This window comes from Eurypyga helias, unplaced genomic scaffold, assembly GCF_000690775.1.
Source record: "Eurypyga helias isolate BGI_N326 unplaced genomic scaffold, ASM69077v1 scaffold3996, whole genome shotgun sequence".
NCBI lineage: Eukaryota > Metazoa > Chordata > Aves > Eurypygiformes > Eurypygidae > Eurypyga > Eurypyga helias.
Window position 1 is genome coordinate 98,198 of NW_010257114.1, and position 64,865 is coordinate 163,062.

Here is a 64,865-nt window from a genome sequence, read left to right on the forward strand (position 1 = left end):
TTGTGTACATCAGTCTTCCCCCACTGGCAAATACTTTTCCACCAATGAGAAAACAATGCTATATTCTTTTTTATTTTGCCTTCCAGTGAATGTAAAAAATATGAAAATGTATTTACAGGTATTTGTATATACAGCCTCAGTTTTGTATTGGTTTGCTCAGGATACTTTAGCCAGTCTCAGAGATAATCTATAAGAAGAGTACGCGTAACCAGGAGCATGAAGCAGTTGTTTGCTGACTAGCCCAGAGGAAAGGAAGGTGGGATTTCATGAGCTGTGAGGTTGAGCACAAGTGCTCGCCCAGCAAGGTGCCCACAGTGGCTTTGCGGGCCAGGCAGGCATCGGGCAGGAGGGGAAGGGTCAGTCCCTGCAGCTTCCCGGAGCAGACCCTCAGCGTTGCTGCATTTCCATCTTCTGCCAGGCCCCCAACAAGCTTGCCCCAACAATCTGACCTGATGCTTCCTGACTAGCCTGGCTCTTCTTCTGTCAGATTTTATACCTTTCCACATTGCTGCTTTCCATCTCGAATCCTTGAGCTACCGGAAATCCTGCCTCAGCAGCTCTACCTACCTCTGTCTGTAGTTTTGCCTTTCTGGTGTCTCCACAGACTCAGCTTTTTTCAGCAGTCTGGGGCAAGGTCACGCAGCCGGGCCGGGTCGGGGCAGGGCCGTGGTTCACGGCCTGCTCTGGCCTGGGAGAGGGAGGGGGGCATAGCAGGGGCTGCAGCGAGGGGGTGACCCACTGTCACAGTTGTCCCTGTGTCAAGAAAACATCATTTAAGTGCAGCTGGAGGGGTGGGTATTCAAAGAGCTCGGAGTGTTGCTGTCTTTGCTGGAACAGCATGCAAGCTTGGCGTCTAACAGCCTCAAGAGGGGCCCGTGTAGTAAAGTGTTCCAGGAGCTGCCAGCCGGGGGTATGCTAAGTTCAGGGCCTCTTGCAGCCCTGCTCGCTCGCTTTCCATAGTTCAACAAGTTCCAGCTGCCGGTTGGCAGGGGGTTCCTACATGAGTGGGAAGGAGGCAGCTCATCAGCGAGTCACAGGCACAAAAAGGCCGTTGCCACTTGTGTAGTCGCTGTGCCGCAAGCTCCGGAGCTACAGAAGTTACTGAACAGCGACAGCGGTAGGGAGGTAAATTGGGGAAGACAAATCTCCAACACCAAGTACAAGTTTCAGCCTTGGCTGTTAAGTTGTTTCTTAGTAAATTATGTTTGTATTTGAGAGAATGGTCTAGTTCCACCTTCACTGTGGTGTCTCTAGAACAGCAAAGCTTGGCCCTCTGTTCTAGGGCATGTTTTTGGTCCTGAAGTGTTGAAAATACAGATTTCAGTTATTAAAAAAAAAAAAGGAACTAAGCAGTTTCAGGAATTCCTCCTGAAATATTTTGCAGCTGAAACTAGCCAGTCATCTCTGGGAGAACAGTTCAGGACGAACTATGGCACTGCGTGTATCACGGTGAGTGTATGCACAGCTCATCTGTTCCAGATGGTGATCGTCTGATCAGCCCTGCGATGCACAGTTCTGCCTGGTTCAAGGCTGCCGTTAATTCCCTAAGCAATGGTGTGCTGCTCACGGGCAGACCCAGCCGTCGGGAGCCGGCCTTTTTTGGCCGGGCTCGCAGAGGGGAGTGAGCGGTGCGGAGCCCTGGGCTCGGAGGGGCACCCTGTGGTGGCCTGGGCTCTGGCTGTCCCCCCTGCTGCTGCCTCTGGGCTGCCAGTGCAGTCGGGGGGATGGAGTGGGGAGACCCTGGCCCCCCGCTGTCCCATTGCTGCTGTTCCTGTCCAAGAGCTTCAATAACTCCCTAATCCTGCAGCCACCAGAGGGCATCTGCGTTGTAAGCTGAAACAATCAAACCCATGGACTCCCATTCCTTGAGCGAAATTATGGATTTGAAATGATGGGTTACGGATAAATTATGCATTTATAGGTACTTGCTGTTAAAAGCAAAACCTCATTCTGCCTTTGCACTGTGCAATGCAAGTGCTCGCATTTCTAATAACATGGGTTTGCTCATCATTAAGACGGCAATAGGAGTATCTATCAGAGGGGGAAAAAAAAAGCTGTAATTTTCTTTCTGTTAATGAAATGCTCAAGGGTGTCTGTCACTGCACAGCAGGCAAGGAAAAAAAGAGGAAAAAAATGAATCTAATCAACCCCCAACATCACCAAAGACACAAGTGCTCCAGGCAGGGTCAGGGAGAATCGACAAGTAGCTTGTATGTGACAGACGAACGCGAGAGAGCCAAGCAACAAGGGAATTCTGGAGAAGTCAGGCAGACTGCAAAGATTCAACCCAGACCAGACCAACAAACCTTTTTCTCATTAACTCAAATCCAGTCTATTTGCATGTACTCTTTGGGACCCTCTTTTTATTATTACTATATCTTCATAGGAGCCAAGACAATTAAAAACACAATGTGAAAGAAAAAAATACCTTTTCAGGAAGGAGTTAAAACTCTGAAAATAAATAGATATCCTGGGGGCTAAATGGAAAGTCTATACTACAAAATAAAACGATACGGGCTGATACAGAAAAAGCTGCTCACTTTCGCAGAGTTCACTCAAGAAGACCTTTCAGTCATCATTAAGGGTGACTTCTTAGGTATCTATCCAGATTACTAACATAGAAGGGGAAGGTGGGAGGAGGGACAACAGAAATTATTTTTGCTGCCTTGTCTCTGTCTGTTTAATGAATAAATTAACCATAACCCACAGAGAATGTTCGTGCTTCAAGTCTCAAGCTTTTTGTAGCATCCCTTTTGGTCAAGGGGAATCAGCTTGGCAACGCTTTTCAGCCAGTTGTGTTCACCTCTGGTTCTGCTGGACACAGCCTTTTACTGCATCATCAATGCTCCAGGCAAGGCCAGCGACTCGGACCAACACAATCTTCCTCTCAGATGTGGACTACAAGAAGCACTTGTTAATCTCTGCTGGGGATTTTGTCATTCTTCAAAGTGATTGGATGAATCACTCCTGGACCAGGCCAAGTTACTCTATCAGGCACGATAAAAGACCCAAAGAGCAACCAGAACAAATAGGGCAGTTCATAGACGTTCATGAATAAAAGTACTGTAAGTCTGGAAATAGACAGTATTTCTCTCTTTTGCATCCACCCAGGCTTAGGCTAAGCAGGGCACAGACGCAAACCTGAATTTCTGGAAAAGGATCTGATCCAGGCGTGTGTCTGCAATTTTTGAGGATTGGGGAGAAAAAGACACAAATCCGAAACTTTTTTTTTTTTTTTTGCAACTTTGAGACCTGAAAGCTTTCCTTCTCTGTGGTTTTTGGGTTTTTGTTGGTTTTGGGTTTTTTTCTTTCCCTGTGCAGTCTCAAGTACTTGCGATGATCTTCTTTTGGCATCCACCTCAGTGTCAGCATGACTGTGTTTGTCACAGGTTTCATATGCTACTGCAAGCAGGACTCAAATTAGGATTGGTGTGACCAAAGGACAATAGCTCTGCCAACAAGACAGACTTCTTTTGATCTAACTGGCAGATGCTCTGCTAGCGTCTCTCACTTTTTTTGCTTCTCTCTTGCCTACAGGACTGAAACCAGCCTGTCAGCGTGATCGTGCTCACGGGAGCTACAATTCTGTACGAGATCTGAATCTAGCCTAATACCTACTTTAATAACTGCTTCCAACAGCTACTTGTGAAGGCTCCGATGGTAAATTCCATTTGATACATCAGAGCTTTAAAAAGCAGAGATTTTTTCCAGAAATGGCTTTTCTTTTTATAGAGGCTCTTTTGCACCCTAGTGGATTATTTTAGACAGTAACAAATTGTTCCTGCATATCCCTGGTCATCAATCACTTGCAGGAATAATACTGCACGGGGAGGAGGCTAGATGGAGACCCTGCTGCAGTTCAAACCTTGAGTTCCTTTTTTTCCCCTCGCTTGTTACTTGACAGTAGTTTTGGAAGAACGAGCTACCAGACATATTAAAGACCTGGCATAAAATATTGGACCAGCTTTTCAGGTGTCACTGGGGGGCAGAGGGTCTAGAAATGTCTCCCCAGTCCAGACTTCAGAAGATCTTAACTAGCTTGAGCATTTCAAACAAGCCTGAAGGCTACTGGCTGCCAGTCATCCTGACAAGGTGATGACTAACGGGGACAATTAGCTCTTTCCCCTAACACACTGTCTGTCATGGCGATTTGAAAGGGAACAAGAACACTTTTCCCTAAGGAAACAGGTTGGCAAATGGGTTTGGGTCTGTTAAAGCTTTAGCATGGTTTAATATTAACAAAATGTCAAGAAGTTGTTCCAGTGAAGAGCAGGTTCAGGCCCATATTGTCTGCTCTGTAAATTCCTATTTAATTCATGTTCACATATTGAAAAATTCACCCTACAGCCAACCCGTAATTCCACAGGAGTAAGTTGCAGAATTTCCATTACCTGCAAAGGGAGAAAGATACAGTTTTATGTTGTCCACTTCATAAAGTTACAGCTTTTTAGATTTTAAGTAATAACTAGTTAAGCTCTGTAGGGTAAGTTAAAAAGTAGCAGCCATCAATAATTTAACTTGTTTAGATCTCTTTCAGAGTGGTATTTTCTGTTTATAGACAAAGTTGAGACACATCTGACTGGTTATTATTCATTGTTGTCATTATCCAGCTGCTAATCGTTAAAGCTAATGCTCACAGAAGTGTCCTTCATCTCTGACAGATGGACTGTAGCACCCATCTCTCACAGAACTTTATTTTCAGATCTGCTGAGTGCCCCAGAGCACAGTGGTCAGTTTGCAATGCATGTTCACTGATTTTTAAGAACCAAAGTGCCTTCAGTCGGGCAAGTTAAATTTTTTTGCTAGTTAACCTTTCTTAATAACTATTTTTATCATAGCTGACTGCATGGATGTCAGCAGAACTCACTGAAAAGGAGAAAGACAAAGGAGTTACCACCACCGGGGTAGGCTACTCCTTACAGTGACCAAGAAGCAATCAGACTTCAATCTAAGAGCCACTGTGGAAAGCTACATGAGTAATCTGTATTTTCATTGTCTAACTGGTAGGAGGAAGGAGGATGTAGCACAATAGTCCATTTATTGGAAGAACAATGTAGTCGTTCAGCATTTAAATGACAGTAGAGCAGACCAGTCTTGACTTAAGAAAACAGGAGTCATTCAAATTCCATATCTAATAATGAAATCGTTCCACTGACTTATTTGTTGACATAAATTACATATAGCGAATGTGTTCCTGTTGCAGACCCTGAGGACTCTTTGTTTATGCTAAACGTGAATGTATTCTAGCACATGAATTACTATCCTCCTGCTAGCTTCTTGGGCGCCTCCAGAATAAGTAATACGTTGGCATAACTTTGCCATTTGTCAGCCAGCAGTCTGGTAGCACATTTGCTCGTCAATCTAATTTTAACCTTTTCTCATATGAGCACTTGGTATTTCATGTAAATCAACCAGACAGTCTGTCATTCAATAGGGTACTATCTTCATAGTCTTCTAAACTATGTGCTCTGTCATATCTGTTCGTTTTTAAGTAGCAGGGGAAAAGTAAAACTAATGTATTACTTCTGGTTTCTTAATGCCAGAATGCCAGGAATCTCTTTATTACCACAATAGAGACAAATGATATGTCTAGCAGAGGTTTTGGACAATGGGCCTGGTGGTGCATTCAGCTCTTTCTGAATTGAAAGTTCTGTCCTGAATGGTAAGTAGTGCAGTGCGTGGTTAAAGGCTTCATAGCACATATTCTAGGTCTGTTCCTATTATCGCTGTAATTTGCAGCTAAGAATACAAAAAAAATACGTGCAACTGATGAATTAAAAATGTATTTATAAATAATTACTCTCTGGTTCCAACAAGTTTCTTCATAAAATACTGATGCTGACTGCAAAAGGGAACATAATTCATTCTGAAATATAAATATACTTGTGAATGCTCATTTCTTTTGATAATTTGTGTAAATAACATGAAAGGTTTACTGGCATATCCTTTACTTTGTTAGCATTTTCAGAAATTCATTTGTCTATTAAAATAGTCTGCTTGAAGTTTAGCTGTTTTGTCAGGGTTGCTGTAACAATGCATCACTTTATTATCTATTATTTTTTAACACAAATTAAGGTCATGGTCCATTTATGCAGCCTAACACCCAGTCTGGCATTTTCAGACATTTTCCTGCGTTAAGAACGTTTAAAAACCAGCGATTGTAAGGTTGTGCTGACATGATCTGTGAATGCCTGCTAAGAATTCAGTCCCACACGACACCTGTAATCATTCACTGAATGGTACAATAACAAACTGTTTTAATAATGATGAAAATTATAGTTTGGCTGATCTCAATTTTCCTTATTAATATTTTGAGAATCTTAACACTGCACTGCTTTTCACTCCGCTCAGGCTTAGGACTGCTAAAATAAAGCTACATTTTTAATACTCGCTTCTGTTCTGATCAGTAATTTATGACACCGTACGTGGCCTGGGGCAGACCCCAAAGGGTGCCTGCCTTTCTCCCCAGCGCCGTGCCCAGCAGTCCCTTTACCGAAGGGCAGAAGCGAAGCTCATTCTCTCCTGCAGCACCATGAAGCCCCTCCTCAGTCTGTACTCTCTTGTGCCGCTGTTCACTTACAGATTCCGTCACGCTTTGAGGCCATCCCCACTGCCATGCCCCTTTCTAGCAACATAGGTGCATGGTGTCCAGCCCAAAATTTACCTCTGTTGCTGTGGAATTAATTCACCTGTGTTGAGTTATATCTAATATTTGTGCAATTTCTACCACAAAGTTCTGTTTCTGACTGAGGCAGTACTGTAATAGAAGTAATAACGTATAAACTGCTTCCACCACCACCTCCAGCACCTACGAATCAAGTACAGGCAGTATTTGCTTATCAAGACCTAAAGTGATACAGGAATTTAGCACCATTTGGAGCCAAAGTCTTAGACAGAGATTAAGTAAATATCTTTGGAAATATAGACATAAGATTTCTGGCTCTAAGTTTTATCTTGGATAAATATACATCAGAAGAATTTGTCCCATAAAATATTCAGGTACTACTGTGAGTTAATTTTGCAGAGCAGAGTTATACGTGGGACTTTGGTGGGCTTTTGCACCCACCTGCAAGTTCTGCTCTCAGGTACGTATCTAGGCAAATTGATATGGTCAGTGAGGTGGACTGTCATAAGCGGTGATAATGTTTGATTTTATCCCAAATAATTTTACGTATAATTTGTTCATTGCATATTAGATCCTCTGGTTTACCACCACTGTTGTTGCAGCTGTGGGCTGTACGAGTTCAGGGAAGTGTCTATTGCCATAACTGCTCTGAAGACAAGCAGTGAGTTTCGGGGGATGAGGGGAGGCTGCATTTTATTGCAGGAAAAATATTTTCTGGTCTTACTTTTTGTTTGTGCATTAGGGCACATGTAGTGTTTAACAAAAATCCTCTTTCCCTTCAAATTTTCCATGACACTTGATCGTTATGGATTACTGAGGAAACAAAATTTATCAACGGAGTCAGAAGTTACAGAATTATATATGGGATGAATCTAGCCTCAGATCTTTATTTACGAAGGCAATTAATAATTTAATTCTATGCCTGTATGAAGAAAAAATAAAGACGATGGTAATATGTTGCTGAAACTGCAGACAACTTGGGTAATCTTTTTCCCTAAGAAAGGGAAAGGACCAACTCAGTTCTACTTATTAGCAATATATTCCTCCAGGAAACAAAGGCAAAATCCAACCATCTCTATCGGAAGGGCTTGGTCTTTCTCTTTTCATGTGATTTTTTTCTAATTCAAAAAACCCTTAAATGCATTTTCAGGTACTTCTAGTGAGCTTTAACATTTATTATCCCCAGAACCATTAATCGTACTAATTCTTTTAATGTCCATTGCTGTCTCATCTTGACTCAGTCCCACCTATTTGATGGCAAGTCTCGGTACCAAAGTCTAAATTCAGCTCAATTCATTGTTCATGTAACGTTTTCTCCAAAAAGGGAAGGAGGATGCCACCTGAGGGACAAGCACAGCAAACACGGTTGTTGTTTGCAGCAACCTTGTTATGAAATGGGAGCACAGAAGGTAAGGGCTGTGACAACAGGCTGTCAGCCTGAGTTGCGTGTGTGTGGGCCCCTATGAAAACTAATGAGAAATGGGGATATTCTGTCCTCTCCAGCATGTGCCTGGCATCCTGGCCCATCAGAGATTGCATGCCTGTCTTAATTGAATCGTCAGGTTAAAAAATAAAGTGAAAGAATGATGTGCTAAAAAAGTAGCTAGAAACACTATGGAAAGGGGGAGCGCACTTAGGAAGAGACTACACTTACTTAAGTAAATAAAAATACTAAAAATAAGGAAAAAAAACTTTCCGAGCTAATAAATTCCCTAGTATTGACAGGTTTTGGTGCAATATCTTTTCATGAATTAACTGCACTTTTATGATAAAACTGTCCAAATGGTATGCTGTGCTTTCCCATTGTACTGACCATGCCCCAGAAGTTCAGGATAGAAGTTTCATGGCCGATTACTGTTAGAAAGTGATTCTGTAGGCATTTCCAAGGGCACCTAATAGAATTCCCCAGTGTGTCACAGTCCTAGGCCACACTGATGGTAAAAGCCCAAGAAAATAGCCTTTATGGTTTATTTTGTATAAATACATCTGAATGCATATCAGCAGCTGTTACCTGGAGCTAGGCTGCTGGGTTTGTGAGAGGGCAGGGGAGATCTCCAGTGCTGCTGACAGGCTGGATCTCAGCCTCCACCCCACCTCACGCTCCCGGATTTCGGCACATCCCGGGCACATTGCTTAGTGACCCCATACACCGGACACAGCTCGCTGAGGTATTTGTGACTCGCTGCATCTGACTACCTGCAGCTGGCAGCCAGAAATGGGGAGAGCTGGGAAGTGCTGCCCACCTCACGCGGCTCCTGGCTGGAGGAGTGGTGTCGGCATTTTTCCTGCATCCTTCGACATCTATGTTCTCCAGGCGATTTTAGCCTCCTAATCAACTGCCAGTTTACAATTTTAGGCCCTAATTAGCTTACAGGAATGTGGCAATGAAACGCCACGGTGTGGGTTCATAGGGGGCAACAAGTGTTACCGTTCCTTCAGAGCAAAATTTGTTCTCTGCTAGTTTTTCCATCCAATTCTAGGGGACTCTTACAGTATAACCTACTACTCCTGCTCTGACCCTATTGCCTCTCCTATCATTTCCAGTTTGGATCCATGCATGGCTCCCTGAAGCGTGTCTGCTTGTTGTTTGTTCCCCTTCTCCCTCCCCTCTGAAACACCGACACAGCTTGGATGCTCTCAGAGGAAATTGCCCCCCACCACTGTCCTTTGACACCCCAGCACAGGTGGGACTGAACGCAGAGCCATCTCTGGCCCAAGGCAGCTTTCCATCAGAAAGCAGACACCCAGGTGTGGGGGACCCTGCTGTTAAAGACGTAAGCCCCAGCAGTCACCCCAGTGTACCTCCATGGGTCTGCTCTCCGGGTATGGTCCTGCCTGAGCATGGCAGTGCAGCACATCTGAGGACAGGCACACACCAAGCAGAGCAGGAGTGGGGCAGAGCTTTGTGGGAGTGCCCTGCAGTGCCCCACATCACCCATCCTCCGAGGGACCCCGCAGCTGCTGCAGGGGACGTGCCACCAGCTCGCTGGTGCATCACTTGCAGGCACCAAGTGAGGGAGTTCATTTCTTTGGAGGCAGGGAGCGGAGAGGCTGCTGCGGCGTGTTTGTTCTGCAGCAGCACGCCCCATGCAATTGCAGCACAGGAAGAAGCAGTCCCAGGCAGGGTCAGGTTGACATGGTGAGGGAGGGTGCAGCATGAGCTGGTAGTTATCCTACTTGGAGCTTGCAAGGATGGGGCAGGTGCTTTATTTATTACTGTAGGTAGGGGGAAAGTGGCAGTGCTGATGGTAAGGGATCCTTAGCTGAGACTGAGGTCCATTGGGTCTGCACTGGGCTCTTTTGCCCTTGTAGCAGGGCAGTCTGGCCATGGGGAGGGGGGCTAGCAGCTGCCAACCCCACTGTGGCACCACAAAGTGCTCCAGTCACTCTAGTTCCCAGCCATAGCTCCAAGAGGCCCTGTCCCTGCCTCTCCTCAGGTTTTTCCAATCCTCCACTAAGTGTTTCCCTAACCTTACATTAGGTCCTAATCTCACCCCTGCCTGCTCTCTGTGTGCTTTGCCTTTCCAGCAGAACTCCCTCAGCTTTTCACCTCCTGCCCAGGGAAGTGATGTATACACTAGGATGCTTCTGCTCTTCATGCTCACCTTCCCTCTGAGTACCTTGGAGGAGAGTGTTACAGCTGTTTGCTGCTCTGACTTAAAACCTGCCTGGTACTGATGCTTCCTTGCTCGTACCCAAAGGTAATTCTGTCTCCTTGCCATTTCTGGTCTGGGTTGGGGCTTGTCTGGGATGTATCTGTTTTTATCCCAAACTAATTATATTCTGATATTTGGCTCAAAAGACCTAATTTTATGTCTGTTAAGATGAACCTGCAAGGCAGTTCATAGGGAAGAAGCACCTTCAGAAAATGTGCGTGACCTCAGGCAGGAAGCAAGTGTGCGAGAGCTGGATGCACTGTGTTGCAGAGAGTGCAATAGGATTATAACGAATATAAAACCTTTAAAAATCCAAATAACTTCAACATCAGCCTTTAAAATAATGGATTAATTATTCCAGTGACATTGTGCTATGTGTCGCTGTGCTAAGAGAGCTCTTACTTCTTCCCTCTGGGGTGAGGAAGGGAAGTGGTTGCTTAAATCACTATTGATGTCCAGCATATGAACCCCGGCTTTGATTTTATGAGCAGCCTCTATCACGGTGTCTTGTGTGCACTGCCTCATGCTCATTGTACTGTGGAGTTAGACGTGCTGTCACCATGCCTATAAATAGCCTGCTTGGTTGTGAAGGACTATTAGTGTTTCCTCTGGGGAAAAATAGGACTTTGGACTAGTGGCATTTTAGGCCAGTTTTCTTCAAACTTTCTAGAGGAGACAGTGTTTTGGAGAGTAGAAAACCTGCTAAAGAAAGCCAACAATCAAGGTGCTAATATTTGAAACACAGACACCCAGCGAGCCTGGAGAATTTGCGGAGAAAACCAAAGCCGGACGGTGGCGTGGGTTTTAAAAGGGAGGCTTGGCTGCAGGGCTGGCAAGGAGCAAGGCAGCTGCCATGCGGAGAAAGAGAAGCTGTGATCCAGCGGAAAGCTGAGCTATGGCGCAGGGACGGCTGCAATGTTGGAGGTAAGATAGCGTGTGTTTCTGTGTATTTTTGGAGCAACGCAGGTAGTAATTGTGTGTAGAAAATCTTGTGTTTCAGCTATCAACTCTTTAGCTGTTAGTATGATCTGTTAAGTGTGGAGAGCACCTGCTGGCACCTCAAAGCTGGTTTGGAAGGGGTGGATGTTTTTAAGCTTGTGGAGGGAGTGGGGATCCCTGGTTATAAGGATACAGGTCATTTGGTCTGTGTGATCCCGTTTCTGTGGGTAAATGGGCTGGAGGCACCGAGGAGAGCACGTCCTGCGGGCCACGTGGCGAGGGAAGCTGCATCGCATGCAGTGTGAGCAGTCGAGTGCCACGTGGCACTGGACAACAGGTAACGAGGTTTGGTAGGGGACTATTAACAGCAAGAAATGCCAAGATATTTGGGGGTTCCCCTTACAATTAGCAACCAATCTGGAATTCGGCCCCCATTTTCCACAGCCTGGGAATTTTCCAAGGGCGAGTTGAATCAACAGCACCATCCTTTGTCCAAACAGTGAGTCTGGACACCAGATTGCCCTACCAAAAGGAAAGGAGCAGAGCATGGAGCTTAGGGATGTGACTAACTTCTTCTGAACAGCGAGGAAAGCACCACACTTGCCAGTTATCTCTTCTGTGCGTTTCCTCAGTTGTGGCTGGGGCCATCTGATGAGTGTTTCCCTTTCACTCCCAGCGCAGCGCAGTCTGTCTGCTGTCAGCAGTTAATGAAGTCACTCGCAAGACGCCATCCCCTGGGGAAAAGCACTGCTATGAATAGACCTGTTACTTGCGTCTCTGGCTGTGATGCTCTCAGCGCTTCTTTTCCCGTGCCACCATCTCCGATGACTGTGCCATTTTTGAACAATGGTCTTTCACTATAGAGCTGCTGCTATTCAGGATGCCAAAAGAAGTCCTCTTCCTTCTGGCAGAGCCGCAGAGCTCTGCGAGTGCTTCCTTGCTGTCCCCCAGTGACAGACGCACGTTCTGAGGGTACCACAGGCTTACCAAATATGTGCAGAAAGGGAATGAGTAATCTTGCAGCAAGTACTTTTAATAATAGTCTGCACTGAACGTCATCATCAGATACTTCATCAGCGCACATCCTACAATAACAAGGTTCGAATTAAAAACCAAAGCTTTTCTTCAGAGAATAAAATATTTCCATGATACTGAAATAGAAAGGGGAACTGTTAATCTGGTGAGAAGTATTACAGAACATCACCTGTTTGCCCAGCTGAGCTTGCATGTGTAGGTATGATTAAGCTTGTGTTTATAAGGAGTTGTGTGATGGTCTAGACGGTGGTGAGCTATAAAAGAAACAAAATCAGCAAAAATACAGACAGATAAAGAATGGTGAATCATGATAACATATTGTCCAAAGTATGTGAGGTCATATAAATACTTATGACAACTTGTAGGGCATACAGTCCTTGCTTAGTACCAGTGAAGTCAAGGACTGCTCAGTGCAGTAAGTGACTGAGTTGTGTGGTTGAGATCTAACCCAAAATAATTTTTCAGTTGAGCACCTTTGTAAGAAGTTTTAGCTAACAATATTCATAAATGGTCAAAAAAAGAAGCATTGAGTAAAGTAGTATTCACTTTGAAGATCACCTGTTCTCTCTTTGGGAGATGTGAGGCACAACTTTTTTATAAAGGGTTTTTTAATACATATATATAGAGAGAGAGTAAGTTGTGGGTTTTTTCGTTTGTTTGTTTGGGTATTTTTTTACCAAACTTGATGGTCTGGACAGGCTCTCCCCAAATCAAGTTGTCAATTTTAGTTCTCAGAAAGCTATGGTGAGCAAAATGCAAGTGTAGATTTTTCTGCATCATGATCTATATGTCTGAACCAGCTCTGCATGAGCAGAGTTAAAGTTGTTGTCTCATGAACCTTTGTTCAGGTGCCCCATTCTCTTGGCTACACAAAAACACAACAAAACCCTGCTTGTTACTCATACGTTTCATAATTCTGGATGACTGAATAGGCTTGAATGACTCATGACCTGTGTTAAAATTTAACATCAGCCTTTAATGTGTTTGGCCTGACACACGGTGTCTCTTATAATACTGACATATCTCATCGACCTAGCAATCTGCATCAGCTTGCTGAAGCATGCCATGAAAAGGGGAATGATATAGTAGTCCTGGCCGACTTCTCTGTCAAAGCTTTAATTAAAGCGTTCACACTACCTGTTAAGAGCGAAGGGGTTTGGGGAAGTTCGTAAGATGCCTCGTCCTGTCATTAACAATGTTTCATTTTGAAAGTTTAGGAAGATAGGAATATGGGTCTTAAATCAAAATTCTGTGACCTGGTCAGCATCTCAATGGTACCCAAAACTCTCATCCGACTTGCTCTCTGCTATCCTATAGATAAGGAAACACAAATTAACGCGTCAGATTTTTCCTGTACGCTTGCTCAGCACTTTCTTCCAGTCACAACGGAGCGGCTGGGGTTGGAACTAGATGATCTTTAAGGTCCCTTCCAACTCTAACCATTCTATGATTCTATGATTCTATGATTCTGGCATTGTGGGTCTCATCCTTCTCTTGGGGGTGCAGAGGTGCGAACCTCAGGCCAGGCTTCTCCTTCAGGATTTGTTTCCCACTGCTGACACCCAGACAGCCTGAAGGCTGTGACAAGGCCATGCTAGGCCATCTGCAGGCTTGTCAGCTGGGAGGGAGAGCCTGATCGAAATGAGGTTGCATTTAGCGGTAGCTGCCCCTGAAATGAGACCCTGCCAGTTCACCTGGGAACAACATGCGTATGACAAAGCCTCCTGGCTGTGTCTGAAGAGCTGTCTTATTACGGTCATACGGAGATTGGGTTTTTTCTTCCCTCAGCAGAACCGTCTAGAGGGTAGGACTGCAAATGCTGTTGGCCTTCCCCAGGGCAGACAACCTACTTGTAATGATGATCTTTTATCGTCACCAGTAGATGATGCTTGCCCCCTCAGTGCCATGTTAGCAGCAATTCCTCTCATCCAGTAGCAAAGGGTATTAAAACCCACACCCAATACTGCAAAGGGTTGTTTAAAATTGGCTTCAGGAAGCTTTGCTACCTTGCTGACCTCTTCCTGGTTTCCCCATATCCTGTGCTTGGCTGTTCTCCACCCAAGATTTCAGGCTCAGATTTGGAAATCCCCTGTTCCCGACACAAGACTGTTATTTTTCTGGCAATATTTACCTGCTGTTCTTGTAGAATCAAATCAAAGTCTCTGTGATGCCTGTGCTGTTATGCAGAGCATTAATAGACATTATAAACAGAAAGAGGTTGACAGAATTCTCCTACAAGAGCTGCACCAAGGAATTTCTTCAGCCAGGAAGGCTGCCCAGGTTGGAGCTTGTGGTGCTCGCTCTGACCCTGAACCTGGACCGGTTCTGGTTGCAAGAAAGGATCCATTTCTTTCAAGGAACAATCTTCCCCAAGCAACACTATAACAACTGTAGAAGCACAGTACCAGGATCATAACGGAAATGATATCCTATGAAGACTGTGAACTTAGAAGACTGTAAGCAAAAGGGCAAGCCTTGAAAGGTTCGCTAATATGTAAGTTCAGAAGCACGAAGTGAATCAAACTATCATTGCTCAACACACAAACATAGCAAATAAACCTAAGAGGGGCTTTTTGAAGTAGGAAGGAAAGGAAAGTAAAACAGTCCTAAAAAAGTGGTAAGGATGAATAAGATGGTAACACATGAGAACACAAATATCAGTTCAGGAAAAATAGGCTTTATTACTCCACGTGAGCAAACTGATGATGGAGATGGAGTCAGAATGAGTGTTTTTATCAGTAATGTGACTGCACAGGCATCGTGAGTAAGTTGTGTGTCAGCACAGTCTGAATAAATAACTGCAAAAGTTTTGTTTGCATTTGTATGTGTCTAAAACCATAAATATCGATCAACTTTCACTAAAGGAGGCAGAAAATGCTGACATCATGAGAACATGATGAATGTGTGCTTTCTACAAGAAATTATTAGCATATTCAGTTTACTGCTGGCACTATTTATTAGATAACCTTGCTTGAAATTGCTACTGTGATTTTGACATGTTGGTCACGTACCCATCCCCTTCTACCTTCAGGTTGACATGACACAGGCAGAGAGGCATTGGCATTTGCATTTTTCTTACAAAAAAGAAAGTTCAGACACTACTGAGCAAGAGAGGAATTTCCCTAGCTTTGAAGTCCAGAAAGACAGCTGAAAAATAAAATGAACAAACAGTATGTTGGATTGACCTTTTTTCTGGCCCAGATTTCTCCCGTGTAGCAGTAAGCACCTGATGTGCCCGAGTTAGGAACCAGTTTCCTCTTGACTGTGGCAGTAGAAAATGCAGAGCGAGGCACCTCCTGTGTGTTAGCGCAAGACTTGTGTTTGTTCTTCCCTGGAGTTTTGCTTATAAGCACATTCCCAGCTTGGCATGGTCCTTGGGTGCAGTCATATCACCGCTGTTTGACCTGTTTGAATTCTTCCTTGGTCTCTCCTGTTGCTCTCAGAAATGACTGAGTATTCTCTGATGTAAAAGGGCTTTCAGGTGCCTCTTCCAAATTCACTCGTTAACCTCTTTACCCCTATGTATATTGTCCATACAGTCTTAAACTTTCGTAGTGCCCTTACGGTAGTTAGAGACTCAAATGTCTTTCCTGATTAGGGTGGGCAGGGTCTTGCTCTAATTGAGAAAGTCTCATCCACTAGATCCGTATCTTACTGTAAATCAAAAGCAAGAATAATGTTGGAAAGAATCACATCATAACTGACAGCTATGACTCAATGTCTGCATTTCTTCCTAGCACAACACTATTGTAGACTTCCCTTAAATAGGTTTTTCACATAGTTTCAGGTAATGATTAACTCCCAATGACTAAAATACCTTCAGGAGAACTGATGAGACATCTCACACAGTTACTCAAGCTCAAAAGTATATTCAAGCTTTCACTTTATCTCCTTTCCTCAGAAATACATTTATTTTAACTGAAGCTATTTTAAAATTCCCCCATAAATGTAAAGTCAGCAGTACTATTGCAGCATAATTTCAAGCTAAAATGATTGTATTCCAGGCAGATGCACACACAGTGTGTCCTTGCTGTTTTATTGGTTATTCTGTTTATAAAACAGAAGCCATTTTAGCATCTGTGGCAATGCAATCATCTCTGGGATGAAATGGAACTTTGTACCAGCTCACGTTGTAGGACAAAAGACTGAAGAAGAACACCAATCAGGGGAAATCTGCATGAGTAGGTTTTTCCCAAAGGAAAAGTGCCCGCTGCAGTGTTTCATTCCTGAAGAGGGTGTGTTAAAGCATGCAAGATAATAAAGAGCAGCAGATGTCTTAAGAATTGATGTTATGAGGGGTGTTGTAAGGCATTTAACGTTTGAGAAGAAAGAGGGTTTTTCACACAAACTAGATGAAGTCCATTGGCATAAATGTGGTATTAATTTCCTAGAACCAAGATTGTTATAACTGATAACAATGTAGTATAGCGTGATTACATAATGTAGCATATCATAAAATAATACGTGATAAGGATATACATATTTATATATCAATTTAATCAATAAATATCAATTTTTATATCACTATAGTCAGTAAAAGGATTGTAAGCTAGGAAATAAGAGAGAAGGGTGGGGACACTTGTGACTTCCATGCCTGGTTCTGGAAAGCAGAAAGCAGTGAATATATGGGGGAGAACGAAATATCAGACGGGAGCAAAATGGACAGGAAGAATCAATTCTGACACAGGAGGGAATGTGATGCGAATGGCCTGGATGTCAGGAATGTGAGCAACATAATTAAAAATTTGCATATTATCATAGAAGATGAGCCAAGACATCTGTGCACAAAAATGGTGTGCAAACAGATGCAGGTTAGGACTGCAGCACCCAGGATGGTCCTGAATCTTCCAAGAACGGCAAAGCATGGTGGATGGGCAATCTGTGACTGATACTCAGCGCAACGTGTAGACTGTTAAGAAAACTAGAAATAAAAGCAGAGGTGCAGAGGCATCACTTGGTAACAATGAAGTTGTCTGCAGAGGCAGGGAGAGGTGGCATGGGCAGAATGGGATTTGTCAGTCCAAAGCTCTTCTGAGGGACCGCTATATCTAACACCGATGATTACAGGCATGAAAGAAACGTCCAAGCTTTGTCTCATTGCAGGAGATTTTAACTGCTCAGAAATAGAGTATAAAGCAAATGTTACTGATAACAGTAGAGCCTGTTATTCCAGGGTGCAATAGCTGGCAGATTTCATCACTAAGCAGTCACTGAACTACCATGGTGCTATTCTAGGTGGTCTTTGTTAGGTAGTGATGACATAGAGCAGCTGGTTGTAGAAAATAACCTAGCTAAAGTTATCCCAACTTGATTAAACTGAAAATAAGTGAAAGAAGAAATAAGAATAGGTCTGTTAGTTTCTCAAAATTTGTCGTTCTGAAGTGTTGTACCTAAAGAAACTTGTCATCTATGTCAAGGGTATGAAGGTTCCAAATCTGAGTATTAGAATTTCTTTAATATTTTTAAAATCTGCGCTTTGCCCTGTAAGTAGAGAGTGAAGGCTGTTAGGACTTTACTGGATGAATAAATCCTTAAAAAAAAAAAATATATATATATATATATAAGGAGTGAGAAAAGAGAGTGAAAATCATGGGGGATAGACAGCCCACCATACAAGATCATAAATGAAAATGGAATCTTGGGAACCAGGCAGCAGAGGATGCAGTCAGATTTTCAAGTTTACAGACTCACCGTCTTTAAACAAAACTTGAAAGACTGGAAGTTTCTTCTACCATACAAACAAAAGGGGGTCTGGTGGCAGGATGGGGTAGAGATTAAAGACTCTGTAGATATCAGCCCAGACCAAATAAATAATTTTTCTTCTATTCTGTGAAGAGGATTGTATAACTCATAGAGAAAATTTGATTTGGGATGGGAAGAATCTGTAGAAATAAAAGCTAACATTTATAAGCTTGAAAAGTAAGTCCAGAGTACAGTAGACCCATAGTGAAATAATGTATTTTATCTATCTTAAAATGCTGAAAGAACAAGCAAATTAAATTTCAAGTACAGGAGCAAGTTTTTCTTAAAATATTTGCCAAAACAAAGGAGAGAGAAGAGCAGAAGAAAAAGTGACCTCACATCTACAGTTTAGTAATATGGAAATTGTGTAGAATAAAGAACAAATAAGGGTGTGGAGATAAAATGGACAAAAAAAGATGAAAACAATAAATGTTTAATACAGTGTATAAGGGCTGAGGGATTGTATGTATCATGCAATCTGTTCTGGAAAGGGAATTATTGGGCTACGTACAGTTTGGGTGGAGATTTTCAAGCATTACAGTTTCAGCTCGTCTCTGAAAGTATTAATACTTTCATTGTTACTAAAAGTGGCATGGTCAGATGAGAAGAATATCCATACCATTATATACACACTGTGGAGGAATTTAAGAGCTGGAGGTGTGGAGTAGAATTTATTAGCACAAGTGCCAGATCACATGCAAACTGAGGTAGAAATAATTTCTGTTTTCAATTGTGGCTTACCAGTTGGGCAAGAGAAAGACCATAATGTCTCAGTTGGTCATAGAAGAATGCTGAGAGAGCTGTGGTGGAGCCTTGGGAAAGGCAAAAACGATCCTCCTTAGATACGACACAGGAAATTTAAGGAGGGATATGTAAGTATGGACACTGTTGTAGGAAGCACTGGTCAAAGGTCTTCTGGAGTACTGTGAACAGTCTGTCACCTGTAATTAGGAAAGGGCATTGGAAGAAATGCAGAGAAATAGTACTGGATAAAACAAAGAATGAGGGATATACAATTGCTGTCTATAAATACATCAAGGGGAGGGGAAAGAAGGGCAGGGCAAGTACTAGGAAAGGAAAGAAGTTATTTAAGTTACCAGATAATGTTGTCATTAAAACAAATGGATATAAATTGAAAGTTAGTCCATCCAGGCTTGAGCTGAGGAGACTTCCAGCCATGGGAAGAGTGAAGTCGCTGAAACAGTCTTGTAGGGAGAGTGGCAGGAACAAACCACTGTAGGTGAGGGTACCACAATAAAATGGAATTTACTCACTTGCAAATTGAATAATACAGCATTCACCTAGTTCTTGCGTATACCATAAAGGTGAGTAGAACCACTTTCTATTTGCCTCTCTGCCAGAGAGTTTAATAGTCTGAGTAGTTTTATGATGGATTTTTCATAAGCCTATTAACAGAGCTGTGTAAGGTGGAAGGACACATCTTCAGAATCTATGAGATCCTTTGCAGTGCTGTGCCCTCTGTTTTATACTACTGTGAGAATAGTATTTTTTTAAATTTCTGTTAATTTATTGGTTCAGATAAAAAGCATGACAGTGTGGCCTCCTGTGACATATGGACATGTTACAAAATGTTAAGAATATATTTTTTAATTGGTTTAAAATTATGGTAATTCTGTGTGCTAAGTGTCCAACCAGAGCACAGCAATGCGGTTGCAAATGTAAGATAAGCATATGTTATCAGTGGAGCAAATATTATTGACAGTATTTATATGATCAATCATTTTGAACCCCTGGAAAACATTGTTAGGGAAAATCTGCCCTGGCTTATCCTTTTGATATTACTCAACCAAAATACTTGTAATTGATTTAGATGATTTTATTTTTAATTAGAGATGGTTCTATTTACATGTTCTTAGTTTTGCGTGGGTTTAGTTACATATATAATATTGACACTTCTTACCAGTTCTTTAAGAAGAATTGAAGAATCGGTGTATATAAGGTTGTTTTTCCAATGTTTTTGTTTACATGTGAGTGGACACTGTTGGTTTAAATTTCCTTCCTATTTCCTTTAGAAACTCTCACATAACAATATGGCGTGATTTTCAAAATACAGTAATGATTTATACTGACAAAGATGTTGGAAACATCTTCTGGTATTTCAGAAACATGTAACAGCTTATAACAAAGACACTGAAAGTAATGTTCTGTTTACTGTGACAGATGCAACAGGAATTTGGAAAAAGCATGCTAACAAAAATTATAAATGTAATATAATGTCAATGCCCAAATTGTTTAACACAGATAAGAACATCTCCAAATGTTCTACATAGGTAGCAAGGCAAAATATTGCTAAAAGCTAAGAGGGCTGTTAGTGTCTGAACACCATTTTTCTATACAAGTTTTAAAGTAATAATTTCTCTACTCCTGAGTAGCCATAGGAAGGCAGCACTCTGCACAAAAGGCTCCCAAAACCCTAAATCCTGTTCTTTTCCCAGAAAGAGCTTGCACATGCTGGTGGGAGCGAGTGGCCCGAACGCCAGATGTCTGTAAATAGAAACCATGCTGGCCGAGTTCAGAATAGATCCTGGAAAGCTTCAGAGGTGTAGCTGGTTTTAGGCAGTGCTTGAGCCCATTATCCTCAGTTTTTAGCAGCTGTTTAGGTGCTGAGCTAAACGTGCTTATCTGTTTTGGTTGTTCTAGATTAACCTTATTCAAGCCCTGTGTTTCAGCAAAGCACTGGACTTCTGCAGGTCTAAGTACAGCAAGGTCAACTAAAAGATAAATTGATTTTCTGTGTGTAAGACCAAATTGGAATCACTTTTTACAAGTGATTTAATCTCAGCTCAGTAGTTTAGAATTTACATTTGGTTAAATCAGGCCTGAATACATCTTCTTTACACAACCCTACTAGCTTTTTCAAAAGCAGGTCCTCCCTCTGCATTGTCGGCTAGCCCAGCTTGCTGCGGGACTGTGCTAAAGCTTCGCGTTTCTCCTGGTGCCGCCGCAAGCCACCTCTCAGGACTCACTTTGGCCCTTCTGTAACAGGGACAGCAGGTCCAGTTTGCACTTAATCTGAAGAGAGTAAGTTACAGAAAACTTCAGCTGAAGTGCAGGAGGTCTGAGGTGGTGTGGAGTCAGTGCTCTGCACAGTTCCCGCTGCCGCACACGCACGGAGTAGAGGCGCGTGGTGCCCCAGCGCCAGGCTTTTATAGCGGAGGGAGAACAAGGAGTACCAAGGAACCACAGAGAGCAAACAGAAACTGAGGCCAGACTTGCTAGGCTGTGTGGAAATCTTTGGCATGTTTTGAGTGCCGTGGGCTGGCTGGCAGTCCTGCTTGGATGACACATGATTTTCCCCACTGGTTCCACCTGGCCCTTCTGCAGTTTGGAGGTCTGATTATTTTGCTGTGAGTGTAAGATCGTATCCCTGTCTCAAAAGCAAACAAATCTTTCAGGGTGCTTACCCATGCGAAGGGAACCGAGGACAAAGGTTTGCTCACACCCTTGGCTGTGAGCAAGGTAAACACAAGCTGAAAATACCCTGGGTTGTGTGCACAGTTGGTGAGCAATTCCTACTTCTTCCTCCTCTTCCTCTTGGTTTGTTCAGAGGTGGGTTGTTGACTTCACTCTCTGCCCCTGTCTAACAGCAGCACGCTGCTCCGGAAGCGAAAGGATGAGTCATGGCCTGTGCCATGAATCCCAACACCCTGCTTCGCTCAGAGCGGGAGGAGAAAAACTGCCTTTCTCTGTGTGGCTCTTCAGCTCCCACAATCTGCTGGAAGGAGGTACAGACACCCCTCATCTGCCCTTAAAGCACTCTCCATCGTGTGCAGCAGTGCTTGCCAACACCACCTGAAGAGGAGAGCAGGAGGCCTGTGCCTTCCCACACACCAACCCAGATCTCGGGTGGGCTCTGTGGCCTGCCCTACCCAGCAGTGTTTTGGTCCTAAGGCTCTAACAGGGTATGATATTAGTGCACCCCAAGCTCGGGAGCTGGAGTGAAGCAGCTCAGTCACTGCAGGTTCAGACCTTGACTTACTGCAAGCTGTCTCATTCGCACAGGACCCAAATCCCAGCAGAAGTTTCTTCGGACTGATGCTGTTTTCTGTTGGAGCACTACCCATCTCCCACTGTGCTGATTAACAGAGATAGCAAGTAGTATCAACTGACATTTCAAATTTATAAATCCAAGTGCATTTATTTATTTTACACAGTGATTTGATAGGTAATACTCTTGTATATCTAGAAAAAGTTTCAAGTAAAAAAAGAAAGCAAATTACTGATTAGTTGCATTCACCGTCACTGTGAGTTTCCCCATTAAATATAACTGTTCTTTAAGGATCGTTGCTTCCTGTTTAAATGTTTTTGCTAACTGTCCCTAAAAAGTATTGGCAGGACCTATGCTGCATCAAGGGTAGAGACAGGACCGTCCTTCCAGTGTATTTGTGTGTGGCTTCTGTCTGTGCTGGATTGTCCCGTTTTCAGGACATTCACACTGCTATGCGGCTACTCAAACCACCTCTAGTTCCCTAGAGATTAATTTAAGTTTCAAGCTTGGAAACTTTTTCCAGGCTTCGATGCCTAGCTAATTGACAGGCATCCTCTGAAACATCTGTCATTGCCGTTCTTTGGAAGTGGGTCTGTCAGGCTGCTGAGGGATATGTTTCTGGGTAGACATTTTCCCCAAGAAAATGCCTTCCATTTCTGCTGCCCCAGGAGTTCAGAAGCACTCAACTGTGCAGCTACAGAACACAGGTCTTCTTTGGGAGAAAAGTATTTTAACCACTCTTTCTGAAGACGTTTGCATATTCTTCGGTTGCCATCTCTTGGATTAAGAAGTTTGACCAAAACTTTTAAAGTCTACTTTGATTCTCCATTAGAGATCATCAGGAGCTTTCTAGAGAGATTTGATTTGAAAGCCAACCAGGGAGAGAATAAAATCACCGTATGTTTCAAATGCAAAGCAACTTGCTTCTGACCTAAGGAGGTAGACCTGTAGCCCTTTGCCTCTTTCTGACACACTGAATGTCACTCTGGTGAATGTCACATTGGTGAATGTCACTGTGTATGACGGAGAGTAAGGAGATCCCACCTCCCCACTTTCAATTCCACAAAATCATCTGATGAAGGGCAAGAAGAGAGAAATATTTTCTGAGGTGCAGGAGATATTTTCCCCCACCTTTGTAAATATGCTCAGCCTGTGGCACACTCAGGTTTTAAATTCCTCTGTATTTTTCAAGGTGAGAGTGAGTATGAGAAGAGCATTGGAATTAAGAGTTGGGTTGTGTGTCAGGCCAAGAGATCACTTACAAGAATTTCTCCTCCATATGGTTCACTCTCCAGCTTCTAATTAAGAGAGATTTTCCTTGCTCTGATGAGCTTGGGACACACTGATCTCTGTGATGACTGATAAGCTTTCAGTGGAACTAACGTGTTTCCTCTTCCAGGTTCATGTCTAGCACAAAAAGAATTACTTCTTGTTTTCTCTTGGGCTCGTCTCCCTGTATGTGTAATTTATGCTGCATCAGTTCATACGCCGTTTGCAGGAGAGGCTGGTATTTCTTCTAAAATGAAGTAATTTTTAGATTTGGATGAGCCCATGGCTTCTGTAGGAAAACACTTCCCATTCTGGAACCTTTACAGACCCATGACCAAGCTGACTTGTGGGTCCAGCTCAGTGTGCTGGAAAAGGTACACCATTGTTCTAGAGAAAATCATCCCATTAATGAAATGCAACTTGAGTATAATATTTTTATGTTATTTCTTATTCCCTGTCCCAAACATTCTCTTGCTTTCTTTCTGTACCTGATATTCAACGTTTTTTACTTGCCAGTGAATTTGTTCAAAGTTGATTGGATGAACAGGATATCTTACAGTGCTATCTTCATGTATTGTAAGTGCCAGATAACACTAAAGATTTTATCCTATGCGAATTTTATTATCTTTTAAAGAACCACAGACCTGCATTGTTCAGCACTGCCCTTACTGAAAGATAAACAGCTGTTTTCTGTTCCGATGTGTCATTATGAAACTGTACTCCTGATTTAATTGAGACCAGAATTTGCTCTGAAATGTATATGTAGTGGCTGATGAAAACAATAACAGTTGCGTTCTGTCTGTACTATAAACTACCTTTTTGTTGTATCTCACTGAATTGATGCCTCTAATTTGGGTGAATGAAACACGACTGCCTTGCATACCTCACAAAGAAGAGGAACCTTGCTGCCAAGCCAAGCAATGCCAGGACCCCACAGCTTTTGCACATCCTCCCCACACCAGTGTGGCTACTCCGGATGGCGATTCTGCTCTTCTAGCATGTGCAGTAGTTAAAGCCAATAAAGCATTAAGTTGGTAGAGGAATTTCCTGATCAACTTACCTTTAGATGTTACACAAGATATTTGGTGACATTTCAAAACAAGAATCATCTGTCAGCTTCCTGCCTAGGTTTTCTTGCCCAAGATTTACTCTTGGTATGGTATGTGCCGTCTCCCTTCCTGGACGTCTCTTAACCTCCTGTGCCCCTATCAATAAGGTTTTTTATTCCCAATCTGCTCAGTCTTGTGGGTCTCCATTGTGTGAGTTCTTTAAAAATCAAAACTGTCTTTGATTTTTCTCTGGTTTTTACCTGTGTGGTTTTGTTGTTCTTTGTCCTGCTACTTCCTTTTCCTTCTCTGCTCTATCCAGACAATCTGTGGAGGTCTGTTCCTAATAATTTGCAGAAACTTAGTTATTTTATTCAAGCAAGGCTTATTCAGATAGTCTTTGGCAGCCATCCCATTCAGAGGCAGGCACTTAGCCTCCAGTCATGCTGTCCTTGCCAAGACCTATATAAAATATTACCACACCAGTAAATGGGGAACTGATAATATCAAATAGAATTTGTAAGTTTTCTGTAGGCTGTGTTATTCATTCTCACTGCACTAAAAACTTTGATGTCTTGAATCTAAGAATACGCATTTGCTAATTGCCAGCTATTCAGATGGCTGGTCCTTAATTTGGGACACTGCTGGTGTCTGGTACGTTGTGGTGGCTGAAGGACTGCCACCAAGTCCTCTGAGCACACAATTTGGAGTGTTACCATATTACTGAGGACTAGAAAGAGCTGCAGAGTGACCTTCTATGTTGAAGGGGGAAGCACTGGGTTTTGGAGCTCTGAAAGGCTGTAGACAACAGTAACAATATTAATGAACACCTACACAAATGTAAATTAAAACCAGGGAAATAAAATGTGTTGGATGACACTTTTTACGGGAGGATTTTTTTTTGCAAACATTTCAGTTGACTCCACTTTTTTTGACCTTCTTGTAGTTACAGTGTCCTCACAGAGCTGCGTCTTCACCAGCTGAGGGAACATAATCGAATCAATTATTTTTTTCATGCCACAGGAAATTGCTGTAGCTGAACAAGTGCTTACAAAGGACACTCCAAGGTATAGAAAGCAGTTGAAGGAGACTTAGGAATGCTGTAAATAGAAATATTAAGATACTGTTCCACAGCAGCCTAAGACAGGCTAAATTCAGTCTAATGTATTCCCACCTTTCCTGGCAGCTCTGCCTGTCTTTCCTGTTCCCTCCCTTGACCTGACACTCACTCGGAACTGGGCAGCCACACGGGACCCACCCAGGTGAAAAGTAGGCCCCCACCTTCTCCACGGAAGGTGGCTGGATTTTAACCGGATCGGTTTGAATCAGCTCACTGTTTGTTTGGACATGAGTACTGGTAGGAGCGAAGGGGTGGGAACAGGAGGGCAGGGCAAAGGTAGGCTTAACGTAATCCAGCGTGAGCTGCTCTGCAACTACCCATAGGCTCTGTAAATACTAGTAACGCCGGAATGAGATCGTCTGTGCTATTGAACTGTTAAAATGCTCCCTGGCATGAATTTGACCTCTTCCAAATAATGTTCTCTGCATAAAATTTCCGGGCACAATTTTGTTGCTAGAATGGTCTCCATAAGCAATTTGCAAGCATAAACCTGGGTCTTTCTGTGCCAGTTGGCCTCAATGCCCAGGAATGTTTCCAGGCATGTTGAATTTAACTAGTATACACCCATCCCTACCATCACATCCTGCCCTAAGATCACACCTATCATCAGTTTGAAAAGGGAGGTCTGATCCTGCTGCTTCTCTCGGCGAGAGCAACCTAATTCTTATGAGCTAACGTTGGTAGGATTTCTGACTGTAGAAAAAAAGGATACATGTCTTCAGGCCAGCAATGCAACTAATGAAATTATAATAATTTTATGCTGCAGTGTGTGAGATTGGTTGCCAACCTCTATGATAAGAGAGGGCTTGTCCTGTACAAATGATTTTCAAAATAGAAAATAGCAGAGCATAAAAGATGGGAAGAGATGAAATCTAGAAATAATGAATTTTATTTCCTTTAGTAACATTGTAAGAAATGCATATTTTGCCTTCATTACTGGTGAGGGGAAAAAAAGTGATAGCAATAACGTGTTATATTGTCGTACCAGTGCTGTGGAGTATTTGGCCAGTTATTACAAGGACTTAAAACTCACAGGATTTTATTTTTTTCCAAGTTGGTTGCAGCACTGAGAATGCAGTTATTCCTTCTTTTGCATATTAAACAAATTCCCCAACTGCAGCATTTCAGTTTGCAATGTTGTTAAAATCTTGAATTACTGCAGCCAGGTCCTCAATTCTCCCAAGTGATTACTGTTTGGGTTTGTGGTTGTTTTTTTTTTTCTTCACAGTTGCCTTTACAAGTTTACCTCCACATCAGGAAATCTGAAAAAATGGGATTTTTACATCTCTCCAGGTATACTCGCTTGGCAATCCTACTACTTCTCTGCCTCACGCATTCCCTCAGGGAACGATTAAAGGCGTTATTTTAGAGGAGCCTTTTAAGAGTTGCTGTACACACAAAAACCAGCTCCCTTGGCTGGGTTGCTCTAGGACCCAGAGTGACTGGGATTGACAGAAATCTTCACCTGAATGAATTTTCCCCTTATACCTTATAAGGAGTCCGGGAAAACAAGGAAGTGATAACCATGTTCACGTTTACTTTATGCACAGCCTGTCCCCTTTACCTGCGCAGGTAGCCCTTGTTTTCACTTTTATTCATGGTCTGCCCTGGTGGGGTTGAAGTTTCCTCGCAGTCCGGTGTAGGTGACATCTGAAAACATACCCTCTGGGAATGTATGATTTTTACGACATTCTACCTTTACGCGGACGATAATTAACACACCATTTTTTTGTCACGCAGCCAGCACTGAAAACGAATGGGGATTGAATTGCTTTGCCTCTGTTTCCTATTTCTGCAAAGAAATAACTGGGTGCAAGGTAAGTATCAGGGGTAGGGAGATCCATTTCAAAACCGTTTTTGCACCATTTCTTGGTTGAAGTTGATACGAAGTACCTTTCTGTCTTCCGTATTTAATGATTCCTTTCTGTTTAATGACTTTTTTCTTTTGACAGACTGCTGTAGGGCTACCCTGCAAATTCATCTAAGATTTATGTGGTCATTACGTAGTGCAACATGGATGAAAGAGATGGGCATTTGAGCTATTTTCCTTATACTAATCACTGTTTTATTGCCTGAGAAACTTAATACTCTGCATGCGACTGAGTGTTTCACTGGTACTTGCACAATAAATTAAAATCGTATCGAGTATCCACAGACATGGGTGAAGCAAAGTGTATAGAGTGAACATAAATCTGTTCTTTTAATACCCCTGGTTATGCTGGCACTGTCTTACCTGCATCGTACCAGAAACACATGTAACACCTTATCAGGTGCACTGGAGAAAAGAACTGATGTTCTCAGTGAATGCCATGAAGCATGCAAAAGCAGGTATGTTAATTGCCAGCAATTGTAGGGTTTTCATTTTTATTAGAGGGTTAATCTTCTACCAATAGAAAAAACCTTTATGAAGTAATTTTATCAGTAGTCCTAAATATGGCTAAATGTTTGCATTTTTCACCTCCCACATTCTCTAAATAGCAAGATTCTTCATAAAAAAACTCTTAAAGATGTGTTTAATCATTCAATTTATTTTCTTGGATTTCAATTTAGGGACCTGTTCTCAGGAAAGAGCAGTAACTTGTGAAGATTGTTTGCTTTCTGGACCACACTGCGCTTGGTGTTTTCAAGAGGTAGAGTTATAGATAAAAGAATTTTCAAAGTAAGACTTTTGAAGTGTTTGTAGTAGCTCTGATTGATGAAGTATTGACTTGATTAGGTCAGCCCATGGTTTGGTAATGCATGCAGTGCTTAGTGAAGCTTTCCTGGGGATCAAAAGTGGAATTCAATCTAGACTTTATGGCCTACTATTCATTGTTGTTGTGTTGGTTTGTGGTTTTGTGTGTGTTGGGTTTTTTTGTGTGTGTGTGGGGGGGTTTGTTGGTTGGTTTTTTTGTTTGTTTTTTTAATTTAAAAAAAACTCCAAACAACCTCCCTCATCTCAGGCAGAAATAAAAGAGGGGCTCAGGTCATCAGCCTCAGGGCTGACTCACCCACAGTGCCGAAGACGAAGCACCAGACATCAAGTCAGAGACCAGACTGTATCTTATATATTACACGTTAAGGCAGACAGTGTAAACAGGAGGTGTTCCAGTCAGTTTGCATATACTCATGATTAATCTATGATTGATTTTAAGTATGATGATTGTGTCAGTTTTATAATTAATCTGATAGAGGTGCAAGTGTTTTGGCTAAAATTTAGAAAAAAACCCACCTGGATTTGTTTCCTATATATCTGTTGCAGATTTTCTGTGTAACCTCACACAAGTCACTTATCTCTGCTTATTTAAAAGTCTTCTCTGCTTTCACCTGCAAATGATGCTAAATAATATCTCCCTACCTCACAGTTAATATTCTAGGTCTTAGTTCATTAATGTTACCAAGATAGTCAGCTATCACAAATAAAAACTTGCCAGAAATATTAGAGAAAGAAAATAAGTATTTTTTGTGATAGTTTTTGATTTATACCTTTTCTATTAAGAAGTATTTATTGCTTTTTTGAATAGCAAAGTGATACCTATGATGGGACTAACATTCTGCTTTATGAAGTAGCTGACAAAGACCAAACAGCACTTTTTAAAAAAATAGTTTTGGTAAAATAATATAGCAGTTCGCAAACCAAGTTACCCTGGGGGGAAAAAATTCTCACCCACATTAGTGGGTTTGCAGTGTTTTTTGTGTTCATATTTAACAACCAAACCAGGATTTTCTTAAAATGAAATTTGGTCACATAATTTTGACTACTGCCATGTATTTTCAGAAAACAAAAATGAAGCACAATTTATTAATTGGGAAAAAAAAAAGTGGAACTATCAAAAACTTCAGAGTAGTAAACATGATTTTTTTTCTTTGTTCAATGGCTCATTCACTTGTTTGCTAGAGAACACATCAAAAGTGTCAAAGGCATAGGAGCTTTAATGTCAGAGTAAACACAAGTATCTCCAAAGAAACCACTGTTTTCTGTAGGATAAAAACACACCCTGTAGTTGTATCTGAAATATGACTTTGCCTCTTCGTGCGTGTTTTGAAAAGCCAGCAACTCCAAGTGTGTAACTAAAGGAGGTGATATGGATCTTCCTGTGAAAGTTTTACATTGCTACGTGATTTTTATGTGCATTGTATTCAAGCAGCAGTTGGCAAGAGTTTTACCTGAGCAAAACCATCGGATTTGGTCTCAAGAATAATAAACCACAGTTCCCATCAGGTGTCTCAGCACGGCTTCCACCACAGTATGTAGGATCCCAGATAATTTTGAGGCATGAAGGTGACATTTTGGTGGAAAGAAGGGTAACAGTTCTGTGTTTAATAGGCTTAAAAGTAAACTTGTTTGGCTTTGGATGAAAAGCTTTTCAGTGACTGAATTCAGAGAGTATCTGTGGCTTAATGGCTGAACCCCAGGTTCCTTACCCAAAGTATGGATATGGTATGGGTCCATGACCATCAACCAGAAATTGACTGTTTCTATGCCAGTTCTGCAGGGCATTGCCCAGGTTTTGGTCAAAAGGTCATGCAGGCCAGGGCAGTTTCCAGTTCAGGAGGCAACTGACTGGTTTTGAGGATCTAAACTCTAGAAGTAGCTCCAGGCAATGGTAATAGGGCACAGCAGCGTCTTTATGAAACTAACCATTAACTTCACCGCTACTGGTGATAGTAGCTACCCACCTGGCAGCGGTGTCCGGGAAAGGAAAACGTGTCAAGCGCTTTGCAGTGAGGGACAAAAATAAACTGCAAGTGATCCAACTGGTATTGCCAGGCTTGTGATTTCCTCTGGATGGAGAAGGTCAAGTAGGACGCTGGGCCAAACATAATCAGACAGAGGTGGGCATGCCATCAGCCCACCGGTGCTGGGGGTGCGAGGGAGGGAGGCTGTGGTGCTTCTTGGGCACCAGACCGAGTAAACAGGGACTTGCTACCTGCTTCAGTGAACATGTTAAATGAGTGTTGAGGAGAAAGGATAGGTCAAAATAAACAGTGAACACTGGATACCCCACCGTCAGTTTGTCACACAGTTTGTAGGAGTTTATTATCTACAAGATCTCTTCTGTTACTAAATGATGATGTTCCACCGGCAGTTCAAAACTGTTTAGGAAAAATTGATGGATTTATAGCATTATACTAGAATAGAAAAAAACAGGGGCTCACAGGGCCTTTGTGTTATCTTTCCCAGTACTGTGAGAAGCTGAATGCAGCGAGTAGCACAATTCCCATTCCCCAACAATAGAGTAGTTTCTCCCAGGACACCAAATCGGTGTAAGTTACATTAATTATACACCTGTGTGACATGATCCATGAAGGGCAAATTTAGATTTCTGTGCCACCTAGATCTCTTTCTGCATTAGTTTGCACCAACTCGCACCTTTGTTTCTGTTCCCTGCATTGGATTGACCTTTTGTCAGCCAGGTGCTGGTGGCTGGTCAGTAAATACATTGAACTCATCCATTCTTTCTCCTGTTTGCTTTAGAATTACACAGACTCGTCCGGAATTCATGGGAGGTGTGACACCCTAGAAAACCTTTTGTCAAAAGGATGCCAGTTGAATTTGATTGAATTTCCCATTTCAGAAGTAGAAATTCACAGAAACAAGCCCCTAACTGTAGTGACTCAGAAGAACAATTCTGATGTCACACAGATTTCTCCTCAAAAATTGACTCTCAAGCTGCGACCAGGTAAGTCAGTTCATAGACGTGGGACTTTTTTTTTTTTTTCAGCCAGTGTGATATACTGAAGTTTCTCAGGCTGAATGGTCTAAAAAAATCTTGATAGAATAAAGATAAAACCCCTGTGTCGAGTCCAAAATTGTCTGTTGACTCATCAGATGAAAACTAGGTTCATGAGAGTTCAAAATGCTTTCAGTGCTGGGTACCTCATAAAAGTAACGATATAATTTTTTAGTGCTTCTATTCTCTTGCCATAGAGGTGGCAGTGAGAGAATGGAAATCCCCCGCACCTCCCCAGTTCTGCTCCTGTGCCTCTCCCCCACAGGTCTGGCAAACAGCGTCTCAGAGGCAGCATGAAAGTCTTGCTTTGAGGATTTACAAGGTACCAGTGACACATGTGGAAACACTCCAGACCTACTTAGGGGTCTTTAGATTTAGAATAAAGAACCATGAGAGACACCTAGTTAGGTCATACCATAGTGTTGTAAAATGAGAATAAAACCTGATTTTCTTTAAATTTCTAAGGTGTGTGGTATGTCCCATAAACCCTACCTTTAGTTTTAATTAGCTTCGTATCTAAATTTTTCTAAAGCTGCCTACTGCTGAAGTGATGTTCTCATATTTTTTCAAATTATAGCGATCAGTTGTAAATCTATGCTTACGGCTTTACTGAAGAACCACTAGAACGGCTTTTAATTTTTCAGACCCCTTTTGGGCTGTTGACAGAGAATTTTTGAAGCTATTTCATTAATTCGACTGGATATGTAAAATACCAGATAATTTTCACTGTATATATAAGTTCATGAAGAAATTGGCGTTGCTCGTAACTTCTGTGTAGTGCTAATATGTACCCATTTTCCCATGACCTTCACAGGGCATGAAGAAACAATACAGATCAAGGTTCGCCAAACTGAAGATTATCCAATTGATCTCTATTACCTCATGGATCTTTCAGCCTCCATGGATGATGATCTGAATACAATCAAAGAACTGGGTTCAACTCTTTCCAAAGAAATGTCAAAACTGACAAGCAACTTCAGACTGGGGTTCGGATCTTTTGTTGAAAAACCAGTTTCACCATTTATAAAAACCACAGCTGCAGAAATAAACAACCCTTGCAGGTAGACAGGGAAAATACCTACATCTGTTTGCATGCCAACATTAAGTCATAATATTAATCTTTAGGATAAAATTCAATTCAGCAACCTCACTGGAACCTTTGTCCTCTTTGAGCTGTAAATGAGTCAGTTTGGGAAACAAGATTTGTTTCTTTTAGTTTTGCACTCTGATCATTATTCTGCTGAGTCTTATGTTATTTGGAGAGAGGAATCTGGGTATGATTCTGCTTTTTAGCTTTTGCTGCTACTTACAAATGTGCTTAATGGGTTAACAAAAAATTATGCAGAAGAATTACATATTTTTCTTTAATCTGCTGGAATATACATATATATATATATAATGACATGGCTATACGAAGGAGGTGCAAAATCAAACTCAACACAGAATAGCAGTTTCATTTACCCATCAATATTGTTTTCCTGGGGTTTTTTGGTTTTGGTGTTTTGGTTTTGGTTTCTTTTTACCCTAAGGGCTAGTAGCATCCCCCAAATCTTGGCTGCCCTAACCCTTTCTTAACCTACGTGGAGGAGAAGTTGTGCTCTGCAACCTGAAGCAGGGCTGCAGCAGCTTGGTGGTGCTCTCTCAATGTCATTGAGGGACTACAGATCCTGAAGTGCTCCTGAGTATGGAAACAGGGCACAGCAGGAAGGACGGCAAGGACTGCGCATTGATAACTGGCAGAATGACTCCGACCCAGGAGGCATTTCCCAGGCTTTGTGCAGACCTGTTTGCATTGCCCACCTACCTGGGTACGTTTTTCACTACGTCGATCTCAGACACAGAGATACATGACCAAAAACCAATCCGGACAGGCCTGCAAAGTAGCCACTGCAGTGATTTTTCACTCTGCGTTATACATAAGCTGTCTCACTTATCTTGTAGAAGTGTGCCATACGAGTGCTTACCCACCTTCGGATACAAACATGTTTTGCCACTAACAAATGATGCTGAAAAATTCAATGAAATTGTGAAAAGACAGCGAATCTCTGCTAATATAGACACTCCAGAGGGAGGATTCGATGCAATTATGCAGGCAGCTGTTTGCAAGGTAATTGAAATTTCTAGGTATAATATTAATTATTTTGTATATTACCACTTCTAGTATTATATAGTTATATTTCAACAAAGCAGGTCATTATTTTTCAAGATTTTTTAATGCAGTCCAAGAGCCTCATTATATTTGTGTGAAAATACTTTTGGCTGTATCAAGTTAAACATGCATATTGCAATATTTTGGTGTTTCTTCTTAATTGCCAGGGATAAATAAAAAAAAAAAGGGAACTGTGTGATTACAGAGTCCTTGATAGTTAATCAAAAATAGTCAAAGAAAAAAGAGTGTTTAGAGTAGTAGGCAGATTGACATGAAGATGGCCAGTCCATGTTATTAAACACAGGAGTAGGGAGACAAAATGTGAGCCAAAGACATTGGAATGAACATCATCTCTTAAAAGAGGTGTTATAATCTTTTTGACATTCCCTTTAAAATCATTCCCTTCATTTATTTTGAACTGTTGTTCTCCAAATCTTTTGCTGCTTTTCTATATTGCAAGTGCAATACAGCCTGCTAAACTAATGTGTTTTAAATTACAGGAAAAAATTGGATGGAGGAATGATTCTCTACATTTGCTGGTGTTTGTGAGTGATGCTGATTCCCATTTTGGGATGGACAGTAAACTGGCAGGGATTGTTATTCCTAATGATGGGAACTGTCATTTGGACCACAATGATGAATATTCCATGTCAACTGTTCTGGTAATTTGCTTTGAATTCTATACAACTCTTGCATTTTGGAAATTTACCACAAGCAACTTAGAAAGTACATGAAAGCTCATCTTCATCATTGAAACGTGTAGGAGTTGGGGAATCCAGATATTTACTGTCATGTATTTTATTTGTAATTGCACATTTTAGTAAAAAAAGAACAGTGTGTTTGTATGGAGTTATGATAGACTATAGCTGGGAATAAAGAAAGCACAAATCTTACTCCTGCTAACCTGAAAAAACACATGGAACAGGACTGACTAGTATTTCCTTCCTCAGGGAACACAAAATTTGCATCAGTCATGTTCTATGCAAGGGTGTGAATTTAGGAGGAGTTCAGGAATTTGTAGGGCATGGTTCACGCAGGAGAATTTATCAGCTTAAGGTTCAGTGTTGAAAACCGCTGTAGGTATACACCACAGTGTTCAGTGCAGGACAAATACCCAGGTGCTCTGGCACAGCGCTATTCTCTGGATTATGTATATCTCTCTCACAGATGCTACTGAGCCAAGTGTCCCACTATGGAGGTCAGCACTATACTGTTCTCAGAGAGGTTTCCTTAAAAATAAGGCAAGGAAATTATGTATACTGTCCTTTATTTTGTATACATGTAGAGCCTAATTACAGTTTATACTATACAGACAACACAGTATTAATTATGATCATTTGACCATGTGTTTCATGGGAGATAATTAGCAACTGGACGCACATGAAAAATAGATTGATGTGGCTCTCTTCTGTTTGTTTGCAGGAGTATCCCACAATTGGACAATTAATTGACAAACTAGTGCAAAACAATGTTTTATTAATTTTTGCTGTAACGAATGAGCAAGTTCACATATATGAGGTGAGCAAACTAAAATGTTCAGTTCTCCAGTATTTGTTTTAAGGTTCACCCTCTCTCACAGCTGATACAGTAGTTCTAGAACTAAGGACTGAATTCTGTAAGATAATTATGTCATAAAATAGCTAAGAAATTATGTATCAGAGAAAGACTCTTTTACTTAGGAAGTGCTTCCTCATGTATTGATATTGATGTTTTTAGTTAACTTCTAAATTGGATTTCATGTTGAATCACACTAATTTTTTAAGTCAAGGATTGTCAAACTAAGCACTGCTAAACTATTCAGTGTAATCATTATGATTAGCCTTCTCTATTTTATATGCTAGAGGACCATTGAGCCTGTTCTTAGTATATTCTGAAAAATACATTTGTCTTCATGTTTAACTCTATTTTTTTTCAGCTGACCTGAGACTATTAATTTGTCTTTTTTTCTGTGTCTCCTTCCCATCAGAGAAATAGGAAAGTACTAACAAGATTAAAAATACAAAACATGATGGACAAGGTTCTCTTCCCTCATAGAATCATTCTTCATGTTCACTGAGGAAAAACACTTTGTTACAGGAATTTTTGACATTAGAATTTGCAGGGTGCTGTTCTATGGAGTAATTTCCTGCACTATGGAGTCATGTCATGGAAAATAGGAGCCAGGAGAGAGGGTTATGAAAACTTAGAATAGAAGTCAATCACTTACAGGTGCAGTGAGATTCTATAGTCATAGCATAGGTTAATTAAAATTTGTACATTAGAAAACTTTTAGTAAATCTCATTATTGCTCAACAGTTTCTTAATGGGAGCCCAACTAATGGCAAGTGAAAGCTTTTCCCTGATTTTAATAAAAGCTGCATGAATAAGGGCTGTTCTAGGAGGTAGTTTGGAGGTATCTCTTTGATTTACAGAGCCTTATTGTGTCCAAAGAGACTTTTCTCTTACTGATGGCATTATATTTTCCCTTGGAAGTTGCTGGTGGTCACCCTCAGAGTTGGCCAACAGTGCTGTTATCGGGGGGTTTCTATTTCAGTATCCCTGTGTCTGTGTTATACCAGTATGGAAGCTATCGAGTGGCACCCTTTGTCCACTGGGAACACTAAACAAAGACGTATAGCTCACAAGAAATGCAAGCCAGTGTTACCCAACTGGGCAATGGTTTGTTCTTATTACTCTCTTTATTAGGAAAAAAGGTGCAACTATGTTCAGTCTTGTAGGGTAGATAGTAATCCCATTCAATATATTCTGTCTGCCACTTCCATGTCTTCAATACTGCTTTCTGTCAGTTATTTGGATAGCTATAGCTGTTGTGGTCTGCTTTCTGTCCTGTAGTGGAAAATCGGTCAAAGCGAGTACAAAAATCATATATAAGCCTTACTGCAGTTCTTCCACACTACAGTATAGTGTAGAAAAATATATATAACAGGACAGTAGCGTCATGTTTTCATCTGCATGATTCAAATTTGTAATATAAATAAGCAGGTATCCATGCTTAAGGATGCAAAAAGAACAAAGCAAGACAATGAGAGTTATTGTGTTAAGGCCACTGCTCAGGTAGCCTGGAAGAGCTGGGAGAGGACCCTAAACTGGCACTTGGGCACCAACCACTCTTGTCTTGATGTCTTACTTCTTTTTAAAGATCTCTGTGATGGAGATTCTTCAGCCTTCTGCAGAAAACCCTCCCAAACTACATTATCCTTTGTGGTGGAAAGCCTGTCCCCAAATATCTCATCTCAAATCTACTTGAACTCTCAAACTTATTATATCAGGTCCCAAAACTGACCATTGCTATCTATAATTCAATTCTTAGAGACAAATGTACATTAAAATGACTGTGAGGACTTAGAGAGCACCTCTTTAAATAAACCTGATAGATTCCAACAGACTTAAGTCTTAAGTTCAGACTGCCAAATACATATTTTATATTTCTAGCCCTGTCTTATCCCCAACAATTTAGACCAAATAATTAAGTCATTTAATATTCTTGATCCTATTCAACTGAATTTTCAGTTTATCCACTTACATGTCTGTATATTATTATCTAACACACAACTATTATGGATTGCACAAGCACAGAATGTGCATGCTTGTGACATAGCAGGTTTTAGTTTGATTCTTCCATGAAACGAAACAGCAACTACACAGCAGTCTGAAAAAAGGGGAAGGTTTAGGTCTGATGCTCTCCCTGACCACATAAACTTTAAAAGCAGTCATGTGGAAATATTTATAAGGCCACTCCAAATTAAATGCAAGAGAGGGAAGGAAGTTCCTTATGTTGAGCCCTGATAATTTGATGTTATTTATGAACAGGAATATATTTTTCCCCTCAAAAAAGGTCATTTAAAAGATATTCATATATGTTTAACTTTTTGCATCATTACTCTCTGAGTAATGATCAGTAATTTTGCATCATTACTCTCTCTGAGTCTTACCAAAGCTGCAGGGAATGTTTTTATTCTATAAAATCTTTTCAGTCAAAAAGCATCTGTGAATATTGTGATAATAATGATATTTCGACAAAATGTGTAAATCCTGTTTAGGTATAAAAGAAAACAGCAGTCTTTAATGTTTCATGAAGTAATTGTTACTATTTTGTTATTATTTGATTTCAGGAAGAATTCTTTACAAATGTATTAAAACTTAGATGAGTGAAAAGACTCACTCTTTACTCCTGACTAGGCACAATTCTTTTGAAACAGAAGTTGCTCTTTTTTGGACAAATAATTTCTTTGTATATCACAGGAAAATACAGCCTGAAAATTGGGTTTTTAAAACTATATTTCACTGCTGAAAATGGAACTAAAAATACTCCAGTCTCTGCACTTATATGGAATTTCAAATTATTTTTATAAATTTGGCATGACACTATTTATGATGAAAATTCTTCTATCATTTGCATTGCTAAATTACACATAATCCCACTGAACTCAAATATATAATTGTCAAATTTCACTAGCATGAGTCAGAGTGTCTCTATAAAAAGACAATTAATCCTTTAATGAATATTTGCTGAAAGAGTAAATTCCATTACATCCTTTGGATAGTTTTATGATAGTAGCACTCCAAAAGCATCCATCTGCCTCACACTGTTAATATTTAAACAGAAATAAGTGCTAAAAGGCAGGGTTTAACCAATGGACCGAGGATACACACTCTGACAGGACTTACAACGTCATCCTTATATCACCATGCAGATTTTTTTTTTTTCAAAGAGGAAAGATAAAGTCTTCAGAACAGTATATCCCTGCTGTTTGTTTTGCATACCACAGATTAAATGGTGCTATACTTTAAATTCCAGGTTTATCACCTTTTCTTATAATTATCTCCCAAAAGGTCCACGTGTACAAAATGCAGAGTTTCAATAGTCTAAGAATCCTTGAAGGAGCACTAATCACAGGAGTCAGGAATGCAAAGTCACCAGCTGTACCATAAAATGCAGTTAATCCCACTGATTTACAATAGCACTTTAGAAATCTAATGAATGGCAAGTATTCTGTACATAATATATAAAGTAATCACAGGGCTTTTGGAGATGTAAAATATAAGAGGGATATAAGGGTATCAAGTTATCCATATTTATTAATAGCTTTCTGGATTTTTTTTTAAATTAAAATAACAGCATTGTTATGATAAATTGCAAGGAAAAAAATTACTGTTGCAATGTGTGTTTTTAATGATGCACACTTATTTTTTCAAAGGCATGGGTACAAGCAAGAGAGCATGCAGTTAACAATCAGGCAAGATAAATTTGAATTGATCATGTTTAAAATCTAGCTGTTACATGTCACGTTACTGTCACAATGCCATTTAATGTAAAAAGTAAAGAAAGCTTATCACAGAAATCGATTGTTAAATTGGCACTGTATTATTAACATAAAGTCAACATACAATCAATCGTACCCACAGGTTACTGGGATACATGTGGGGTGCTACATCAATCGTAAACCAGCAGTGATTTTTAAGAGCAGTTGTTCAAAGTTCTTGTAGCCTGCAGTTTAAACTTTTTAATTTCAGTGCCCTCCCTAACCAGGATTCAAGATGCTCAATTGCTCGCCAAGACAAAAAAGTGACTGCTCTTACTGAACGTAGGGTCCTAGACTCTCAAATAGTACAGCTACAGTAGAGAGGTGAACCTGGTTTTGGTTATTTTTATTAGAGAAAAGCACGACTGTTAGTAGAATATATCATCCTTCTAAACTGGAGAAGTTATAGCTGAAAAATACTATGATGTCAAACTTCCAAGCACACAGAAGTGATTTAGCAATATATGTCCCATTCGTTTTCTGTGCAACTAGCACTTCTCCGTAGGACTTTTTCAGTAGGATGTGTGTCATTGAATCTTCAAGGGTCCTTGAAAAAGTCACCATTATTTATTTTGGTTGGCTCCCAAATGTTTCCTTCTTTTCCAGACGGTAGCTCCTCATCACCTACCTTGTTACCTAGTCTTATGCTCTATATTTTTTAGAATATGCTTTTATTTTATAAAATTTTTCTCATTTTCAGAACTATGCAAAGCTTATTCCTGGAGCTACTGTTGGACGACTGCAGAAGGATTCTGGAAATATTCTCCAGTTGATCATTGCTGCATATCAGGTAAGATGTTCTTGCATGTATAATTTTCAAAATTAGATTGCAGTTTCGTAAAAGCAAGTGTCTTAGATTCTTTTTCTGACTAATTACAAGAACATGTTTTTTACGCTTAGATGCTGACCTTAACAGGAAAAGTTTTGCTTACTCTGAGGATTAAGTGAGCACAGAAACAAGATTCCTATAACCTTCTGTCATTCCTTAGTTCTGCTGGAATGATAAATTCACATCAGTGTCTCATCCATCTTGTTGCCTTCATAGTCCTGTATTTCACACCTACTCTTAAGCCTTCTTAATACAGGTATTCATGTCTCCCAGTTCAATACCTGAGAGGGACTCAACTCTCTCCCCATCTGCAGCTGTCACCAGAGCAGAGGTACAATTGCTCTGCAGGAATATCTGGGGGGAAAAAAGCCCTATCCTGTGCTCAGTGCTCTTCTCTGCTTTAGCAATTTGATGCTGCCCCTGTGAGGCTGTTTTGAGGTTTTTAAAAAATAGACACAGGAGATGAAATGGGTTTGTTTAGATAATACTGAGACTTGAAGGGGTTGTTTAGCTAGTACCAAGAAATACTGCAAAGACGACAGGAACAGAAACAGCACTGCTTTTCAGAGCTTTGTCTGTAAAATTCACCCTGGTTACCTAATTGTCTTTTGACAGTGGAATGTTTTTATACAGTTTTACATGTCTTTACACAGATACATTAATCTACGTATATGCTGATATATCATAGATTTCTCTCTTCCATCTCAGTCCTTTTTTATTAGAAACCTCCTCTACCAGTTGGCTGCAATCACAGAATCACAGAACAGTTTGGGCTGGAAGGGCCCTTAAAGCCCATCCAGTTCCAACCCCCCTGCCATGGGCAGGGACACCTTCCACTAGACCAGGTTGCTCAAAGCCTCATCCAGCCTGGCCTTGAACACTTCCAGGGATGGGGCATCCACAGCTTCTCTGGGCAACCTGTTCCAGTGCCTCATCACCCTCTCCGGGAAGAACTTCTTCCTGGTATCTAATCTAAATCTCACCACTTTCAGTTTAAACCCATTACCCCTTGTCCTGTCACTACAGGCCCTTGAAAAAGTCCCCCTCCAACATTCTTGCAGTCTTCCTCTAATTGCCGTGTCCTGGCATCTTCTGCCTTGCTGGAACACTGGTAATGTGGAGAGTTTATCCTTGTCTTCCCCTTACGGTTGCCTATTGTCTATGATACTTTTTTTTCTGCTCTTCTTTTCGAACTTGCTGATATTTTCAGTCTCTATTGCCTCCTGTGGCAAAAAGGAGTTGAGTTGCACTGTATTGAGATACATTTTTCTTTTTCCCATTTTAAACTACTCCCTGTGCTTTGAAGTTTCACTGAGTGCACCTTAGTTCTGGTGTTGCAAGGTTAGGTGAATAACAGCTCTGCATTCACCTTATCTTCATGACTTCATAATTTATCACCGAGACACCTTCCACCCCCACAAACTTCTTTCCAAATTGGACAATCCCAGCCTTTTAAGTCTCTCCATCTCCTTGGTGACTTTAGCTAACCTTCTCTTTACCCTCTCTGACTCCAATGAGTCCTTCCTGATATGTGGAGACCAGAAGAGCTTGCAGTGCACACGCCAGGGCACACTAAGGTTGATACAGAGGCAAAATGATAACTTCTGTCTTGTTTTCAGTGTCCTTGCTCATGATGCCCAGAACACTGTTGACTTCTTAGCTGCTGCATGCCAAGCAGATCATCTCCCACAGCTGTCAGCGGTGACCCCAGTGCAGCTCTTGAGTTATTCAGTCTGGTCCCGGGTTAAAAAAAACTCTGAGCTCAGTGCTCGCTCCCCTCCCCTAGCAGCAGGTAGGCGGCTGCAGGAAGGGTGCTCCTGCCTTCGGGCCATGACTCGTGTCCTCATTCAGGTACGGCATGTCTGGACCACGCACCAGAGGTGCTCATAGGTTCTTAAAATCCCACGTACATTTCAAGATGTACAAAGCGTACAAGTAGCAACATGTCACACTCAAAATTTCCCTGAGCCCATTTTATTACACTTAACCTTGAAGGTTAATGATTTTATTGTTTCATGATTGAAAATCTTGCAAGCAGGAAACACTGAAAACCACCTTATTTGAACTAAGTGAAGATGTGAATTTTTTTGGACTGGGAAGGGGGAAATCATGGTTAAAAATCACATGGAAAACAGAGTATCTAATTCCATTTGTGTTACAACCCTCTCAAGATACTCTCAGCAGTGTAATTCAGTGCCTGGTGTCTCATTTTCTTTACCCACAAAAAAAGAATAAATAGCTATTTTCCACCCAAGAGTAGAGTTAGGCTAAATCTTTTGACGCTTTTAAAGTGCTTTTGAGCCTTTGCTTGCTGTACAAACACAAGGTTTGCTAATACCAGTCACCATGTGTTGCTATCTAAAAGCTTCAGAGAGGAAGTAAGCAAGTTAAGAAAGTCTGAGCTGTCAAAATATTTGTTACAAGGAGTTCTCATGTTCTTTCCAAGTATGATTCATTTTATTCTGCAAGCATACTTCTGCCTGGTTTGTTTGATGCTGAACTCTGCAAAACTTGGTATTGCAGAGCTGTAGGCTAAATTGCATTGTGACAGATATCGGGCTGTTTGATTCAAGTTATTCCAGGATTTTTAAATTTCAGACAAAAAATACACCTTTTTAAAAATTATTATCGTTTAGTGTTTTGTTCCCTTTTCACTTACAGGAAAATAAGACCAAATAAATGATACATTAAAACAGGACAAGTAACGCAAGGGCACAAGTTTGTAACACTGCTTTGTCTGCTGTTCCATTCAGAAATTTTTTTAAACCACGAATGTTTCTCTGGGAATGGCTTAAAGCTCACTAAACTCTCTGCTATTTGTCCCTGAACTACAGCCAGGCAGCTTAGTAGATTTAAAACACCATTAGAAGTGCTCACAGATATTAAGATCTGAGGAACTGGAGTTTGTCACAGTTTAGGCACCCATGCAGTGGTGTAAGGTGCGTATTTTGACCTCTCACAACAGCAGGGCATGTTCAGAATGACCCAGTGCAGGCACCGGCATTCCAAGTGCTACAACTTGGTGTTCAGCAGCATTTGATTTTCTCTCATGGTTGCACTCCATTTGAGCCTCGTAGTTTTGCAGCTGGTGGGAGAGAGACTATTTGGTGATGTTTCCTGTAACACTACCACGTACTATAATTCACAGTTTTATGTAGAAATTTGCTGTATTTGGTCCTTTTGTGAGACCCCAGCTACTGCTAACAGGTTACTTCCTAAGAATGTTGTTGCTTCAATAGCAACACAAGCACCTAACTCTAAAACAAACGTGAAGGGAGATTTGGACGCATCCAGAGCTACCAAGGTCGCCAACCTGGTGCCCAGTGCGCGGTTTTACCGCTCTGGCTGAGTGCTGGAAAGAGCTCCGGGTATTATGTGAATGCGTCTTGCACAGCGTGTTGCTGTCCTTTATTGAAGAAGTGCTTTGGTTTACTGACAAGGTTTTCCAAGTGAAAAGGCATTAGGAAAATCCCACCGAACACAACCCTAAGGTGAATTTCCAAGGAATCTAGGACATGTACAAAGGACAGGGAGTTGTTTGCTATGCAGGTTTATACCTATCCTACTTTTAGTTTGTTTTATCCTACCAGACCTTTACTCCAGTGAGTCATTCTGATGCCTTTACTAGAATGACTCACTGCGGTGAGGTCAGTGAGCTCCTCATGCTCTGATTGAAGTTCAGGGGGGTATATTGTAAAGCAATTATGCTCACAAGAGCACAACGCCAAGTCAGTGAGACTTCAGCTCATCAATTGCTGAGGTACTTTTTGAAAAATTTCCATTTACTGTATCCACAGTCTGATGAAATAATAGGGAATTTCCCCATGGTCTGCTATAGGCTTTGGATTAAGGCTAAATTATGTAATCAGCGTTGCTATAAAGTATTTTAAAGACTTAAATATAAAAACCTGGGTGTGGGAGAGTTCAGGAAGTAAGTTTTTTACTTAAGAAATGAAAGTTGGATTGAACAAATTGATTTAAGAAGTGAATACATTGTTGAATACAACCTGAAATAGCACCGACAGCTTACCAAGCAGGAATTTCTGTCAGGAGAAGAAAGGCAAATGGCGAGCTCTCCGACTGCGGGAGCTCACCATGGGACTCGACTCTGGCTCTGGCCCTGGGAACCTCGCAGCCATGAAGGCCCCGCACTGAGACAGACCTGAGCTCGAGTCTGCCCTGCTGTGAGAGTGATTGTGAGGTTTGAGTCTACCGGCAGAGATAAATGGGGAGCAATATTGACATAGGCTGGTTAATCAGGAAAAGCCCAGCGCTAGCAATGCAATCAGGGACACAAATCCGTTCCTTGGTAAGAACAGAACTAAAGGAAAAACTGTATCAGTCAGCAGAGCACTTAGTAATGAAAGACGATTTAATAAAAGACTGAATTTCTTCTCCTGCAAGGGCAGGAAATAAGCACCGTGATAACGGATATTAAACTGATACCACCATTGCTTCCACTGAAAGCCGGTTCTGTTGGCACTTCCTTTGTTTTGCTTGTTCTCCATTTTTCTTGCAATAGAGAAGTGTGTAAATAAAGTGCTAAACCCACAAATTTACTCCCGTCTTGGTTGGGGTAAGTTATAATCAGCGTTACACAGACGTGGAGCATTAGCAGTGCTTGGCAGTGTTATTGCTCCTTTCATCTCCTGCGTTTTTGCTTTAAGGCGCTGAGGTCCGAGGTGGAGCTGGAGGTCTTGGGAGACACAGAAGGGCTCAATCTCTCTTTCACGGCCATCTGTAACAATGGGACCCTTTCTCCACATCAGAGGAAATGCTCTCATGTGAAAGTGGGAGACACAGTAAGTAAAGAACAAATTCTCAAACGACGTGAATTCCAGAGAATTTAGGACAGCAAGGTAGAGAATTTGCCTTTACCAAATAATCTTCCTCCAAACAAGTTACAACAAAAGGCAGGTGGTATCTGTATCTTGTTCTGTCCTCTGCACATGCTTCCAGAGTACTCTGCGACCTGCCGCTCTGAACAGCCAGCCACCTTTTTCTCTTCCAGGTCTCTTTCAACATGACACTAAGTCTCTCCTCGTGTGAAAAAAATAGAAGGCATATCGTGATAAAACCAGTGGGGCTCAGTGACACGCTGGAAATGGAAATTCATCCCCAGTGCAGCTGTAACTGTCAGGCAAAGGTCGAGAAGAACAGCCCGAAATGCAACCAAGGGAAGGGCTCGTTGGAGTGCGGGGTGTGCGTCTGCAGCCCAGGCTACGTGGGGCCGCACTGCGAATGCGACGAGAGCTCCCTCGGCACCAGCTCCTGCAAGGGGTCGGCAGGGCAGAGCTCCTGCAGCGGGAGGGGTGACTGCTACTGCGGGCAGTGCGTCTGCCACCCCTCCCCGTACGGGACGGTGTACGGCCCACGCTGTGAATGCGACGACTTCTCCTGCGTGAGGCACAGAGGGCTCCAGTGTGGAGGTATGGCCCCCTGATGCTGCTTTTAGTGTCTGCATTTGAGAGTTACTGTCTCGCTCTTAGCTGTGAGCTTGTGAATCTATGTTTTCATCATCTATTCAGTCACAGTCGGTTCTGTGTCACGTGTAATTTACTATTTCTGAATGAACTTTAGACTTGAAACAAGGAACAATTTTTAACCATGTTTTCAAATTTTAAAATGAGACACCTTGAACCACTCCACAGCCAGTCTAAATTGGCATGGCTTTGCTGGAGCTTATTGGCTACCATCACCCTGGGTCAGACTTTCAGCAGCTGCAGGTGATTGTAGCTCCAAGGAAGTTTAGTGACATACATCGGTGTTAGCCAGTTAGTTTCACTCTGACATAATTATCAAAGCACAGCAATCTTAATTAATTAATCACTTTTAGGGTAAGTCTGATATTTTCATAGTTTTAGGCCAGAAACCTCAATGATTCTTGGTTTATCTTAGTAAGATACAATCAGGACTTGAGAACTTGTGTTTATAATTCTTTTCCTGGGCTATACAGTTACAAATCGGAAGTGGTTCTATTGAAACAATGGAAATAGCATCAAACTGGCAGGAACCAGCCATGCGATTGTGCTGATTAGATAGGCTGAAATTATGCTACTATAAATGAAAAAGGATTTGCCCGATGGGTTGCGCTCTGTCAGGAGATAAGATCTGTGCGGAGAAGTCCAGTGAAGAGAATGGAGCTGCACTGGCTTAGAGCCAGTCTAAGCAAAAATTTGATCCTCTGGCTTAAAACTGAAAATTCTCGGGGAGGAAGAAAGACCTTTAAGAGTGAGAAGAGTTGGAGAGGGGAAAATACCTGCTATCAAAGAGAATGATTTTAAAGGCCATCCTTCAGATTCTTATTAAGAGACTGACTGAAGTATAATGAATGTTTTTCCAGGCAACGGTGACTGTGATTGTGGGGAATGCGCGTGCCACAGCGGATGGACTGGTGAATACTGTAATTGCACAACTGACACCAGCGCCTGCGCTGCTGAGGATGGGACCCTGTGCAGTGGGAGAGGCGAATGCATCTGTGGGTCGTGTGCTTGCACCCACCCGGGGGCTTCAGGCCTAACGTGTGAAAAATGCCCTCTCTGTGGTGACCCTTGCAGTTCCAGGCGGTAATGTGCTGGTTTTATGTCTCTGGTGTTTGTATCGTCCAGGTATCTACTCCCTACACTGCCTCAGCAGTGTGCTTACTGCTGCTATTGTAAATTGGATTTACAGACTAGAATCCAAGAGCTGCTTAGCCCTTTGAGGGGGTAGTCGTAACTCGTACATCAACCATTTATCAGCATTACTCTTGTACATAAGAACTTCAAGGAAAACAATTTAAGCAGCACAAGTAAAACATCACCCTTCCACTGCTGGCCCTGGCTGTACAACTAATCAGAATGGTGGCCTTACATGATAACATCTGACAAGAACAGTTGAGCCTCCTTCCAGTCCACAGTACATCCCAGCATAGTTCCTACAGCAAAAATGACTCACAGAAGAATTTGGCATTTGTATTACTGTTCTCATGCATATAAATTAATCAGGTCACGCTGTCTGCTCAAGCTTCACACCTGTGCAATTTCATAGTCCAAATTCAGTTAAACTTGGCTGAATTGAAGAGGCCCAACTATGATAAACTAGGTCATAGTCTGGGGATGAAATCAGTGGGTAGCTGTATGTCATGTATAAGTCAATGATAAATTGATTGTAAATGGTGAAGTGCGCTCTGTTCACTGAGCATACAAAATTTATGTAACTTTCCCGCTGTGATGCGTAGTGTATACTACAGAGCATGATAGGAAAAGCAACCAAAAATATGTGTGACATAAAGCTGACCAGTCTACGTACACCCATGCTTATGCTTGTATCACATGAGCTCTTGCAGGGCTAAAGTCAGTCCAGAACCCGCAGGCTTCAGTAGAAATTTAAGCTAGAAGCTGAATTAGGCTTCACCGAATACATGTTATTAGTGACCCTTGTTTTGCTTGCTGAGCGCCGAGTCAGTCTAAGCTGCATTCACTGTTCATTACAATGCCATGTCTACTTATTTAGAGTTGAAGCCCATTTCTCTTCCATACCAGCTCTCTGACACTGTATTTTCATGCCTGTCATTGCAGACTACACTAGATCTGAGATGAGAAGCTATTCTGTGGCATGTGATTTAATTGTCATTTATGTTAGTGCTAAATGGGACCTATAAACGCAAGACATGCAGTTTGTTCAAAGCTTTGAGCAAAGACAACTTGTACACGCAACTTCTCTAAACACAAAGCACAGTGCTGCTGCTTTGCTCTGCCCAATTTGGCAGAGGATAAGAAATATAAAGTTACATGTTGGGCGTTGCCTTACCCTATTTAAACATGCGTATTGTATGCAGTGTTAGATCTTTTTTCTCTGTCGCAGTCACTTCCCTTGCTGAAACACAGGGCAGGGAAAGCCAAAGGAGAGAAAACATTTGGAATACGTGGGCACGGTAACCAAGAGAGCTGAAAGACCAGGTCAGAGGGGATTGAGATTAATGGCTAGGCAGCTGAGAAAAAGAAGGGTAGTATGAGAAACATGGCAAATATGACAAAACCACCGACAACACTGGATTTGTCTCCATGAGATAGAGGCTATCCCATTACCTGCTTGCTTTTACTATTCACCATCTCCAGAGTGAGTGATAAGGTCACCTCCATCCCATGAAGATAATCTCAGCAGCCTGAGCATATTCCCATGGATATATGTAACTCAGTGCAACAGGAGATGGCCAGTTTTTTGAGTTTTTTTAAGGTGTTGTTGCAGTTCTCTTTCCTTTTCTTTAAGCAGTCAGTCCTTTGGGCTGCTTCTCAGGGTTTCAGCCCCTCAACCTGGCTGAAGCTATTTGTGAAGAATCAGCAAGATACATTTTGCATCAAAAATTCTGACATATAAATTCTGTTTGTTGTTTCCTTTTTCCGTGAGTGAACTCTGGATTTATTAAAATACTCACTCAATTTCTAGGAAGATTTTCAGAGACTTATAAAGAAATTGGTTTAGGCTTTTGTTTTTAGATAAGATTTCTGTCATTCCACCATTAAAGCAAATAATTTTCCAATAAATTGCATTAGTATAATTAGAATCTGAGTAAGTAATTCCTGAGACAAGTAATCACATCCAAGAGACATCTGTAGAGACACCTTAATAGTGTTTTAATACATTATTCAGTAGACTTTCAACAAAGGAAGTCTTACAGTAGGTTCCCCAGCTTGATCTCTGAGGCTGATTTCAGCTACTGTTCATCTGATAGGCATTCCTTCAGCTGGTATTTAGTGTGAGCTTAGTTCAGGATATTTATTGTTGGAAATGATATTATGTGTGAGCAACCCCATGTCTTTGATAGATCTACATGAATAATATTGCCTGGGGTTCTGTCTGGTAGCTAAGAAACTGGGAGAGAAAAGAGGACAAGGGCGAGCTTACCCACAATACTTTTATTCAGGTAGGGTTTTTTTGTTTTGGTTGTTGGGGGTTTTTTTGGTGGCAACATCTATCATATTTCTGGGAACTGCTGTATCCATAGCACAAGACCTTTTGTTTAGCTCCTTTTTAAAATGCAGATGTATACGTACTGGCTTTTATATTGTTCCTTTGTGACAGGCAGAGATTGATGAGCCGCTGTATTATTTCCCGCAGGAGCTGTGTGGAATGTCACTTGGCTTCCAGTGACAAGTCACAGGGAGAATGCAGTGAAAAATGCAAATTGGTTGATGCAACCGTCAGCACTGCAGAGGGTTTGTACAGTCAATCTTCCTTTTCTGTGTGTGCGTGATTAGTGATAGTTTCCACGTTCAGTAATTTTATATTTGAAAGTAGCCTTGTTTTTCTGCTGTGGAATTCTATTAGGGATCATAAGGCGATTGCTGTCTCTCTACAGTTCTTTTATGGTAAGTAGGAAATGCAGATCAGGGCTGGTATTACCCCTCCAGGTTAATTAACTCATTGGATCATGCCTACTTTCTAAGCAGTTTATGTAAAAAAGGACAGGATTTAGTAAATACCAGTCCCTGCAAACCAGTGGCTGATGAAAGCCCCGGAGGTTAAGTCATACCTGCACCATGAGTTTCAGTGTGGCTTCTTTTACCATACAAATGCAAAACCTGCCTCCAGCCCTTATGCTGAGTCTTGATTACAGTTGGCAACTAGGCACAACCCTTTAGCTGGTCTGCTTCTTGTCAGGTTTTATTGAGACATTCCTAGTATCCTAAAGGCTAAGCACATATTTCAGTTGCTCGTTTTAATATAAAACTGCCTTCCATCAATGGGGATTTCTGGAATCAACCTTGAATAAAATAGTACTCTCAGGAAAAAAGAAAAATAAATACCCCAAAACCCCACAACCAAAAACCTATGTCCAAGTCTCTTTCTTCACTGTAGAGGAAAGTGCTTGGCTGTATTTATTCTTATGGCAACTCTAGCCCCAATCCTATGGCAAAATGCAACTGTTAGGTGAGGCAGGATATAGGTGCGTTATATCCACACCACAGATGTAAACATAAGCATTAAATGAGACAAATGTAAAAGTTAGGATGACAATGCAGAAAGCTGTATGCACATCTGAGGATTGTGCCTGCAAACTGGTAGAAGCCCACCCAGAGCTGCATGCATGCATAAATTTCACTGATACGCATCTTTCCAACAAAGCTGCGCTGTTTGATGACATTACTCCACAATATAGAGCTCAAAAGGTGCAAATTGCCCTTGTAAGGAAAACTAATTTTAATTTTGTATTTTTTGTTAAAATTATTGCTATGCTGTACATGTCTAGACATCAGCATTTCTTTATAAATGTAAAACTGTCTTCATAATTTTCAAAAACATGTGAGCACTTTTATTGTATTGCTGCAGTTAGTAAAGTTTTCAGGTGACTATTGCCAGATGGCAGATAATTGTAGGTAGGAATATATAAGACATTCTACTTTCAAACATAATGAATACTAATCAAGAGCAGGAACAGTCACTTACATGGCTCTGTTCTCACACACAGAGGTCACAGGAATATGAGCATGACATCACCTCCTGTTCCTGCTTATTTCCTTTTTTTTGTTTTACATGTCCTGTGCTTCCATGATTGGGACTGTCAGTAATTCTTTAGTTTTAAACTTTAGTTACAGCAGTTACAGCAACTGCTGTAGCGAAGGCTGGATAACTGTTCCCACCCTAACCTTTAAAAAAAAAAAAAAAAGAGCTGTTGCAGACTGTGTCTCATCTTAAATGCTTGTGTAATAGCTCAAAGGAGTGGGTCTGGCATGGAGGTAGCCTCATTAAGAAGCCCTAAGGGGAAAAAAAATCTTGAAAATAATAATTTAAAAAAAAATCTTAAAATCAAAACTGTATTACCTAAACAAAAACAATTTTTGAAAGTGGTATAACTCCACCACCACATAATATTTAAGGCAGATGATTGAGCAACTTCACATGGTAGCATACTGCATCTTTCTGGTTTATCTTTCAGTTTCCTTAATGCTTCAAGGCTTTTGAAAACTAGAAATTGCCCTTGGTGAAATAAAATATTAGTAAATAAAGATTTACTTTCTCTTTTGCACGCGTACATTGCAACATAATGACTGGAACTGTGGAGCACGAAAGAAGCATAGGCTTCACATTTTCCCATTTCCTGGGAATGCCTGTTGTAGCCTCTGAGCCGTGCCTTCCGCCTCCTCTGCTTCAGTTCTGTGGGTGCCGGGGGCTTCTCCCACTGTCCCCCAGCAGGGTCCCCCACACGGGCATGGTCCCCTGCATGGGCAACCTCCCTGTTGGGGCATCCGGGAGAGCACGGGATGGCACAGCAGCGCTTCACATTTACTGGGCTTATCTCCACAGCAGGCATCGCTTTGGAATATTTATTTTCATCCATTTTTAATATTTGCATCAGGCTAATCCTCCCTTTGCCAGATGGGTGTAAGAGGAGCCCTTGGTGCTATACTTGCTGCCCAGGAGGAAACGCAATTCCTAAAAAGCAGCTCCTGCCACCACCCCAGCCACAGGGCACCAGGCTACTTCCCCAACAGGGACCATTACACTTCCCTTGAAGAAACAGAGGTTTTCCTGCCCCATAGTGCTGGCACCGCACGAATTCCCAATGCAGCAACAAAGTGGATGCTGGAGCCTGGATAAACCTCTGCATCAGCACTGCTCTGTTGTTTTGAGTCAAAATGAGTTGAAACTGCTCAAAACCAGCATTGTATTGAGCAAAAGGCAAAAAAGAAAGGGCATAGCAACATTTACATTTACAATCAATTTTGTTGTTGTTGAATCTTTTATCTACGTATCTGTAGGAAACACTTATGCACTCGAAGTCTCCAGCTTGTCACTGTTACCCACGTCTTCTTCCAGTGTGACTCCAGTGATTTCAAATACCATTGAAATTAATGGAATTAGGCTGCAGGCAGAAGTGGGAAAAATACGATGATTTCACTTCAGAAGGCAGAAAATTACACAGGTGTAAATTACAGTTTACCTACCTAGGCAAATTTTTATGCTGATGACCTGAAAATCATCTATGCAATAGTCTCTCTTAGAGATCCCTCATCCTAAAAATAACATCAGAGAAATAAAAATACTAAGTGCAACCTGGGTTCTGAATAGCTTGAACTAGCATCTTTGCTTTCATTTCTACATCCCTGCACATAATTAGATTTCTCCTCTCCTTGGTCTCAAATGATGACATTAAATTAAAAATTACAATTTAAAAATAACTAACATATTTGCAGCTACTGCCTTCTGGATGATATTTGGAATATGCCTGCAAGTTTTCCTCTGCCTTCAGAACAGCAAAAAACTTCCCTTTTCCTTCTTTTGTTATTGTTTTTTTTTAACAAACAAACGAAGAAAAAAACAAGCTAATATTCTTTGGAACTGCTTGCTTAAAAGAGTTGAGAAACAACAAATATTGCAAAACTTGTGACAGTGTTACTGGAATTGTGACCTGGCTATGAGTGCCATTAATTCAGTGCACTCAGTCTGCAGTTAGTGGGCCTTCTAACAAACCCAAATCTTGTTAAATCAGCAAGTCATGTCTGCCTGTCACCTTGACAGATAACACATTGCTCTGCCACCAAGGACAGGCAACAGGTTAAATACAAGATCATCGCAAATCAAGAGCATGTTTCCATTAAAATCCAACCAGATGTGATTCTCTTTTTGTAACAAGCAGAGAAAAGGACTGTAGACAACTATTTGTACTTTCATATTTCTGAAACATCTAATAGTGTTTTCTGTAAGACCAAACCTTATGATAATAAAAAATAGGATTAAAAAAAACAAAAAAAAAACCCAAACAAAAACCCCACAAATTGAGCACTTATTTCTTTATGTATCATAGGCTTCTTTACATTCCATATTCCTGTCTGGTTCCTACTTTATATTTCATTACTCTTCATATAAAAGTTGGAGAACATAAGATTTTTAGCACAGTTGCCTATGAAATTTCAGTAGGAGTTTTGAATGGGTAAGAAATATTGGAGAGTAACAATTATTTTTAAGGAAATGCTTGAGAAGCTTACTGGTTTTTCTTACCTCTAAAAATGAAACATTTTTTCCAAAAATGTATTGAAAAGCATACCTAGATTCCCAATTCAAATCATGAGTTATATGGAAACATGGTAAGAGTTCAACCCCAAATGTGTTATTACACAGTTACAACGTCAGGTATTTTTGCTCTGTAAAAACATTATATAATGGTTGTCCTCCAAATTATGCCATTGGATCTGTAGTATCAATTTCTGATCATCTTATTTGCTTTATATCGTCTCTCACAGTCAGCTTCCTCCTGTCTCCCATTCCTTTTTCTCAGCATTTTTCCCAGTTAGGAATCATCTGGGGGAAAAAATGGATTAAGCTTTTGTGCAGATCTACAATAACTGGAGAGACAAATAAATGGAGGCAGACTGTCATCTCGGGTCACTTTTATCTGCTTCCCCTGGAATCACATTACAAAGATTCCAGCACTGCAGTTTTCTGTCATAATCCATATTTACTGTTGCGACAGTACTGGACACACTAATGTTTGAGAGGGTTATTGTGGAAAAAATAAATGGCAGCCCTTTTAACAGTATCCATTGCTGTTTGATGTATGTATATCTACTGAAATATGATCTAGGCACAGTAGGAGTAGCTGTAAACCAAAGAGAACATACTGTTTGCTTTGTCCTATAACTGGGGACTATCACATTTCCTAGACAGCTGGTGGTTAAGCATCTTGGAAGCACTTCCCATGCATTGCAATTCACAGTACACCAGACTAAAAAGGTGCACAGGACAGTCAGGGCAGATTGACAACACCTGGGTTGGTTTGTCAGAAATGGAAGTGAAAAATTGGAAAGGAAACAAAAATTGGAAAAAACCAGAAATCATTAAATTTTGTAGAAATTCTGGAGGTATTTCCGTTTTCGTCTTTCACTCTTTACCATCCACAGGTGGGGCTGTGACAACCATGATGCCAGCAGTCTCTCTTATTGTTATTACATGTTAAATTTAATTTGATCTGATGAATGACTTTTTTCCCCTCTATCTGCAGATTATTCAGAGGATAAATCCATTCCCTGCTCTTTGCAGGGGGAAAATGAATGTATAACCACATTTCTGCTGGCTATGGATGAACAGGGAAGGACAGTCATTCATAGCATAGAACAGAAAGGTAAGTAGTGAATACTGCTTTTTCCACGTGAAATCTGATTTCAAAATGCAGGCCGGGTGAACTACCCAGAAGCTGAGCTTTAATGCGTGAGACTGCACCTCCTTGTGTTTGTAGCTCTCCTCTGCCCAGCCAAAAGAGCACCTCCTCAAGTACTTATTTAATGCAGTATTAATAATACTCTCTGATTGGGGATACCTGATGAAATTCTAAAATACAATTATTTTGCAGTATCATTGTTTCAAATGTTTTGCACAACCAATAGATATTCAACAGATCTCTTTATATCCCTTCATTTAACATTACTTCTTTATTTACAGTTGTTTCACTACTGATTTCTCATTAAAGCTCCTAATCATGTAGGACAGGAGAGAGAGAGAGCACAGATGCAAATTTTCACTTGCCAAACAGTTTCGTTTCCATGCAATAAAAATGCTTTTCTCCTTTTTTTTTATTTTTTCCTCTGAACACACTTTGTGTTTCAGTGATGTATGTTAGTTATGTTTTAGGGAAAGCCACACAGATTCGTAACCTCATTCTGTTAGCACAAATGGCGTTTATTATTTTGTTAACCCTTTGTGTAGCCTTTCTCTAGCATACGTGTGAGAATGAAAGTCATTTTGCCGCACAAAAAAGCAGCTTCTACCGTAAGAAGAGTATTCTGGTTTTGTATAGGTTACTATTACAGCAAAGATGGTTGTCCCTTTGTAAACTACACCCCTAAAACTCAAGAATTTAAGGGTAAGACTTTCTCTGTATTAAATACATTTGCTATGTCTTTTAAGTAGTTCTGAAAAAGAAAGGTGAAATAAACACCTTAGGGAAGGCACAGGTCATTAAACGCTGTGTAGTGGCCCTACCAAAGCTCTACAATAACCAGCTCCACTGGCATCTGCTGTTCTGCTTCCAGGCCCTGAAACTGTTGTGCTGTGGTGGCTGCGCTGCATGAGAATGTGAACCAAGGTGAAACCTCTAATAATGCTCTAGAAATTGATTTCATTTAAGGAAGTGAAGTCAGGACAAGCACCAGTCACCAGAGCATTAGCTCACTGCTCAAACCAGACACCTCAGAATTGGTTAAATGGTGACATCAATCCAAAAAGTAATGCGGAATACAATCATGTAAGCCAACTGAGAACGAAATTGATCCTTCAATGTCCTTAAATCATGGTTCAGCAAAAAAAAAAATTCACCAACTTTCAAGAGCAATACAGTTTAATATTAAAGTGTTTCGGTGAAGGAAAAAATTCAGTGATAATTTTGACTCTCTGAAATATATGATAAAATTTATTGAAGAACTTGAAATGCAAAATTCCTTCAAATTATTCAGTCCAATGTTTTCAGCAAGTCTAATGGATTTTTTTCCTCATTGTTTTCATGAGTGCAATGCAGTTTCCTCTATTTTCTCATTACCATCGGTGAATTTACCCTGATATAGGTCTCACTGGAATCTTTTCCTCTGTAACACACTGAATATCAGTTAATTGCAGTACAGCTTCACCCATAACACTGTAAAATTCATAATCTTAGCAACTCAGCCCTGGTTTTTAGAATTATATGGACACAGAGCTAAAAATAATTTTCTAACTTTTCAGAATCTGTGTCTGTATCCAGCAGCTGCTAAGTGACACGGTAAAAAAGCGGTGCAAGAAGTTAGCAATTAATTTTTTTAACAATGTAATGCAATATTTTTTAGCCAGTTTCACAAACCCTTTAGCAAGCTATCAGGAGGAAAATAGCATGAACTTGAAGGAAAAGGCATGCACAGCTCACAGCAAATGGGAAGCCCAGCATGCCTCTTGGCTGTTTTTAATTGCCTAAAAATTATTGATTGGATACCCACAGTCATAATTCTTTTGTTTTCACAGATTGCCCACAGCTTCCAAATATTCCAATGATAATGGTGGGTGTCACCCTGGCTATCCTTCTCATTGGCATTGTTTTACTTTGTATATGGAAATTACTGGTGTCAGTTCAAGACCGAAAAGAGGTGGCCAAGTTTGAAGCAGAAAAAAGGAAAGTTAAATGGCAAACGGTATGTTAAATGCATTGATTTTATATGAGGTTCTTTGACTCTATGATGCGCAACTGCCTGTGAAATTCTGTCTTGGTTTTGTTCCTTTAAATGGATAGATTTCACTGGTAGGTTTTCACTACATTTACTATTCTATTCTAATTTTTAGTAAAATTATGATTTATTTTCTTTTAGGGATGAAAAATAGCTAGAGGTCAATCTCACAGTTTATTTTCTTTCACACATAAAAGGATGTAGATTAGATTTTTAGTTGTTTTTTAATTAGTACCTCACCTTTGATTATTCTTAGCAAAGTTTTTGCTGCCTATGTAATTATCAGAGGGGTCCCCCTCTTCCGAGAAACAGAGACCGTTTTGGGAAAGAGAGATTATTGATGGCCTCCGTCATGACGAGAGCCCACTGATGCAGAGGAGCAATGAATGTCCAAAATGCAGGTCAAAGGACAGAGAAATTCAGGCCTTATTTTCTATCTATAGCTTGCGGATGTCTAATGCAAGCTCATACCCCGTGTTCCCTTTTCTTCTTTCCTTTCTGCCCTTCACTTTTTTGCTCTTCTGCAAAAATTTTAAGAGTTCTGAGCCTCTTTGAACAAAAGCATGTTGAGTAAGCGTTTCTGGTGGGTGACAGGAGGACACATGCTCCCGTTCACCCTGCTCCCTTCCCGCACAAAGCCCTGCGATTGCAACATTCCTGCAAGAACGGATGCTGCTGGCCCCTCAGCTCCTGAGGCGGGAAAAATCAGTTACTTGCAGGCAAGGTCACTTGAGAATGTTTCCTTAATCCTTCGGAGGAGCTGCATATGGTAATAGGGAAGGGAAGGATACACTTGATATAAAAGCATTTTAATTTTCTGTCACAAGGGGAAATGACAGGAAGTGAATGATGAGGGGCCAGGATTAAAAGCCCGAGTGGGGCTTGCCCTCCTCCCAGAGCATGGTACTATGTGTGGCTCAAGCCAAGGGGACAGTGACAGGTCACACTTCACTGCAGAGGCACTATCTGTGCTTTTAGAATGGTCCAACCTCAACATCTGATACACAAATCGTATTGGGCATGTTTGATAAAGTATTGTTTGATGATGTGCATTACTTTAATCCAGGAGGGAGGTGCGAAGTGGAGCATGTTCCTGAGAATAGACTGGTTTGGGCTGCCTCATACAGACCAGTCTGAATTTCAGTGGCTTGGAATGTAAGTGAGCTGCTGAAGGCTATTCTTAGACGGTCTGGGCCAGATTTCTCACAAATTAAGTATAAATCGTCATCTTCTGCACTGTGGGAAGCAGAGTGGTACTGGCTGGTGCATGTACAACCTGCCCCGTACTGCTGGGTCAGGAAGCATGGACCGAAATGATCCCTTTGCTGAAGGGGTACGCTCAAGGCAGCGGTGTGCAGCTACATCTGCTTGCAGCCGAAGCAATGCCAAGATGAGTTAAACCTTGCATGACCCATTTCTTCTGGTTTTGTTTGGTGGTGGTGGTGTTTGTTTTTTTTTTTTAGGAAACAAATCCACTGTACAGAGGGTCAACAACCACTTTTAAAAATGTAACTTACAAGAACCAAGAAAAGCAAAGAGGGGCCATGGCTGCGGATTTCTATTAGCAACTCCGACACTACAAAATTAGTTTTACTGGCAGCAAGTTTAAAAACACTTGTTTCTTCTCAGCCGATGATGTGATATTTGTTTGCATGTTGCAGTGGTATCATTCTGTTAGAGAAAACATCTCATGTTGGGAAAACTATAGATAACATATGAGTGGTAAAAGTTAGTAAAAACATTTTTAAAAGCCCCTTTAATATTAAAAAAATAGTATCACGAGTATTTTAAATTTTCTCATTAATACTGAGGATTTAAAATTATCATATGTAAGCCTATTTTTGTTAGATTAGGTATATACAATGAGCTGTATACTACTTTGTTCATACGCATAATCCCATATATTTGAGTTTAGGAATGTATTTGTACCAGTCTGTTTGGTGGGCTGCTTTAAATTTTAAAAGCTAATTTTTTCATGAATGCTGTTTAAACTCCTGAGGTTAGAGGTTCCTCGTATCGCCTGTGTGCCTGAATAGTTTTTCATCAGAATCAAGTAGTGTTATTACCTATCTTCTGTGTACCTAAGGTATACAGAAACCTCTCTCTAATACTTGTTTCTTGTCCTGTTTCCCTCTTTCCTTGTTGCTGTTTGATGTTCTGTAAGAACAGTCCCTGTGATTATCCCAGGGAGAGCTAAATTAAGCCCATATTTACTGGCAGAGGTTTTTTTCTGTTCCTCCCTTTAAATTCTAGTAGAGAGGGTTCAGACCAAAAGAGAAATATTTGTAAATTAGAGATCCCAGTAGAGGAACTTTAAACCAGAGGATTACCAGAATTCCATCTCACCATTTATATCCTGTTTAGGCACTCAAAATAAACCTTGCATGCTGGACCATTGCATGAACTGTTGCAGGAGCCCTTTACATGCAGGAAAAGTTCACACACAAAGGCTTAGTATCACACACCAAGACAGCACTCTTTTGCTGATATATCCAAAATTGTGAGGGTCTTTCAATGCTCAGCAGCCAAACCATTTATTTATGTGTAAAATAATGTATTCCGCTTTTTGGGGTCTTTATTTTTTTTCCTCTCGAACTAAGCAGCAAATAGATGTATGGATTCCACTTCATACTCATTTCTGTGCCGTTAATGAGGATTTTTAAATCTCAGTTTTAGGTAGTTACTAATGACTTGCCATAAGTTCTTAAATTGTAATGCTGCAATCGTGCATAGCACTAGGGGAAAAAAAGCCCCAGCATGCTGGTATAAAAAATTACAACACTGGACTATTTTAAGATAACACTAATGTACTTTATTTTTTAATATCACTTTTCCTCTGCACTTTTTGATACTCTGGAACAGATGGTCAAAATGTACATATGAACAATCTTGAACAAGAAGACTTGGAAATCAAAGTTACATTGGCACAGACAAACAATTATGTACATTCCCTATGGTAAATCATATATTAGATCTAAAAAACTTGATGTCCATTTTTTAATAAGTAAGTACAAAGTCAGTGCAACTTTAGCCTCTATATCCTCTACATTTCCTGGATGCAAGGCTGATACATTAGCTAGCTCTGACCCATGCCTGTTTTAGGGCCTGATCCAAAACCTACTGCAGTCAATGGCTACAGATGAGGATCTAGTTTCAGTGAAACTATTAGTTTTGGTTTACAAGGATTGTTTTGTTTAAACAAACTGGTTAATACTTTCTATTGGTGGATTAGAACCTATAGTGCATATTTCTGTGCAAAGAGAAATAAACAGTATCTGATGCCTTTGGGAAGAAGGTGATGCTCTAAGAGTGTATTAAATACAAAATTATTGCAGTGTGAAGGAAATCATGGCTGTCATTAAAATGAAGAGATTAGTTACAGGTTCACATCTGTATTCTTAAGCATTCCTTCATATCTCATAGACAAAGGCTTGCATCTGCAGCCCTTCCAACCACTAGACTCCTGCAGGTGTCAGTGAAAGTTACGTGTGGGACTAAATCCTGTTTCTCTGCCACATGGATAAACTCATGGGAGACAAAGCTGACCCCTGGATTCTGTCTCAGATTCCATTTGGGTCAGGATTACCTAAGGGACTAGGGAAATCTGGATTTAGCCCATGCAAGTTACCTGTTACTGTTTTGGTTTTCACGTAGAAGTCCTCAAATGACCAACTTTCTCTGAAAGAAATGAAAATATTTTTATTACTTTTAAAGTAAGAAAAATGTATACTGTTTATTAAATACCTTTTAAGTTCTGTTTCTGAGAATGCTGATTCTGCTGCTCAATATTAGGGTTGAAAGCCCTTCCTCTGTAGGTCACCCATTTCAATATTGAAATACATTTTAGTATTCAAACGTTACTAACAAAGTGGTGTTTGCATTTTGTATCAGACACTTGGTGGTCTACATTCCCTGTTCCTACAGGAGATTTCACTTCACAAAGCTCTGTTCCCATCACTTGCATCTTCTGATGATCAGCAAAGATCCAATTTGGTATGTAGACACTGTTTACAGTCCAACTACGCCTCGGAGCAATCTCTCTCAAAATTATCAAAAATATACAGAAATGACAGAACATGTTTTGCAATTTCCCTGCTGTGACTGACTGTTCTATAAATGTTCTGTGCACCTTCAAAACCGTCAGGGTGGAAATTGCTCAAATAATTAAGAATTCAAAACAGAAGGGCTTAGTGAGGAAGGTCTCTGTTATTGAGGGATATCAAAGAACTAGGCTCATTCATGAGAGCCATTCTTTTAACAGCATTCATTTAGATACGAGTTTTGACTAAACCCCCACATTTCAAGAACTTTAAAGATCTTACTTGGCATTCACCCTAGAAACAAAGGTGGTGGTAATCTTGTTTAATTAACGCTATTGTTTTTATTATGCAGCATTTGTACCAAAGTTCATCTCTCTCTTTTTTTTCCTCCACCAAATTATGCGAGGGTTTGTGTGTGGTGAGTGGGATGAAAAAGTCTTTCTGTTGTTTTCATTAATATTGTTTTGACCTGAGGCTGGACCTTGAAAGAGGCCAAAACATTTTATAATAGTAATACTTCTATTCACTGAAGAGTTAAACTGAATAAAAGAATAATCATTAGCAAATTTCTGGTATTTGTGTATCTTTTACACCCCACAGAACAGTAATTTCAGTCATGTATCTTAAATGGGTAATATTTTATTTGATTTATAGAAGTTGTGTGTTAACCTGTATTGTATATGTCCAGATTGCATTCATCTTTGTTTTGTAACGTAACTAGCGGGTAATGAGTCGGGGATACGTGACTCAGATGTCAAGTGCAATATTCTCCATGTCTTGTCTGCCTTGATATAGACGTTCAAGTTTGTTTTGCAGTGGGCATATGGGAGTTGCTGCCCCACAAAACTTATCACAAACAATAGGAAAGGAAAAAAAGAGACATTTTTTACCTCAGTCTATTTGAAAGAAACAGGTAAATGCCTCAACTTGTTTCTGTAAAAAAAGAATTTATTTACCCTTGAATAAAGATTGTAAAAATGAATGCTATTTTTAATACACTTTTATTGTTCTTTCTTAATTTTACATTTTGGCATGTGTCTGTATCATTGTTTTCACATGATTTAATGAATCTTAGAAAATTTCTTATGCTTTGGCATACCCCAGAACTTATTTTATATCTTGTCTCCTCCCTTTTGTAAGACAGCACATGAGATTTTAACATCTGGATATTGTCCTATTTGCAATCCTTTTACTTTCCAAGGAAATGAGTTAATGGATGAATGCTGTAAGCAACCTATTTCTGGAACTCTGATTGATTACATATGGCATTCTTTTATACAGCCATCCCTAAATTGCACAACTTGCTTAAAGCTAAAGATCCATCCATTCCGCAAGTGTAGCGGCAGTAATATCTTTTTGGAACTAGATGGCAAAGTGCGTATTTTCTCTTTAATCTTTTTAATCCTTTTTTTTCCTCTGGTGAAAAGTCATGTATTTTGATGTCTGCTAATTTCCTGCTCTGAGGAAGAGAACATTCCTCTGCACCCTTGACAGAACAGTATTTAAAGTCTATTGTATTCTCCAGGCACCCAATAAGATCATGTTCTCTTGCATTTCTCAGTGGATTGTGAAAACTGAAACTGATACAATTGCATAATGTATACTCAGTATAATTCAGAATGTATTCTAACCCCAAAAGTCTACACTTTTTTGTTTGTTTCTTTTTAGAACTTTTTGTGCTTAGAAACTTTTCTTCTGTTTTCACTGACATATATATTGGCTAATATTGAAAGATAGCAACAAAAGCACAATATTGAGAGGTAGTGTAGATAAACATAAAGGCTTTGTCTTCCCCCTCCCCCCCACCTTAGTAGATGAGAACTTTGCTTCCTGAAGCTAGCTCAGTCTCTCTCTTCCACCAGTCATCATGCAAAAGCAGAGAGAACCAGAAACTGCTTTTCATTGCAACCTCTCCCTTCCTTGTGCTATTTGCATTACAGTTTATATTTATTTTTAATCAAAAAAGGACAATTTAGAACAGTGTCAAGACATTTCTGTATTCAGGTAGATGAAGTTCTCCAGGCATCATGTATTTTTTTAAAGAGTCATTTTTCTGCGGGGTAACTTTTCTCGACAGTGGGTTTTTTCATTACTGTTTCCACATTTAGAATAGGTAGGAGCGTAAATAAACCCAAGGTCTTTCTATTTAGTGTTCAGCAGTTAGATGTTACCTGTGTCTGGAAGAGTGTGTACTACCAACCTCGGGCTTCAAATTTAACAACTCCAGTTCAAAGGTAAATTGTATCTCCTGTTGATCTTAGGTGAGATGCTAAAACTTGCTGTCTCTAAAACTCTCAGCTGACTTCAGAATCAGAGCTATAATTACCATGTAACAAAATCTCAGTTGCTTCTATTTTAGGTTACGGTAGATTTGAAAAAGGAGAGATTTAAAAAAAAAAAAAAAGGAAACAGAAAAAATCCGCTCCAAACCAAACAGGAGAAACACAACAAACAAAACACAAACACAACAACAAACCCCCAGTAGTCTCAAAGGTGATGGAGAAATGAAGCCCAAAAATACATCAAACCAGGAAAAGAACAGGTCCTAGAACTGTTCCTAGAAATCCTTAAAATCAATGAATAGTTACAAAACCTTTTGATACACTTCCCCCCTTCCAGAGTTCACAGGGAGAGAAAGTCTTATGTGGTAAAGTGTCCTGAGCCAACACCCTAGGTGACAATCAAGTGAACCACAGTCAAGCTGGAGAATTCAACTTTTTACAGACATATGCTCTGTACCTCTCGTATTCATTCTGGAGTACCTGCAGCACCTGCTTCAAGGCTTCTGGGACAGCAGCTGCAAGAAACCAGTTCAACATCTCCCTCCCATGGAGTACAGGTTTTGGATTCCCATTCTGATGCTCTCTGAATCTGGCCGATACAGAGCTTTGCCAGAGAGAGATACAAATACATCTAGGAATTTATTGTGGGCTGGACAATCCACATGAAAACTGTGCAGACAACACTCACTTTGAATTGGACAGGTCTTAACCTAGTTATTCTTTATTCCAAACTAAGGACAAGAGTGTTTGAACACGTTTCATTCAGTTTATCTGATTTGCTGTACTGCCACCAATTTAATTAATTTAGATTAAATTTTAAGTTCTTCCATGTTGAGATTCTAAGGAGATAAAGGAGGTGAAAGATGCATATCTGGGAATTTTCCTGCCTTTCTCCATATCAAAGGCCAAGATACCTGGCCTGACTGGCTTAATAGCATCAGTGGGAAGTTGTTCCCACTGGTTAGGAAGTCATTAGAGCTTTTCAGTGACTCATAGTCAGAGCATCTACTGTATTGCAACTAAAGCATTTAAGTTTGTTAACTGCACGTTTTCATCTGATGATAAACTCAGCCTGATAGTAAATGGAATTTCCCTGCACAGAAATGATGCTATTCTCAAACATGTGTCTAGTTCTTTCACAGGAAAAATCCAACAGCAAACAGTATTTTTGCTGCAGATCAGCTCAGATTGATATAGATCTGTGGGTCCAAGTATACACAAAAAGAATGAGAACAAATCATCGAGAAATGAAGAGAAAAATACTTACAAAAATTGTGTTCCAGAGGAAAATGAAATAAAGGAGCCAAATCACTACAGTAAATGCCTTGAAGGAAGAGAGGTAAAGCTTCAAACAACAAACAAACAAACAATTGGAAAGTTATACAATTTAACGTGCAAGATAATATAATCTGTGTCATCAAGAAACATTTCTGTCTTCAGAAAATGTTGTTGACCATGTTGGTTTTACAAGACAAAATGGCAGCAAAGATACCTTATTATTGTAATTAAGTAGGTACAGCTTAGCTATAAATACCTAGGCCAGTATAACTGCAGCTGCACTAGAAAGGATTTACCAGTTTAGTAAGAACTGAATAGATTCAAGACAGTAAAAATCTGTTTAGTCAAAGAGGAAGATCTGAATATCAAATAAAAAAAAAAAAAGAAAAAGAAACAAGGAAAACTAGTCAGAATTAGTAAGTTTCTAATTTGTATTTAGTAAAATATTTACAAAATCACAGTAGCTATGTTCCTTAGGAGTCTGCAGTCAGGACGTGCTTAGTTTGATCTCGCTGAAATGAACAGAAAAATCCCCCTGACGCGGGGCTCCTCCCCACAGCCCAGAGCAGCCTCACTGTTGCTCGCTGGCACCTTAGTTGTGAACGTCGCGCCACGAACACAGTGTGGTTTCTCAGCGTGACGCAGAAGCAGGTTCTAGAGCAAGAGAACCCTTTTGTGGAGCTCCGTACTCAAAGCAGTGGCCAAATACTCCTGAAGAGATCTAGGCAGTTCCAAGTGGCCAGATTTTCATGAACAAGCTTCTTTCTCAGCATCTGAAATTCTCTGAAAGCTGCAGCTTTCCGGAGAGGTTCTTCAGTCACGACCCTTCTGTCCTGCAAAGCCAGGTCACCTCTAGAGCAGCCTGTTCAGCAACGTTTCCTGCTGTTTGTCCGCTGCCAGGCATTTTTATCATCTGTTAAACTGGGCGAAACCCTTCCAGTTATCTCGTTCTTTCTAAGCGTTCGGCTTTACTTGCCTCTCAACTCTTTCTACCAAACCAGCAGCGAGAAAATCCCCCCAGGGCCTGGAGGTTCCTGTTTCCATCCTTGTAACATGGCTGAGGTGCACATAGGGGAACAGAAGCTCAGTTCAGTTATGCTCCAATTTATTTATTTTTACACATTTATATATATTTATATACTTTTTTGTCTGCTATGCATAAAGAGCAATGCAGAAACATGCCTATGCAGAAGAAAAATGAACTGTTCTGCTGATTTCCAGTAAAACCACTCTATCTTTAACTCAGAGGTTCTGCTTTCGACTTTCCCTCTGCTAGACACAGCTTCTCGGAGATTGAGACCCAACTCAAGTGGGGCAGCTCCTGTGAATATACAACTGAAGGCTGAGACAAACCAAATGGGCGAAGGCAATTATTTTTCCCCATGCCAAAATCTGAAACGACTTCAACTAAAAAAAGGGCTCTGCGCGGGGTCCTGAAAAGCCGGGATGATCGGGGACGGAGCAGCAAACCTGTGACCATGGGCTGTGCTGTCAACCCACCTCCAGTGGCTCTGTGTGTTCTCCAGTTCTCAGGAGAAAAGCACCTGGAGAGCAGGCACGGGAAATAAGTGTTTGCGGGCGGAAATGCAGATTAATACGGAGCTTTCTGCCCGCTTGAATGCACAGCCCCGATGCGGGCAGACGGCCCGCGCGGCGTGAGCGG

The 64,865-nt window shown here is 40.8% G+C and overlaps 1 protein-coding gene across 2 annotated transcripts; it reads left to right on the forward strand.

Moving 5' to 3' along the window:
* The first annotated feature begins 26,667 nt into the window (after positions 1-26,667).
* ITGB6 (integrin, beta 6) lies at positions 26,668-57,167 on the forward strand. 2 transcript variants are annotated; one of them, XM_010153886.1, is made up of 16 exons: positions 26,668-26,734; positions 27,182-27,258; positions 27,992-28,071; positions 30,900-31,104; positions 31,970-32,216; positions 33,097-33,262; positions 33,805-33,966; positions 34,727-34,822; positions 39,308-39,397; positions 44,104-44,238; positions 44,448-44,865; positions 45,780-46,002; positions 48,536-48,633; positions 53,418-53,537; positions 55,403-55,569; positions 57,066-57,167. In XM_010153886.1, the coding sequence occupies exons 2-16, from the start codon at positions 27,198-27,200 to the stop codon at positions 57,165-57,167; spliced, it is 2,370 nt and encodes a 789-aa protein (XP_010152188.1). In that variant the 5' UTR covers positions 26,668-26,734; positions 27,182-27,197. The 2 variants fall into 2 exon arrangements, with proteins under 2 accessions (XP_010152188.1, XP_010152187.1); XM_010153885.1 differs by lacking the exon at positions 26,668-26,734 and having other exon boundaries at positions 27,072-27,258.
* The last annotated feature ends 7,698 nt before the right edge of the window (positions 57,168-64,865 follow it).

Coding starts and splice junctions, on each gene's coding strand:
- ITGB6 (XM_010153886.1), top strand. CDS start 27,198: ATGGGGATTGAATTGCTTTGCCTCTGTTTCCTATTTCTGCAAAGAAAT. Junction 31,105..31,969: donor GACTCTCAAGCTGCGACCAG/GTAAGTCAGTTC, acceptor TGACCTTCACAG/GGCATGAAGAAACAATACAG. Junction 48,634..53,417: donor AACCGTCAGCACTGCAGAGG/GTTTGTACAGTC, acceptor CTCTATCTGCAG/ATTATTCAGAGGATAAATCC.